The sequence below is a fragment of the Nicotiana attenuata genome, chromosome 12, assembly GCF_001879085.1.
Source record: "Nicotiana attenuata strain UT chromosome 12, NIATTr2, whole genome shotgun sequence".
NCBI lineage: Eukaryota > Viridiplantae > Streptophyta > Magnoliopsida > Solanales > Solanaceae > Nicotiana > Nicotiana attenuata.
The window spans coordinates 27,890,377-27,961,795 of record NC_032000.1 but is presented as its reverse complement, the minus strand read 5'-3'; the positions used below and the strand labels follow the sequence as shown (position 1 = coordinate 27,961,795).

At 40.2% G+C, this 71,419-nt stretch overlaps 2 protein-coding genes, 1 long non-coding RNA gene and 1 pseudogene across 7 annotated transcripts; 2 read left to right on the top strand and 2 right to left on the bottom strand.

Moving 5' to 3' along the window:
• LOC109235487 (coilin) lies at positions 10,842-19,546 on the top strand. Of its 3 annotated transcripts, none has more exons than XM_019401617.1 (16): positions 10,842-11,176; positions 12,322-12,386; positions 12,473-12,802; positions 12,892-13,065; positions 13,729-13,804; positions 15,484-15,585; positions 15,697-15,798; positions 15,881-15,922; positions 16,021-16,195; positions 16,675-16,706; positions 17,578-18,126; positions 18,270-18,341; positions 18,426-18,566; positions 18,667-18,820; positions 18,926-18,973; positions 19,078-19,546. In XM_019401617.1, exons 1-16 carry the CDS (start codon positions 10,985-10,987, stop codon positions 19,260-19,262), a joined length of 2,439 nt encoding a protein of 812 aa, XP_019257162.1. In that variant the 5' UTR covers positions 10,842-10,984; the 3' UTR covers positions 19,263-19,546. The 3 variants fall into 3 exon arrangements, with proteins under 3 accessions (XP_019257162.1, XP_019257161.1, XP_019257160.1); XM_019401616.1 differs by having other exon boundaries at positions 15,881-15,946; positions 16,033-16,195; XM_019401615.1 differs by having other exon boundaries at positions 15,881-15,946.
• LOC109235486 (protein-tyrosine-phosphatase MKP1-like) lies at positions 20,582-24,671 on the bottom strand. Of its 3 annotated transcripts, XM_019401612.1 has the most exons (4): positions 24,598-24,671; positions 24,445-24,510; positions 21,293-23,904; positions 20,582-21,063 (listed from the first exon to the last, which is right to left on the bottom strand). In XM_019401612.1, exons 3-4 carry the CDS (start codon positions 23,795-23,797, stop codon positions 20,989-20,991), a joined length of 2,580 nt encoding a protein of 859 aa, XP_019257157.1. In that variant the 5' UTR covers positions 23,798-23,904; positions 24,445-24,510; positions 24,598-24,671; the 3' UTR covers positions 20,582-20,988. The 3 variants fall into 3 exon arrangements, with proteins under 3 accessions (XP_019257157.1, XP_019257156.1, XP_019257159.1); XM_019401611.1 differs by lacking the exon at positions 24,598-24,671 and having other exon boundaries at positions 24,445-24,586; XM_019401614.1 differs by lacking the exons at positions 24,445-24,510; positions 24,598-24,671 and adding an exon at positions 24,095-24,234.
• On the bottom strand, positions 29,493-39,476 carry LOC109235485. The gene is made up of 3 exons (XR_002069392.1): positions 38,819-39,476; positions 30,298-30,362; positions 29,493-30,186 (listed from the first exon to the last, which is right to left on the bottom strand). It is a non-coding gene; the product is annotated as an uncharacterized LOC109235485 (long non-coding RNA).
• The window catches only part of LOC109235484, a 5,396-nt pseudogene continuing 4,735 nt past the window's right edge, over positions 70,759-71,419 (top strand).

Here is a 71,419-nt window from a genome sequence, read left to right as displayed (position 1 = left end):
CAAAGTCATATGGCGGCTCTTCGGGACGAGATTCTAGCCTTCAGCAAATGCCAAGGACCATTGCACGAGAATCTGGGAGCGATATAGAACATGTGAAGGAAGTGCTCTACACAACGACATGGAACTGAGGCGATGATCCAGCAGCAACTTGTCTTATAAGGGCATCAACACCACTAATCAAATGCATTGTGAACCAATTGCCGTGTGGGAACTTTATGAAACTTTCTTACCTAGAGGCATGTGACGTACTTGATGGAAGACACCTCTTCGGCATGGCAAAGCCGAGCGAATGTACCCTAAGGTGACCAGGTCATCCATTGCACAAGGAGTTGAGTGACCATGGCCAAGCTATTGCCGAACTTACAACAATAATGAATCGTTTGGCGAGAGGCGCAATTTGCAACAAGACGAAACCCGCCCCAAGTCAATGCAATGGAGAATGTTTCTATGCTAAAAAAAGGAGGCAAAGAGAGGCAACAACAACCTCAAGGTAATGTGAGGGACAGTTTGACAACAACAATGATGTGGTGGTTATTCAAACGAGTGTTTTGATGATCAAAGTGAGGGAATGCAATATGTCAATAACTACCAAGGAAATAGAAATAAAAATCAAGGGAATAACACATGGCGCCCCAAGGCACTTGGGTAATCAACAAGGAGGCGCAATTGAATAACATAAACCAACAACAAGGTGGTTAACAATTGGAACAATAACAAATCAGGAACTAACAATTTGGGGATCAAGGTAATTAACCAAGGCAATTGGAGTGGGAACAACAATAAATTGGACAAACAACAATAGAAAATCACGGAGGGTGGAATAATGGTGGTAGAGGGCAAGGCTTCAAAGGCCCCCCCGTTCCCAACAACCAAACAATCCACCCCCTTTCAGTCATAAGGGCCATAGTTCTTTGGATAGTTGATATGGGACGAAGAAATGTGATTCGAAGGCAGATGAATAATAAAGAATCAAGATTCTGAACGCAATCATATGGCTTCGCATAGACACATCTTATCGGACCTAGAGAGTGCAAATAGGACAAATTCTCCAGCTTTAAATAACACGAGCCAAGAAGTGCGCTACTCAAGTGATAGGCGGTAAGGTGAACGCGAAGGGGTAACAATCATGTGATGGCGGTTACAACTAGGAGTGGAAGAGGTCGGAGTGAGTGTGAGCATGCCTCAGGTTGAAGAGATCAGTTGTGAGATGATGAAATTGAGTTGCATGCTGGATGATTGCACTTTGGACTGTTGAACAATGGTGATTGAAGAACTAATAGCTGAAATGATGTCGGACTTGATAATGATTGATAGAGGTCGGGTAGAGACTCATGATACCGTAACCCGTCTACTAGGGAACACATTATTGATATAAAGCCGAGCCGGCGTGCCAAGGACAAGGAGCAACTCTTGCCTCAAGACCACCCCCACCATATACCTCAGCCGGTTAGCAAAACAAAAGAACGACAATCAGTTTAAGAAATTCCATAGACATGATGAAGAGCCTCATAATCATGTCCCTTTAAGTGGATCGACTTGAAAAACAATGCCTGGGTACACAAATTATATGAAGGATTAGTCACCAAGAAGCGTTCTAATGGATGGAAAACAATAAAGATGACGCAAGCCAAGTTAGTGCGATTGTGCATTCTATGGACCCGAAACTAGAAGACACTGGAGCTTTTACTTTTACCTGACACTATTAGGAAGTAGCGGAACTTTTGCTTAGTAGCCTTGTGACATTGGGGGCTAGACAATTAATCTGATAGTGCCGTACTCATATCTTCAAGACCTTTGGGAATTGGGCAAACCTAGGCCAATCCTCAAATGGAGACTTCAAATGGCTCGGACCGGTCGAATGAAGAGAGACCTTTAGGTTGATCGACGTAGTGCATCTGTCGGGTGGACAAATTTAAATCTGCGCCGACTTGTCATATTTGGATTGGGAAGTGGAGTTTCGACAAGTGCCTATTAATTGCTTGGAAGAACCTTTTCTAGCTTACGGGGAAGGCATTGTGTTGATAATGGGAAGCAGGGAGTTAAACATTCGTGTGGGGTGATGAGAAGGTGGATTTCGATGTGTGACAAGTCAATTGAGGGAAACCCAATATAGTACGGGAGGTTGTTCATGGATTGTGGACATTGTACACGGCGTGGTAAAGTAGAAATACACAAGTGCTATTGATTACTGTTGTAAGATCCTCTTGAAGCCATTGCTTCTTAACATGGGATGCCATATGAACCATAAGAATTGCGTAGAGGTGAAGATGGCGTGAATGCATTGCATGGAATAAGGGTTCATATATCATATGAGCCTAGGAAAACTATTTTGGATCTTGAAAACGCAAAAACTCGCCACACACAAGCCATACAATTGGAGGAGCCTCACGGTGCTGGAGATGAACACAATTCCTCCACACCATCAGGCTAATGAAATTCTTGGGCTCTAATACGTACTCTTCCAGTCAATTGGTGTCTCTTCTTTCCTTACTAACTTCGCAGGTTGAGTCCAGCTGATGAGGTCCTTCGAAAAAGGAAAAGGTCAATAGGTGGACTTTCGGTGGAGCGATCCAGGGGAAATAGCTCGCATTTTGCATGCATAAGATCTACCTGTGGAGGAAGGATGCACGGCCTTCATCTTGAAGCAATACAAAAGGAGACTCAACGAGGTGAGCAAGAAGTAAGTAAAGAAGTAGGTATCAAGTGGCTTGACGCGGGTGTGAGTTTAAACGAATTCCGACAGTTCTGGCTCTCACGGTCCAATGTGTGCAAGGAAGGGTGGAAGCGGGTCGGTATGAGGTAAAATACAAAGAGGAAGGAGGGGAAGGCAAAGAAATAGTATAGGCGGAAATTAAAGAGAGAAAAGAACTTGGCAATAAATTTGTCCGCCAATTCATCCCATGTGGTGATAGAATGATTTGGTAACCTTTCTAACAGTCCAACGCTTTACCCCGAAGAGAAAACAGGAAAAGCCTCAATCGCAACGCATCTTCTGACACGTTTGTTTGTTTGCTGCCCCAGCAAGTATCTACGAACCCCTTCAAGTGCTTGTATGCATTTTAGCCGGAGGCGCCCGTAAAATATCCCCTTTGCTCGAGCAAGGTCAACATGACATTTGTGATTTGAAAATTCCCCGCCCGGATTCGGGGAGGAACGATGGCACTCGCGTACCCTTGATTAGGAAGAACTCTTGGTACCGCTCTTGGCGGTGGCGGAGGAGGGTCTGGAATAGGATTGTTGTCATTTGCATTAACATTGGCATTTCTACCTCTCCGTGGTACTTGAGGTACTAGAAGCTCATCTTGCTCAACATCTTCAACCTCCTCCCCCGCCAAGGCATTGCCAAGAGGGTCATTTCCGTTTAGAGCCATGTGTACCTGATGGATCAACACAAATAAAGTTAGTAAAAAGAAGGAAAGAGAAGCAAAACACAAAACTAGCTACACAAATAGTCAACACCGTAAACTCCCCGGCAACGGCGCCAAAAAGTGATCGCAACGGACTCAACCTTAGGAAGAGTGGGCGCTAATACTTTTACCCAATAATGGTATCGGGGTCAATTTCCACAGGGAGCTAGAAAGGGAGTTGGATATTTGCTTAGCCTAGAAATGCATGTTTGCTTCTAATTGATCTTCTATCATTTTTGGGTTTTTATGATTATCAACGACAATTTAACAACTACTAATTATAACTAAATTATGCTAAGATATTAATTCTAGGTTGTATACAAGATATAGAAAGACACTAGGGTCGTGGCATTTACCTAGGTGGTCAACTAACGGGTAGAGATTCCTAATACAAGAATGATGATTATGGGGCTTATGCTATAACCGTTGCACGATTGCACTCACTCTCACACCTCTCGGTAGAAAGAGTGATTTTGCCCAATTGACTCTCTCGAGACCAATTGGGTAGGCCAACAAGCCCAAGTAACTTAGGATTCAAGTTGGGTAATTACTCTCTCGAGGTTTAACCCGTTAATTGGGACTACCATTTTCATGGGTCCATCCCAATTCCTTGTTGGGTTAATTTTGGAGTCATAGACACTCTTTCTCAAGAAGAGTCAAGACCCACTAAGCTAGACTTAGTGTTTGCAACCACCAAATCCTAGTTAAATCATAAATTAACCAAAATAGCAAACACCCAACATCATTCAAGCATTAAACAATCACACCCATTAATTACCCACACTAGGGTTGAGCCACAACCCTAGCTAATGGGTTTAGCTAGACATAAGAGCAACATAAATTGAAGAAGTAGTAGATAAAATCAACATATTAATTAACTAGGATGTTAATCTACAAGAATCCACGAAAAAACAAGATGAAAATACCCAAAATAGGCTAAAAATTGAGTGTCACGAGTGCTGCTGCTCTCTGATATCTCATTCTTGACCTAGAAATAATAAAATATTCTATTTATACTAGGCTAGAAAAACTGGACAAAAATACCCCTGCGGGGCTGGCGCAGACCGCGCAGAAATGCAGCGCGGCCGCGTAGGGGTCTTGGACTTCGATCACTCACTTCTGAAGCTGGGGACGCGGACTGCGCAAGAAGGTAGCGCGGCCGCGCGGGCTGATGGGCGCGGACCGCGCAACAATGAAGCGCGACCGCGTGGACACAAGCGCTGGCCGCGTGGAAAGGAGAGCGGACCGTGCATGGAAACCCTTGAAATGTATACTCTCTGAATCTCCTAGCGTGGCCGCGCAGCAAATCAGTGCGGTCTGCGCTAGGTCCTCTTGTCCCCACTTCAATGATTTTTGACACTTGAGCAGGTTTCACTCCGTTTCGAGCCGATTTTTGACTTTTGTCATTTTGTCGCTCAAACCTGCAATCAAGCGCACTTTGTAAGCATTCAGGGTCTATTTTATGACAATTCATACATAAAGCATAGGCAAGTATGGGCATAAAACGTGTTAAAATCACAGTTATCAGTTGTCCTACCGACCATATTAAGGAACTTAGTTTTTCAGCCTTTTAGTCTATTATTCATCCTGTCTAGGATGAATTGGAAGTCTTTTTTTTAGGATTGGCATTGGGCATAGGAAAGCCTAGGTACTTACCAAAGTTATTAGTATATCTCATTGAGAAGCAGCTGCTAATATGATCTTTTAGATCCGTAGGGGTATTCTTGGAGAACACAATTTTTGATTTTCCAAAATTGATAGATTGCCCAGAAGCATCGCAAAATTTGTTAATAGTGTCTATAATTGAGTTATAACTCTTTTGGTTGGCTTCAGCTAGGAGGATAAGATCATCCGCAAAGAATAGATGGGAAAGCTCCGGGCTTTTGGGAGTTATTTTGACGGGAGTCCATCTACAACAATCTATTTCGTGGTCGATTAACCTAGAGAGCATTTCCATACATATGATAAATATATACGGGGAGAGGGGGTCCCCCTGTCTAATACCCCTAGATGGTTCAAAAAATTCAGTTTCTGATCCATTGATAGGGATAGCTATGGTGGTGGTAGAGATGCAAGATATTATAAGATCAACGAGGTCAGGAGGGAAGTTAAGAGAGTTAAGGGAAAATTTGACCAAAGACAATTCAATTTTATCAAAGACTTTTTCCAGGTCGATTTTAATCATCATTTTAGATTTTTCCCTTTAGTTTTCCTGAAGTGGTCTAGAACCTCATTTATGATTAAGGCATTATCAGCAGCCCTTCTGTCCTAAATAAAGCTAGTTCGTGTAGGGTGGATGAGATTTGGTAGGAGGGATTTAATGCGGTTAGCAATAATCTTAGTGACGACCTTATAAGCCTTGTTGCATAGGCTTATAGGTCTAAACTGCCTGATAGTTTCAGCATTTTGACATTTAGGTATTAGACAGACTAAGGTGTTATTCATGCTCTTAAGCATTTTTTTGGATTTGAAAGAATCTTGACAAAAGTTTATGAGATGATTGCTTGTCTCCTTCCAGTATTTCTGGTAAAAGAAGGGATGAAGCCCATCCGGCCCCGGAGCTTTGTAGGGTTGAAAGGAATCTAACGCCCTTTTTATTTCTTCTGAAGTGGGAATACTACTAAGGTATGAATGGTCTTGGTCACTAATTTTTGAATTGTAGGAGAGGAATATATTATTGAGCAGAGATTGGTTGTGACCCGTAGTATAGAGGTTTTGGTAGTAGTTAATAATTAGGTCTTTGATGGGGTTTTGATCTTGGAGCCAATTCCCAGCTTCATCTTTTAGACAAATAATTCTATTTTTCCTTCTTCTTTGCATCGTGGTGATGTGGAAAAATTTTGTGTTGGCGTCACCATCCTGGATCCATTGAACCCTGGATTTGAGCTTCCAGAAGTCCTCCTCTTGCCTGAGTACAATATTATACTCGTGTAGGAGTTCGTTTTCCAGGTTTATGAGGAATTGACTGTGGGGGTAGTTTAGTGAGGTCTGGATGCCTTTTAATCTAGCTAGTAATTCGCTCTTCCGTTTGAAAATATTACCAAAAGTATTTTTGTTCCATTCGATAGCCTTGGAACAGAAGTTGTCTATGGCTTTAGTAATATTTGGTTGGTCAGACCAAGAGTTATCGACCAATGCTCAAAAGGTGGGGTGAGATAACCACATAGCTTCTATTCTAAAGATATTGCTAGTAGGGAAGCTTTTGAATATGTCTAATTTTATTGGACAATGATCTGAGTGGATTCTAGTTAGATGCTTGACATTAGCTTCTTGAAATAGTTCTAACCATTCCGTGTTTGCAATGCATTTATGAAGTCGTTCCATAATTACGTTTTTACAATTCTTGCTCTTGTTAGTCCAGGTAAACTTTGGGCCCTTAAATCCCAAGTCCACAAGGCCACATTGGTTCATGCAATCTAGAAATTGTGAGACTCTATTATAATTTATGGGTAAACCTCCAAATTTTTCTGAGGCACGAGTGACTTCATTGAAGTCTCCCGCGACTAGCCATGGTCCTTTATAGTTACTTGCTACTATTTTTAAATTGCCATAGAATTGATCTTTCTTCCAAGAGGTTACGAGCATAAATAATAGAACATAACCAACTTTTTGTTAAATTTCGTACCTTTACCATGGCGTGTATCTCTTGATCCGTTCCTCCAATTTGGTCGACCATTGTGTCTCCGTTGTTCCACATGAGCACAATGCCCCCTGAGTTTCCATTAGCAGGCATTTGGATTAGGCTAGAGTAACCGAAATCCTGTATCAAGACATGATGGTCTTCCATTTTTGTTTCTAGCAAGGCCACTATGCTAGGTCTATGATAATCCAGCATAGTTCTAAAAGCTCGTCTAAATTCTGCGCTATTTGCGCCTCGACAATTCCAGATGATCATATTCATACTTATGTTTCTGCTTGAAACTCCCCTTTCATAGCTACTGGTGGGGCTGTGGCTGCTCCTCGTGCTCTCCCGTTGTGTCCAGTAGCGAGTGAACATTGTTGGGACTAAAACCACTGCATGCTGGTATAAACCTGGGGGGTTCATTTTCCTGATGGAGATGGAGCACTTCCTCAAATCCACTGGGCAGCTTAAGATGTACCTTTTTTCTTTTCTTGCTTGGAAGGCCATTGTTTTTGGGTATCTTAACATCTCGTGCTCCATTATTCTTTCTTGGAATTTCTTCCTCTTCTTCCTCCTCTTCCATCAGAGCTTGGCTCGAGTTTTGTAGTGTTGGAAGAGCCATCTGTGCTTGGCTCGAGTTTTGAAGGGGTGAGGGTGGGACTGTTCTGGGCGTAGGGGCTAAGGGGGTACTGCTGGGTTGTTAATTCTGTCCGGATTGGTGTGGGGTTGACTGAGCTAGGGTAGTTTGGAAAGTAGGAGCTAGGGTTGGAGGGTTTGCATTGGACGGGTAGAGTGGTAAGTTGGGGTTGGATATGCTGTACGTGGGTTGTTGGGGCCATGCATGGGAGCTCCATGATGATGGGTGTGGTCCTAGATTCAGTGTCATAGGGTGAAGCTGGTGGGAGCTCATCCATGGTCGAATCATGGCATTGTTTAGGCCCAGCTGCATCCCTTCCACTACAATCTGGGCTAGATAATATGGATCCCCTATTTGGACTATAAGATCTCTCCCCTCTTGTTGTAGGCTTATGTTCAAAGCATGGCCCATGAGACCCCATTCCAACCAAGATTGGGGAGCATGGTCTGGTTGTATGGGCCTTGTGGTGAAGATCAGAGGGGTTTGGGGTTGGTTTGTGAGCTGTGGCCTCGTCCAAACATTTCTTTGTGCCCTTGGAAACCTCCTGTTGTGGTTGTTGGATTGTAGCCTTGGCATCTTGTGGTTTGTTTTTTCTTTTGGTTATGTCTTGTAGAGTAAGGGATTCGTTACTAGTATTTGAGTGCCTATTTGTATCCGTTACTTTGGTAGTAGGGCCATTAAGTGTTGAAAAGGTTTTGCCTATCCTAGGAATCAAGATGTCTTGTTCATTAATGGGATTTTGACTTGGGGTTGACAAGGAATGAGGTTGATTTGTACTATGGTTATGTTGTAGAGGACTGGTGGCTTGCAGGGGTGAAATGGTGGTGTTAGTTTGTGGGCTACTAAGGTTTTGCATTAGTGAGGAGGATTGGTTATTTGTAGGTATAGTAGGGTCTATATCCATTGATTGTTCTTTGTGGCTTTCCTCCGCTGGTTCTACTACTAAAGGGCTTTCTTGGATTTTTATTTGGGAGGAGTTAATGCCCAAGGATATATATGAGTTAAGGGTCGAATTAATGGGGGAGGGTTGTATTTCCGGGTTGGTTATATCATGGTCCCTTGTGTAAAGGCTAGAGATTGTTTTGTCTTGATGATGTTGATGTCTTAGGTCTTTGTGTCGGGTATTGTCCTTTTGTTGGCTTTGGTTTGTAGGGGAACGTGCAGAATTACCACCTAGAGGCTGCGTATTGTCCATTAGGTTTTGGTTTTCCTCATTATTCAGTGGTTGCTTCTGGGCAATTGCAGCATCTGCTCTTTGCCACTGTTGTGTACTTTGGCTAGGCTTTTTGGTAGTCAATCCTTTTTGGCTAGGTTATGTGGATTATTTTGATATTTTTTGTTTTTTCTTTGGTGGGATACAATTGTCCATTGGTCAATCTTTTGTGTGATAGCTTCCACCATGTTTGGTTTGGGCAAGATCTTGGATGGATTTGTACCTTCTTGTTCGGCCATCTTTGGATTTTGGTATGGACAACTACTTAGGTTATGTTCAAGCCTGCCACAATTTGTGCATAGGAGATTGAAGCCCTCGTAGGTAATTCGTTGTATATGTTTGCCGATCACAATGTAGGTTTTGAATGGTTTTTCTATGGGTACTAATACGCATAGTCGAGCATACTTACCTCTTAGCGCGGATTTGGTGCAGACATCAATGCGTATTAGTTGTCCTAATTTCCTCCAATTTTTTGGAGTATATCATAGTCATAGAATTCAGTGGGTAGTTCCGGGAGTCTTGCCCATATAGCTGAGTATGTTAGCGCAACTTTGGAGGCTACAAATCTGGGCTCTCATTTTCTTACTGTGAGGAATTGATTCCCCATGAACCATGGTCCTTCATGAAGAGCCTTGTTATAATTCTCCTCCTTAGCAAATTTTATTAGGTAATAGTCGCATCCTAGCTCCACCAGAGATAGGGTTTCAGTTGGTCTCCATATCGCATGTAGTTTTTTTTGAAGAAATTGGTAACCAACTCTCCTGCCAAACATTTTGATAATGAGAGCGTTGGTCCAGTTTTTGTATATACGCTCCTTATCCGACGAGGTAATGGGAATGAAGAACTCTGGGTTAGGGTAGTTATCAGTTTCATCTTCCGGTTCATAGGAGTCCATGTTTTGTTGTACTGTAACTTGGCTGCCCTCTGGTTCATTGTTAGCGATATTACTTGAAATCAAGGTGTCCAAGAAGGATATCCTCTTCGTAGGGTTTGTTTTGTCGTTTGCTCCTGTTGCTAGTTCACCCGTGGGTTGATCTCTACTAATTTCCATGTCCATTGGTGGGGGGGGGGGGTAGTGAGGGAAGGCCTGGCGTTACCATGAGGGTTACTCGCTCATTTGTTAATGCTTGTGTGGTCTTCTCTCCTGTTAAGGCGTTGAGGGGCAAATCTTTTTGGTTCAAGTTGTTTAATTCCTTAGTGTTCATTTGGGAAAGATGAGGAAAAGAAAAACTAGGGAGTCTGATGAGGGATTTTTAGAGAGAAGGTAGAGCATCTCTCTCTCTAACCCATAACTACTCAAATGTTAAATTCCCTAAGTGATATAGTACATGTTAGAGTTACAATCACTGAATTGTAAGTAAATTCCAGCTGATAATCCATGGACTTTCAACCCCATAAAATTATGAGGAAGAAAAGAAGTTCCATCTATCACCTTCAAATGTTGAAAATTATTCTCCTGATATTTTAGTAGAGTTGAAATTAATGTATTCTAATTTTACATGTTGGATTTGTATTAATAAGTACTTAAATCTTTCCTCTCCGCTTGTTAAAAGAATTTATAACATATTTAAGAATGCTTGCCTTATTTTTCTTTTAGCCAAATAGCACAACAAAACAAAAATATTTTTGACACTATAAAAAGTAAAAATAGCAAGAGCTAGTCAGTTTTCGGATCGGTAATTAAAAAGTAGCCAGTGTTTGCAAAATTATTGAAAAATAGCCATTATTGAAGTTCACATGTAAAAAGAACTCCAGCATATTATGTTGGAATATTTTTCAGATTTTGAATAGTATTTTCGTTCAGATTTATCTTTACATGAAAAGAGCTTAAATTTCGATTACTTTTGAACTGTCGCTATTTTTCAATTATCACTTATAAATCTAGCTATTTTTAAATTTCACCCCATAAAAGCTTGGCCAAACAGAACATAAATATAGCCTTTGGAAATTGTAACAAAGAAAATAGAGGGTGAAATGGACTAGTTGGGCAATTTATAGTGAGGTTTTTGCCGGAAACAGCAAGGGTTTTAACTGTTTAAAGTAGAAGAGGGTCTTCAGTCTCTGCCACCAGAAATTGCTCCTTTCTTTGGGTTTGCATGTAACAAATGGAGGGCGTTAGGCTTCGGTTGTTGTTCAAAGACCCTGACATTCTAAGTGACTTACAAAAAACTGAGGGTTTCAAAAGGATTTGGTTCCTTCTCAAACCCCAACTACACCCAACCATCAATGATCTCTCTTCTTATCTTCTCCGCACTTTTCAGCTCCATGCTTCTTGTCCTCATGGCATCCTCCTCTCTGTAAATATTCAATCTTTTTATGTTTTACTTCCATTCTTTAATTGTTTACTGCTTTTGTTTGCTTCAATTCTTGCTTCTACCTTATCATTTCTGTATTCCATGTTGTGGGTTTTGCTTCTGTGCCCTAAGATAATTTTTTTAATGTTTTCTTCCATTCTTGATTTTCTTTTTCTGTTGATTACTCATTTTGTTTCCTTCAATTATATAGTATTATTTTTGGATTCCATGCTGTGGGTGTCTCTGTAACTCCCTCCCTCTTCTTTTTTTTTATTTTCTGCATGTGCCCTAAGTTAAAAGAAAAGGTTGAATCTTTTTTCTTATTCCTTACATTCTTGAGTTGTTTACTGCTTTTGTTTGCTTCAGTTATTGCCTATAGCTGTTCTTTTCCCTAAGTTAAAAAAGAAAAAATTAAACTCTTTTTGTGTTACCTTAAGATTCACAAGTTCTTTTTTCCTGTTGATTTCTGCTTTTGTTTACTCAAATGTGTCCCCTACCTTATAGTAGTAATTTTTGGATTGGGTGTCTTTTTGGTATGGAGTAAAAAAAATAAATGGAAAATGCTTTCCTTGATGAAATCAATTTGTAGTGTTTAGTTACCTTGAATTGGGGAAAACATTTTCCCAGAAAGAATTTTCGAAAAATGACTTTGTTCACTTATAGGCGGAAGTTCTTTTCATTTACAAATATCTCAGTTCTTACTCCATATTTACTTGCTTCAACCAACACTTTGACATCGTTGTTAACCTTTGATACTTGAAAATAACACCAAACCCCCATAACTATTCCCCATCTTCTGGACAAGGGTATATACTCAACCTCAATCAAGCACTAACGTTTTTCACGGAGAATGTCTTCCTCTGCAGCCAAATACACCCTCAATGTTGTGGATTTTCTTTTCTGAGCACTATGGTTCTCATGTGCACTTGATTAGTTTGCATTGTTTCTGTAACCCCCTCATTCTGTTCTTGAGTTGTTTCCTCTTGATTACTGCTTTTGTTTGCTTCAACTCTGGCTCCCAGTTATCATTATTTGATTCAATGCTGTGAGTTTTCTTCTCTGGTGTGCTTGGTTAGTTTGTGGTGTTGAGGGGAACTGAAAAGAACATTATCTCTGGTTTGGGCTCACTTTCTTGTCATTTCATGCAGATGGATGGTTTTGTCTTGCCTCCTTTTGAATCAACACATATTTTGAAGGACAAAGATGTAGTCAGGTTTTGCTTGATTTTTGATTTGTCTCCCGAGGTTTCTCTGTTTCTCATGTAGATTGAACTGCTCTAATCTGATATTTTTGCTTTAGTGTGGAGAAGAAAGGAGGCCATTTAGCTGTCGACGGAAATAATGGACAAAAGGTGATTTTAGCTGTCGAAGGCAATGATGGTCCCAATGCAGTTGAGAATCTCCAAATTGTTGAGAAGCAACCTGAAATAGATGGACCACTGTTATTGGCAAATGAAGCGTTTGGCCATGAATCTTCTGATAGTGAAGATGAGTCTTCTGACAGTGAAGAGTCTGAAGATGATTCTGAAAAGGAAGAAGAGGCAGAGCCAAAGGAAGATACTTCACACCGGGAAAATGCTACAATTTCCAAGAAAAGAAAAGCATCAGATCAAACGCTTCCTAGCTCAAAGTAATTCTTGATTTCTTGTTTTGGTGTTTCTAAACTTGCCTAGATTTGTGGCTTTAAAAATGACTTGTTGAATCCTTTGTTCATCATAGGAAAAAGAAACACAGTTCTGATGTTAAGGAGAAGCTTGATGAGCAGACCAAGAAACTACAAGATCTTACTAGCAAGAAGCAGAATAGATCTGATACAAAAAACAAAGATATGGAGAATAATAGAGGAAATGCTGAGAGTAGTGAGGACAATCCTATTACTCCCAGCACGAAAAAGTATGTCCTTTGGAAGCTGTAATCCCTTTCTATGAGTTATTACGGCAGTATATTTTTTGGTTTTATATGTTCTCTTTCTGCTAACCTTCTTGGTGCATTACTTTTGTACCTGGCTCTGTGCTTGCTTCTTGATTGAGGATCCATTTCCTTCGTATAGTTTCAAATACTAAAAGATAATTAAAGGTATTGACTCTCTTGGTTTAGTTTCTGGCTTTGATTATGTATGCTCTTTGCTGGTTGCTCTGTTGTATAGAATATGATGTTTTTTTGTGTTTGGACTTTACAGTTCTATTTAAAAGGCAAGAACCCATTTTTCCTTCCATGTTCTGCAGGTGAATATTTTGAATTCTTTTTCTTCTCAATATACTTCAAATTTCATCCGAAATTCAACTTTTGGTTGTGGTGGCTTGACAAAGTTAATCTGACATTATCATGCAAAAGGGGGTAATCTGAATTATAAAGTACAATTTGACATTCACGTTTAAAATTGAGAAATTGCTTACCCCTTGCTGTGGAGACCTCTTCTCTTTCGTGCAATGTTTACCTTCTCTGACTCTTGGCTGGTAGAGGCATTTGCAAGTGCGAGTTTTATCTCTTTCTTTATCTTGCATAAATGTATTTGATGTGTCTCTAGCTTGTCTCAAAAGTTCTCTCTTTTTATAGAAATTACGAGGTTCAAAAAAGCAGTGTGGAGAATATAGAGACAACAACCCCCAACTCCGATGCAACTAAAAAAAAGGTTCGTAATATTTTGTTACCTTCTCAAAAGAAAAAAGGTTCATAAAATAGCTGTCTTTTCCCATCCATTTTCTGTTTACATAGAATTCTTTACACAATTGCTTCTATTGGTCAGCAGAATTTGGAAGAAATAGTCATAAACTTTGAAAGATTAATATTTGATCTTCACTAGACATGAGATGCTTCCATTGGTAATTCCGTAGTTTGCTGCCTTGGAATTAGTTTTCTAAATATGTTACCTTGCTGCTACTTGTTATCAGTACCCCGTACCCCTTTCATATTATCTGTTGCTATCTCCGATGTAGTTTTCTAATTATTGTTTTGCTATTACTTGCTATCAGGACTTCTCTCACCTTCTTTAGCCGAGGGTCTATCGGAAACAGTCTCTCAGCCCTTCTAGGGTAGGGGTAAGGCTGCGTACATCCTACCCTCCCCAGACCCCACTTGTGGGACCACACTGGGCTGTTGTTGTTGTTACTAGACATGAGATGCTTACATAGAAAGGCGAGATATTGCAATGATTATTTACATGGGGCACTTGCTCTCAGTCAAACTCACACAAGATTGATAAGATTCTATAGTAGGAGGATTACTCAATTCCTATGCTTGTGTGTTGTAGCAGGCTAGCTGGCCAGACACCATCAGTGGAAAAATTATATTGCAACGTGTACTTTTTTGGGTTTCAGTAAGCTAAAGATTTCATACCAGCAGTAAGTGGTGCTGGTATTACAAAAATGTACCTCCTCCTTTATCCTATCATATAACAAGTCTATAAATTCTTCCATGTTCCTAATCAGCAATAAAAGACATTTACATCAGAGGCCTAATACGCTGAGACACTTGAACTTCAAAGGGTGACCTGCGGTCGTCATTCCTTGGCCTTCCGTTCCACAAAAACCATGCTATACACTATACAGGATGGTGTATTCTTCCAAATATTCTTCAGCTCCTTTGTGAGCTTGCATCCTTGCCACCAATGAAACAGGTCCTGAGTTATTTTAACAAAGCAATGACACAGGTCCTTCCTCAATCAACAATCGGTAAAACTAGATCCCTCAGCTGACAAGTCACCTGACAAGTCACTGTGCATTTTGTAGTAAAAAATGATCATTGTCTTCAATACCAATTCCACTGCACAACAGCAGACCCATTTCTCTGGATAATTTCGAACCCGTTTAAGCTTTTCAATTGTAGCATTCCATATTGCACTGTGTACTTTTTAATCAATCAAACGGCTCAATCCGAAACTAGTTGGTGTTCGCGGTATGGATCTTCTGACTCCATTCAGAGGATTCATCATAGATTGATTTAAATTGTGCTGGCATTTTGTACAACAACAACAAACACAGTGTAATCCCACAAGTGGGGTCTGGGGAGGGTAGTGTGTACGCAGACCTTACCCCCACCTAGAAGGTAGAGAGGTTGTTTCCGATAAACTAAAAAGATTATATTGCATTGTGAAGTTAGTAAAATACTAGTGTTTTTGGCTAGTTGGAACTTGGAAGTTGTTAATGGTTTAAGTTACTTTATTTTGTATATTAGCATCGACTTGTGCACATTGATAAATACCTTGACTTGTCCAGAAAACGAAAATTCAGGGTGAATTGCATTTCTCAAATTTGCTTTTGAAGATCTAACTTAATTGTCTTCAAGTACTTAACTGTCAATTCTTTCTGTCAGGGTCCTAGTAGAACTGCCAGGAGAAAAAAGGTTAAAAGGCAATGGTTGCGAGAGATGGCCAAAATTCAGGAGAAGAACGCACTTGTTGAATCGGAAGGACTGGTAAGTGATCAAATGGCGCAGATATGCCAACTATTACTGCCATTTTTTTTAAATAAGGATGCCAACTATTACTGCCATACAATGTAACTTTTGTTGGGTAAATTCTTACAGCGGAACTGGAAAGAATTGCAAGCTAAAGCTCGAAGAGGAGAGCCTAGCTGCCAACCAGAGGGGCGAGTGACTGATGAGGCTAATGGCCAACCAAAGGGACACGTGAGTAGTAATATATTGATAAAACTTACATTCCCGTTGCTTCTATTTCATGTGCTGGAAACTTAAATCACAAACGTTGCAGCGAAATTGGAAGCAGCAGAAAACTAAAGCTAAAAAAGAAGAGGTAACTGGCCAACCAAAAGGACTAGTGAGTGATCTAACATAGACAAATCTTTTATTTCTACTTCTGTTTTTGTTGACAACACAGTCTCACGTGTGTAGTTGCATTGGAAGCAATTTCACGGTGAAGATGAGAATAGAGATACAGACCAAGAAAAGCATGCAGAAGAAAAAAGCAAATCGTCTGGAAAATCATGTCAAAATAGTGACACAGAAGATGACGTTGTTCCAGTTGAGATAAGACCTGGTCATATTCGCTTTGAACCTCTGGGAAAAGGTATTGCGCCCCTCTCTGTTTTGATTACACGTTCTTGCAATACACGCATATTTACCTGTAGCTCTTTCCCACTTCAGTAACTATTACACAATCTTGTATTTTATCAAATTATAAGATGATTGATTGTGCTGAAAAGTTGAAGTGGGTCATAATTTGGTACTTGTAGTTGGGAATTGGCATTAATCTTTGTTTTCTGTCCGCGCCAAGGGAATAGATATAACATGCTCAAATTTGGTGTGGCATACTGATTGGTGCAGTGGGCCTTGGTTTAGTACAACTCGTGGATTCTTATCAGTTATTGGTTTTCCTCGTTCGCTAGTCTTCTTTTTCCCTCCCCCTCTTTTTTCTTGGTGACGGGTTCTAGATTATGTATTAATTCCTTGCCCACTCTAAAATATGAATCTGATTCAATGGTGTCAGTCTTGCATCTTCTTAATTTTTATGGAAAAGCTCTAACATAAATCTTCTGGCTGTTGCAGAACTAGTTTCGAAGCAGAGTCAAGTAGAAGTGGTATGTTTTGCTCAAATTGTACTATGATGCTCCTTTTTCTTGATTTTTCCTTGAAACTCTGTGTCTTATTCCGAATGAAAAGTTTTAGATCTTGAAATCCAAGTTTTTGAGCATACCTTTTCTCAAGAATGTGTTACGGATAGTCCCAACATGTCAAGCAATTACAATTTAACTTCAGATCGCTTAAAGGCTTAGTGGATGGTTAGCTGAAAGATGCACCAAAGAGGGAAATAAAGGGGAGGACTCATGCATATTCATCAGTTTTTACTTTTTCATGATGAACATGGAATTAAATGAGATTGTGCTACGAAATAAAGTTATGCAGCTATACTTTGTGGAAGCTCACATAATGCTATTAGTGTTATTGATTTTCACCATATTTCAGATGTTGTATTATTGTAACAACTGGAGAAAAGAAAATACTTTGGCAACCGTAGTTTCATCCAATTGAATATTCGTGTTGTATCTGTCATAATCATTATCGGTTTTTCGTTAGTGTTTCATGGTTGGTGGATATTTCAGAAGTGCTTCACTAACTATTGTAGCATAGACATGTTTATCCTTTACAAAGTAGTGACTATCTGCTGTGATAGGTATCAATAATCTTCAGTAGGATGCTTGATCCTCCTTTTCCTTTTTTCTTCCATTCTCTTTAGATGTGACGGCGCAAAAACCAGAAAATTGGTTGCCTTTGTAAAACTTATTTGATACATTTGCTGCTGGAAATTGCACCATCTTTGATTAGCATAATGATATAGGTTACAGTGTGGGAGACAGGGCTAGTTGTAGGCATGTTGTATGAAATGAAATATATGCACTTAATGGGATAACTTTTCTTTTTTCAAGTGATGAATTTCCATATCATGTGCAGGAAAGTTTCAGGTGGAATGGCATGATGAGCAAGAAAAAGGGTCAGAAATGGGGCCAAGAGAAAGTCTCATTTTCCCAAAGGAATGATTCTCCTGGTTCAAACAAAGAACGTCCTGAGATGATGAATCGTGAGAGACAGAGATGGGGCCAAGAGAAAGCCTCATTTTCCCAAAAGAATGATTCTCCTGTTTCAAACAAAGAACGTCCTGAGGTGATGAATCGTGAGAGACAGAGATGGGGCCGAGAGAAAGTCTCATTTTCCCAAAACAATGATTCTCCTGAGATGATGAATCAAGAGAGACAGATATGGGGTCAAGAGAAAGTTCCATTTTCCCAAAACAATGATTCTATCGGTTCAAGCAAAGGACATCCTGAGATGGTGAATCGTGAGAGACAGAAATGGGGTCAAGAAAAAGTTTCGTTTCCCCAAAACAATGATTCTCTAGGTTCAAACAAAGAACATTCTGAGATGGTGAATGGTGAAAAAGAGCCTCATTGTCATGAATCAGTTGACTTCAATACACTTCCTTTTCTTTCTGGTGTGCCCAAGGTTTGTTCTTGTATTCAATGCATCTGTTCCACTGATATATTTGGTTAATTGAGACTCACACGACGCACTCAGAGTCTAGTATTTATTGATTTGAGTAACACGCAATTTTAGTATTTAGACAAACTGTTCTTCAAATTTGGCAGGAAGGTCTTGTGATTGCATACCGGTTGCTAGAGTTATCATCAACTTGGACCCCTGAAGTTTCCTCCTATCGGGTATATAACTTATCTCCATCATATTATGCACTTCTGATTGATAGGCTCATGATAGTAAATTTGATATTCCCTTCTGTCATATAGATTGGGAAAATATCGTGGTGTAATTCTGAAGCAAATAGAGTTCTGCTGATACCAGTAGCTGAATTTCCAGTCATTTTTAGTGAGGATGAGTCTTCAAAGCAACCAGATAGCTCTATTTATAATGAAGACGGATCTCTGGAGGTACTTCAGTGAAAGTTGGCTGACTCACTCCTATGCGTGTCATCTGTGTTATTGTTATGCATATTTTGAGTGTCAATACTAAACCACATCTTTTTTGCAGATAGATTTTTCAGCACTTCTTGAAGTGCGTCTGCTGAAAAATGGTACTCCAGACTCAGCAGGAGTTCCTGGTCGGGTTATTGAAGGTTCTGCTGCCAATGAGTCCACTCCAGTGATTGAAAGCAGTAAAAAGAAAACTGAAACCCCATCTGCTGGTAATTTTCATTGTTTTTCCCATGCTTAAGGAATGGTATTGTTAAAACATGAAGTGCATGTTTTTTTATCCTTTTCTTTTGGGACCTTATATCTGACTGTTGCAGGTGCTGCAGAAGTAAACAATGGGAAAAAAACACAATCTACCCCTTCAGGTGTGAACGACTAATGTTTTACCGATTACTGATTTATGAATTCATTATTGTAGTTTAATTTCATAGCTAGATCATGACGACCAGTTTCTCTATGTGATTTGCAGGAAATGGCGGAGTGAACCTGTGGGAGCAATTCAGCGAAACTCTAAAGGCCAAGAAGACAGAATTATCTCAGGAAAGTAGTTGGGATAAGCCGAGTTCTGGGAAGAGCTCGTGGTCATATCGATCCATGAGAGGCGGTGCGCTGGGCCCTACAATGGCCATCCTAAGATCCCAAAACAAAATATGAGATGAAGTTGAACTTGCATATATGTTAATATGCTTCATTCTCTAATTTTGAAAAATTGTCACTAATGAAGAGAATGAACTATGTTTTAACTTGTCGATTATGAACGTATCCGGGGAAGTTTTATGTAGACTGTTTCTTAAATTCTAATGAGCTTTGTTGTAAAGGAATTCAAGGATGTGAATAGCCATTCACATCTGCATTTCAGATACACTTTGTTAGTTTTGGTGGACATAATATCCACTTCTCCGTATTCCTACTGTTCAACGGATAGTAGTTAGGTGTTCTTGGAGAGAGATTTTGTATCTCCGTGAGTGACTTCGAATGAGTGTTTCAATTTGAATATCCAAGTTTAGTAATTTGCCGATAATGGTTTGACCCTAAGTATTTAACCAATACAGTATAATGCGAAAGATGGGCCGAATCGTGCGTGTAAGTGTTCAAGAAATTTCATGTTACTTCATTCGTTTTAATTTATGACACCTTTTAAAAAAAATTATATTTCAAAATAATTCAATTTTGAACTTTTTATTTTACGCATTTTTATCGAGAAATTTTTATAGCTACACAAATATAATTATCCTGCAAAGCTTTTATCCTTTAAGCTTTTAAAACCAAATGTTCTTTTCTTTTCTAAACTTTTTGTCGAGTTAAACTACCTTGTATAAATTGATACGGAAGAAAAAAAAGTAGCTATTTCTATTCTCACGGAGGAAAGAAAGATTAGTGAAATCATGCAGTTAAGTGTCCAAGAAATTTCATAACTATTTCCACTAGTGTCATCCCCAAGTATCGCAATATTTGCAAGAGTTTGGCATTTGAAAGAAAGACACCCTTGACTATTTCAATTACGCAGTATTTATGGTTCAACTTTTTGCTTAGCAACTGGCATTCGAGGTTTTTAACTTTTTATGTGATTGTAGGTACCATTTTCTTCGAGCCTTGTGGTATTTGCCAATTTTATGTGAAATATTGGTTCACTCACAATTGCAATTTGCTTTTTACGTGAATTCATGTCAAAACACAATTAAAATATGAAGAATTAATCTAAATAATCGCCCACCAATCGCTTAAACTAAAAATATCAACTAAACTAAAAATAGCCGGAGATGTATAACAATAATAATACGTGTATAACTGTGTATAATTTACATATATCGGCCAAAAAGATAAGCAATAAATCCAAAAAATATTTCAATTTCAACTTTAGATACTCTCTCTCTCTCTTTTTTTTTTTTTTTAAGTTCAATAAAACATTGTCCAAACACCTCGTAATATCAGTAAAGAAATGCTAAATAATCACTCCTTGAAATTTCCACAAGGAAGAAACAGTTGATATCTTAGTTACCAGTTAAATAAAAAGAATGTCTAATAAAATATCTTACAATAGGCATGTAAATTCCAAGATTGAATTAAGGAGCTTTGGTCCTAGATTGAACAATTTATGATGAAAACATAAAAGAGAATTTGGGGTATGTAACAATGCTAAAAGTTCCACACACATATTGGTGGTGAGTGTACTAGGAACAGGAATAAAGGAGCAGTACACTTATTTTCAACAAAAAGTATATATATCTATATATACAGCAGCTTGTTTGCTCTTCCTCAGATAAATTTGTATCACATCACACAAGCAGAAACCTTCAACTTTCACTGCCTGGGATGCTCACACTAACCGGAAGGATTGAAGAAGCAACCGATCGACAACAGTGTTCTATCCCTACTACATCTAATATGTCTTCTCAAGTGAGAAACAAGGCAGATGCTTAAGAAGCTGATCGGGTTCCTCACCTTCTTTCACTATCTGCATTCAACTCAAAATAACAAGAATTAAGTTAAAAAGACAAGAAATTTAACTTAAAGCTAGTCTCTCTACATCACTTGCTTGAAAAGAACTTGAATACAAGTTACAAATTTTAAACAAAAGACCTTGCAGATACATGGGACATTAAAGGAAGCAACAACTAACAAATAAAGAAAGAACACGCATTATCAATTGTTTCCCATTTGAACTAATAAACCAGAATAAGTACCTGAACAAGAGAGCTAGTAGCCAGGCCCTTCTGAATAAGAAAACGGCGTCCAACTTTCTCCCAATGGACATGACCATCCTCACACATGGATTCATTGTTGATCACTTGATTTGGACTTTCCTTCCATTGCACATCACGCCCTACCCAAATGTACAAACTATTTTCATCTAAATTCAAGTCAGGAATGACTATGATATAGACGGACTTCGAATCAAAAACCCCAGAAGCCAAGCTTAATTTATGCATAGAAGGCCACTGGTAAAGACCTAAATCAGTTGTTTCTGCAACTACAATTGGATGGTCATAGAAACTGCCAGATACATCGTCAGGTTGAACTCCATTTGGGAGTTGATTGTCAGTAATCGAACTCTCAGCATCCAACATTAGCTCCTCTTTACTAGTATCAACAAAATCTCGGTCATTAAGGTTGTCACACTCAAGACACTTCATTGTATCGTCTCCAAAGCTAGGGAGAGAAAATGAGGATGTTCTCACCAGCTTTGCTGAAATTTGAGTGGAATCATCATTGCAGCGTAACATCATCCTAGGAGGAGGATGACTGCCTCTGCGCTCGGCTAGTGAGGGGAAAGCTTCTTTGTACAGTAAACAACTGTTTGCCCGTCTAAGAGCACGACAGGTTGGAAATGCTTCCTCTGCTGGAAGGGACGTTTCTTTACAAAGTAAAGATGAACTTTCTTTGAAGGAATCATTCTTCACAAAGTTAGGATCTTCGTATTCAAATCTTGTAGGTGAAGGCTGTGCAGATAGGTATGCCAAGTCGGACCAATTAGAAGATGAGGGAGAAAAGGTGAAAGAACTGGAGTAATCTGAGGTTGAAGGTGAGAGTGAGGGGGATGTGGTATCAGACTTTGGTTTATTAACAAGAAAACAAGAGAGAGAATCAAGTGAGCTAAATGAAGGTGATGGCGATAGCAAAGGCTCAGAATCAAGACCAGAGTTCCCCACATCTCTAAAACTTGGACTGCTGGTTGCATAAGAAGAAAAGGAATCTGGTGAATCACACTGAGGACTTGAAGGCGATGAAGGCAAAGCAGGAGAGACTTCTTTACTTGTGTCCATTTTATCGAGTACAGGACTCGCTTGGCCACCAGTATGACTGTACAATTTGGAGGCTGTGATAAATTCTTTCATTATTCCACTGGAAAACTTCCGCCTCAATCTACTCCATCCATTCTCTCTTGCTGGAAGACGCATCTCAGATTCAGTACCTGATAATGGAAAAGGTGGAACAACCCCACCAGCAAGTGCTTTGTAGAAAATTTCAAAATCAAGGTCATATTCACCAACCTTCTTTTGACCAATATACTGGATGATATTATCAGTAATCATGCCTGTAGTTCCAGCTAACAAACTTGCTTCGACCTTGGTCTTTTCTTTGCTGCAACCACCAGTGAAGAAGCTCCCATGGCTAAGAGCACTCCAAAAATCAGAAGGCTCTTTGCCTTCATTGATAATTATAAGAGGACCTCGAGCCTTTTCATAGCGGATTACCTGAAAGGCTGCGGCCCTGGCGTTATCTGACATTACAGAGTCGCAATGCTTCCCAATCCACACGTATATAGCAGAAGGAATAAGAACAAGGAAGGCTCCGCGAGAATCAAATCCTTCAGCCCCTGCCTCATTCAGCATTTTTGGCACCAAATGAAGGGGATCATATGGGGAGTGAGGTGCCATCCTGTAAATTCTAAGCACAGAACTCGGACTCACAGGTAGAGCATGCACTCGTTTCTGGCACTGCAATAGTTGGCAAGCAAAACCCATATTCGGGTTTGTCACTCCTCTTGCAGCTTTTACATGCTGGAATGCATCTTCAAAGCTTAACCCCTCTTTCCACATAAGATATGCAATAACCAAAGAGGTTGATCGGGACACTCCCTGGTAGCAGTGCACAAAAACTCTCCCACCTTGTTCACGAACATCTTCAAAATAATCAAAGACATCATAGAGAATACTCGTTATATCCTCAGTTGGACTATCCTGCAGCCAGAGTGTCTTGTACACGAGATCATCCTTAAAGTATTCGGGACAACTAAACCCTACACAGTTTAAGACATGAGTGATTCCATTCTCATGGAGAATATCACGATTCTTTGCCACGGTGTCACTTCCTAAATAAATGTGATCCACAATCTTAGAGCATTCCTTATTGAAGAAAGCAAGCTTGTCTTTCTTGAACTCAAATTCTCGCGGAGCCCGCTTAGTAGCTGAACCTTCATGGGTGCTGACCGGTCCAAGCCTAACACCTGGAGTAGGGGGATTATTAGGCCATACGCCAAGATCATCCGACCCAGCACAAGGCCACTCCTCAGCAGTTGGTCTGGTAATAGAAAGAGGCTGAAGGGGTGGCAAACAAGCCCTTGCTTTACTATTCCATTGTGGTTTGGCACTGGACTTAGTAGGGGACCTATCAGACCAGGAAACAGACCGTGCATACGTTTTCCGATTGCCACCAGGTACCCTGTCCTTCTCATCTACCCCCAACATTTCTAGACATCAAAATAACCAATCACAGCCATATAGGGTTTGGTCTAGGAAGGCTCAATTAGTATCCAAGTCTCAACTGAAATTCAAGAAATCCAATGAGAACCCAGCTGAAAGAAACACAAAGAAAGCATCAAAAGTGAACTTGAGGTAAAGAGATCAAATTTTTATCTAAAATTCAAGAAATCCTCATTCTAGGAAAAGTAACAAGAAGCACAAAATGAAAATGCCCTTTCTGTGGCTGCTCAAAGTTGAAAACATCAAAAGTGAACGGTGAGGTGAAAAAGATCAAATTTTTACCTATAATAAAATTTCCTTTTTTGTGGTTGCTCGGAGTTGAAAAGAAACAAACCATTCAAAGATTCAAACTTTATGACAATTTTCCCCCACCTAAAACCCTTGAACATTTCTCCAATATTTTTTGCATGCTTAAAGCACAAAAAAAAAAAAAAAGAGCAAATCAAACACAAAAGACGACTTGGTAAAAGAACGGCAATTATGGGGGGACAGGAATTCAACGAAAAACAACACAACCCACATAATAAAAGAATAAAAAAAGTGCATTCAAATATTGAAGCTATTGAATTGCATAAAATATACTCCTAATAATAAATTAAAACAAACAAAAACAGTAGTCGGAAGAAACTCACTGGACATAAAAGAAAAACTCTGGTGGTTGGCGTGCTTGTAGCAGACATTTGATTCTTGAAAAATTACTGCAAAATTGTATTTGTATAAATAGAAAATGATTGATGATGAAAAAGAGAAGTGAAGGAAAATGAAAAAAGAAATGGGGAAATTACCAATTCAAAGCTTGTTGAAGAAGGAGGAGGAGGATGAGAGAGAAGAGGAGTCGCCAAACAAAAATGTGAAAATGACAGGCTGGCAGTTTATACACTCAAATACAATCGGTCAAACTGCCATGTCACGCATGATGAACTTTATTTTCTTTTTAATTTATTAATAATCTAGTAATCAAGAATAACCTCATTTGATACAAAGGATAATACAAAAAATTTAGTCCTATTTGTATTTACACCAAACAAATCATGCATTTTGCATAAAATTTTATTATTTAATAAAATTTAATTGATATATATTTTCATTTTAATTTTTGACTGTCACAATTAGATTATTTGATTTGATATAAATATCAAGCGTTTCTTCCGTTCTAATTTATGTTTGATTGTTTGAGAAAGAAAGATAGACTTTTGAAATTTGAGGTCTAAGTAAATCATAGATATTTGTGTAGCTATAAATCAATTCATTAAGGATAAAATAAATTTTTAAATAAGAAAATGTGACATCATTTTTGGAATTGACTAAAAACAATGTACTACTCATATAAATTAGGACGGAGGGAATGTTTTTTTTCCGATACTAACTTTAAGTTTGTCTTTTTGAATTTAGAATTCAAATTTGATTTAGTTAATAGAAATTAATTTTAACAAAATGTTTGAATGTTGAAAACATATTCTAGAGGCAAAAGTTTTAGATTAATATTTGAGAATTTTTGTGTTTAGAAAGAAAACCAAAATGTTTTTCTAAAACCAAAACAGCTAAAAACAGATTTTGCAGTATCAAAATGTTATCCAGAAAAGCATTTTCTCAGAAACTACCTAAGCACGCAACTCTTTTCAAAATAATTCTTCAAAAACTATTAGGGCCATTTGGCCATAAAAAAATTTCATTTTTGTTTCAATTTTTTTTTTTCGAAATCAGTGTTTGGCCATGAAATTTTAATTTTTATTTGAAGATGAATTTCGCAATTTTTCAAAAATTTGAAAAATTCTAAAAAGCTATCTTTCAAAAAATTTCACTTCAAATCACTCCCAAAAATTCAAAAATAACCAAAATTGTATTCATTTCCAAACACAACTCTAATCTTCAAATATTATTTTTCCTTGAAATTTATTTTTGTTTTTTCCTGGAATTTTACAATTCTTATGTCCAAACGCTCACCTAATCAAACCAAATCCAAATACCATTTGTTGGGATTGGGAATCCTCCTGAACAACCTTTCAGTGATTTTATAATATAAATATCTTAATTTCTGTTCATGTTAATTTGTAAATTATTTATTGTTCTTTTTTCTTTTATAGTAGTTGTGAAATAAATATTTTGAAACAATTAGTCAACTTTTTTTAAATGTATGATAATCACAAAAATCTTTTTTAAATGACTAGTTAATAGAAGAAAGTTTTTAATTCTGTTTAACTAGGCAAAAAAGTATCTTATTCTTAAGTTAACTATTGAAAGAAAAAAAAATCATTGGATTAACCTATTACGTAGGATTAAAATTCATGAAAAAGGGAGAATATGAAAGACAACCACAAGACAAATGGAAGGAATTTAAAAAAACAGATAAGAAAATTGAGTTATTAGAGTCAAATTAAAACTGCCGACCTACATCTTGGACTTTCTTTATAATCAACCTAAGGCGTGGAGAATTAGAGAAACCAAAAACATTATAATTAAATATTTTTATCGCAGTATTATTGCTTACTCATATACTATATATAAAATTTTGGATTTAGTGAAGGAAAAAATATTTTTAAAGAAAGTTTTTAGTAGGAGTTGTTGCAATCAATAGTCAAATAAATTGATGGGCAACGTTCAAAGTTGTAACCTATACTGCTAGTAGACTCAGGGCTGTGGACTACAACTGGAGTTTGATTTGACATTCAGGGGTCGTTTGGTTGGAATATGATTTATACCGGTATTAGTTATGCCGGTATAAATTATATTGGGGTAAGTTATGCTGGAATTAGTTATGCTGGGATTGTTGTTTATTCATTGTTTGGTATGTTGTATTAAGAATGACAATTGCATAATTTCAAAGAAGAAGGTATAAGTTATACCGGTGCTAATTACCCCACCTTCTATAAGGTATAAGTTATCTCAGTGTTAAAATTAACACCGGGATAACCTATACCTGGTTTGCTAACCAAACAGAGTATTAAGGTGGTATTAAATTTTTATACCACCCTTATACCTTCTTATACCTAATACCAAACGACCCCTCGATATTTCACTTACTATTATAATTGATCTTCCTAAAAAAAGGAAAGAAAAAGAGCAGTTGGGAGTTTATTTAACAGGAGAAAAATTTAATCAAACAAATACTCCATGTTAAGTTGGCTATGGAAAAGATAGTTTTCGATTTTTTGAAATAATTTTTGAAGTAGTTTTACGAGACTTTATTTTTGCGAATAAAATTGAAACTAATGCACATAAGTAGACACTGCTGATGTTTGAACAGTTCAACGAACACCCCACAACTATTGAATTTTAAAGCAGCTACTAACTTTCTAATTAATTAACTAGTTTGGTTTTTATTTTAATTAAAAAAGATTAATTGTGTTATTTAGCTACCTAAACTGAAATAAAATAGGTCTGGCATAGCACATTTCATTTATCGCAAGTCAATTTAATCAATATCTGGACCTAAGTCAGACAAAAGGAATCATTTAAAAATTGATAAATTAAAGGTTTTATCATAGCAAAATGATAATACTAGTTACGTAGCAAAAAGTGATAAACAAAAAAAAAAAAAAAAAAAAGGATTGTGATGTGTGAAGAATGGGATAAAAACGAATATGCGCAGTGCACTATAAGCTTAGTGATGTAGTGATTGTCATTCTCTGGAATATATACAGTTCCCCATTTGGATTATTGCATACATTTTCCAGTCAAGGAAAGTGGGCGACGAAACTTCCAACTTTTCTTTATATATAATCTCCCTTGCCCAAGACAAAAGGCTTTACAATAATCTTCCACATATTAATATTATATTTTATTGAACCTACATGAATAACTCATCCATCATAGAATTTAATTACATATGCGAGTTAACTTTTGCTTTTCCTATCCACTAAATAGACAAAAAGACGGGCTTGGCATAATAATAATAACCGTTGTTATAGTATATGATCAGGAGATTACTAGTTCAAATTGAGAAAATTATCTATCGCAAGATTATAATAAATTACAATAGACTCAATAGTCGATATGATGCAATCGTCTCTTTGATTGCACATAATAAAAGCTTAGTGCACCGAATTTGCAGTTATTTATTGAAAAAGTAGTGTCAATTAATTTAATTTACAATATTACTATTTAAGTAAATAAAAGGGAGAATTACACCCCTTATCACTTGGCTCAATAGCCCATCAAAAAATGGCCCAAGTTTGAAGCCCTTACCCAGTATGGCCCAGGTTGTGTATAATGTGAAAATTACTTTTCACCCATTAGCCCACTCCTTTTAATTTCTTTTTTCTTTTCTGTGTTCTTCTTCTCATTGTGTCCCAACTTTGCATCCCAAACTTTCTCCATCATTGTTATTCTCCATCAACGCTCCTCCACATTCAAAGCCGATAATCACTATTTGGATGAAGAAGAAAAAATAATACATAAAGAATTAGTTTTTTTTTGAGTCATTTGAAGATCACTTCCTTCAATGGAGTGGAGAGAACTGTGTTTGCACTAAAGAGGTTCACTTGGTAGGTTGTTGGATCAACAAACTAGAAAGAAGGTATTGGCATGGTCTCAATCTTATCCTTATTCCACGTGTAATTCTAATTCCAGTGGTTGATTAAAAACTTGGAAAATAGAAGTCACCATTAAAGGTGTTTTAAAGCTTCGATTTCAGAAATTGCTTTTTTTAATTTGTTAGTTGTTTGGATTGGGTGTTGTCCCAATTGATTGGAATCATCAAGAGGAGTTCAAAACTTAAATTTGAAGTGATTTTGAGTAGATTTAAGCTAGATTTGAGTTAAATTTCAGAAGATCCCCAAGAAAGAAGAAGAACATGTGAAGTTTCATTGATATGATTCATCTGTATAATAATGTATAAAGTTATATAAATAGTGTATAATAGTGTTTAAACAACTCTCATACACAATAATACATTATTCACATGTATTTGGTAAATTTCTCACATATTCTTCTTCTTCTACACGTATATACATAGGTATCACGAATTTTTTTTTTCCAGTGCTTATACATCTTTATACACTTTTATACATCTATATACATAATGTACCTCTTTGTATAAAAGTGTATAATGTCGTATAAAAGTATATTAAACATCTCTGACGAACTTCTTATACGATTTCACTTGCAATTCTTGTTCAAAACTAGTCCAAAACTCCATCAAATGACTTCAAACTTTGTATATAACCTACTTAGAGTATTGCTAATAAGTTCAAATTATACCTACTCCAAATTTCTCACAAAATTATATTTAAAATTTAACAAGATTAGCATTGAAGAAGAAGAGGTTTTAGGTTTCTCGCGTCTGTTTTTTGCATTTTCGTTGATGGGATAGGTATGTATAAACTTGAGGAAAAAAGGAGAATGAAAACTCAAGGATCTTTCACGCCGGAAGATATGGAGAATAAAAAAAAAATCGGATATGAGTTTATTGATATTTGGCTACACATTTGCAAACTTATAACTGGGCTAAAATACTGCAAGGTCACCTTATGGAGTGATCTATTTTGTAATACTTCCTAAATAAAAGTAAGATCATATAAAAGCAAGAGTTTTCTCCCATTGCTGATAGGCTACCAACCTATCATATACTTATCTTATTAACCCTAATTAATTGTTAGTATAATTTAAGTTTTGTTCTTTAAGGAAAATAGGGCAAAAGAGATAGAAGCATGCCAAAATCCGAATAGAATTAGACTGGAGAGGAAGGAAAAACATACTTCTTCTAATGATGTTGAACAGTATATACAAGTTAACAACCAACCCTAAAATCCCTAATAAATATGAAAAAGATTACAAAGGATCGTAATTTCCTAGTTTAATACAAACACTAAATATTTACACCGCCTCGTATTTTGTGATTCGCATATCTGTTATGCGAGTCGCATATCAGTTCTGTGCCAAGCAGAATTGCTTGAAAATTACTCCATGAAACTGGTAGGTTTGGATAACTCTGCGGTTAATATGCGGCTTATATATCCATTATGCGGTTTGCACAATGCGCTTCATAATACCTTCCTCAAGTTGGTGCATGGAGATTTTGAATGCCCAACTTGTGATTTTTTTGACGTCTCTATAAAGATATCCGCCAATTGTTCATTGAAGGAACAAAACTGGTACGAGCATTTGTACCGACTATCTCGTCACGAACGAAATGACAGTCCACTTAAATATGCTTGGTTCGTTCATGATAGACCGATTTCTTGGCTATGTGTCATGCTGCTTGACTGTCACAATAAAGATGAATAGGAGCATTATAGTCTAATCCTAGACTAGATAAAGTTCCTTTCAACCATTTTAGCTCACCAATCACCATCGCCATGGAGTGATGTTCTGCCTCTATAGATGAGCGAGATACCATATGATGTTTCTTACTTTCCAAGATATGGGTGATGCACCTAAAGAGATAAACTAGTCTATAAGAGATTATCAAGTAAAAGGGCGACCGACCCAATTAGAGTCATACCACCCATATAGATGTATATCACCTGTACTACTAAACATAATACCTTGTGCCGGACTCCCTTTCAAATGGCAAACAACTCGCAAGGTACTTCCCAATGTTCCTCCTTCGCTGTTGTGAACATAAACATAATAAGAAAGTTTCGGCCGTGTGAAACAAAGATATATGAGGCAGCCAACCAAATGACGATAACATTCCGAGTCATTTAAAGATCACCCATCCGATAATGCTAGTCGATATTTTTGACTCCCACAGGCCTAGCACCCAACAAACCAACCTCCGAAATGATATTCAGTGTATATTCATATTGAATCAAGAAGATTCCATCAAATTTTCTTGAACTATTCCATAAAATATATTTCAAACCACCCAAATCCTTCGTATAAAACACTCACTCAGATAGGTCTTGAACTATTATAACGACCCAATCAGATGTTTTGAGCTTTAACACTTTATTCGGGGGTTTGAGACTTTGAGTAGCTTCACATTATGCATTATAACTTGCGTGTATGGTTGGTTTTGATTATCGAGAGGTTCAGAGTTAATTAGGAAGAATAATTCTCAATTCGGAAGCTTTAAGTTGGAAGAATTGATCAAGGTTTGACTTTTGAGTAAACAACCTCAAAATCGGGATTTGATAGTTTCAGTAGGTTTGTATGGTGATTTTGGACTTGGGCATATGTTCAGATTTGAATTTGGATGTTCCTAGGTTTTTTTGGCTCTAATTGGAAAAAGTAGGAAAGTTGAAGTTTTGGAAGGTTCATAGGTTTGACCGTGAGTTGGATTTGAGGCTATCGGGGTCGAATTGCTGTTCTAGATGTTGAAATAGGTCTATTATGTCATTTATGACTTGTGTGTAAAATTTGGTGACATTCCGAGTTGGTTTGATAGGAATCAGATGCTTGATTTGAAGTTGAAAGTTTATGAACTTAAGAGATTGATCTTGATCGACGATTCTTGATTTTGATGTTATTTGTGGCATTCGAGCCTTTGGATAAGTTTGAATAATTTTTTTTGGGCTTGTTGGCATGATTGAACGGGGTCTCGTTGGGCTCAGATGAGTTGTAGGGTGGTTTCAGACCATTTTGGTTGTGTTGCATTGCTGATTTCTGGTGGTGTTCTGCTGAGAATCGCGATCGCGTTGGAGCTTCGTGATCGCGAAGTGTGTTTTAAGGTCCCTGGTAGTTTGTGCATCACATTCACGCTGAGGTCCTCGCGTTCACGAAGTTGTGTGGTAGCTGGCCATCGCATTCACGAAGTACTGGGGAGGATTGTCAGCAGGTTGATCTCGTCCAAGTCACAGCTCTATTTGAGGTTATGAAACGGTCGATGCAATAGTAATACCCAACAAGGAGTGAGGGTCGATTTTCCACACGGAGCTATGAATGGGACTTAGGAGTATATGTTATAGTGAATGAGCTTGAATTATCACAAATTGCACTTCTACAAAATTTGGTTATTTCTAAGTCTAAGTTAAACTAAGATTACCAACTAAGAATTGAAACTAGGAAATTATTTTTTTTGTTTTTCAAATATATAAAAGGCCTTCGCCTAACGGGTTGTAAACTTTAAAGCTTGTTTTATTGGTCGGGGTGTATTATAGCTATCAACACTCGAGTACCCACTCAATACCTCTCGGTAAGAGAGTGGTTTTGCCCAATTTGGCTTTCTCAAGTCCAAATGGGTATTGAACAAAACGGTTGATAAAAAGCTCAAGTCGGGTTTTACTATCTCTAGGTACAACCCTTTAATTGGGACTATCAATCTCTTGAATTACCCAATTTCTTGTTAGCCAAGTTTTCCTAGACTAAGTCTCTCTTTCTCAAGTAGAGACCAAGTCAAATACGCATGAACTAATGTTTGTAACCATTAATTCTACAATTAAAAGCAAGAAAAATGCTAAATAATAAACACCCAACCATAAACAAGCAATAAATCAAACACCCATTAGGTTTACACTCTAGGGTTTATGTCACAATCCCTAGTGAGAATCTAGCTACTCATGCTTAAAACAGAAGAAATAGAAGAAGAAATGATAATTAAACCCACAATGATAATTAAAATAATGAAATCTATGTTCAAAAATCTCAAAATGGCAAAAACTACTAAAGAGGGTAAAGAAAAACGTCTACTGTGGCTGGTGATATTAAACTTGACCTAAAAAAGTGGAACTCTTCTATTAATACAGAGCTGGAATTTTCGGACAAAAATGCCCTTTCGGAGGTTCTGCGGCCGCACAATTCTATGTGTGATTTGCACTTTACTTTAGCTAGACAGGATTGGAAATTGCGGCCGCACAATTCTGAACCTCGGCCACATCTCTCTCTTTGTGCGGTCCGTACATTTCTGAGTGCGGCCGCACATGGCTCTTCTGCGGACCGCACAAATGCAACTGCGACCGCATAACTGATCTTCTGCGGCCGCACAATAATTGTGCGGTCCGCAGTTCCGTTAAACATGATATGCATGTTCTCTGAACCTTAGCTCTTGACTAACTTCTGCGGCCTCACATTTCATGTGCGGACCACACTTCTCACAGATCTCTGATAAGTTCCAATGCACAATCTGCGGTCGCAGATGATATTATGTGGTCTGCATTCTGTTTTTGTCCTTGAGTTCAGATCACTCCTTCTTGAGTTGAATTTCATCTTGGGGACTCATTTTCTAATATTCCTACAATTAAGCATATTTCATCAGTTTTCGGGAACACAACTAACTGCTTTTGGACCAAAACGAAAGCTAAAAGGCGCTAATAAATAGTCAAAGTTCCCACTTATCATCTACCCAAACTTAAGCTTTTGCTTGTCCTCAAGCAAATAAGGTAATTCCTACCTCCACAACTTAAGAGCTATTCCAGCTAATCAAAGATGCATCAATCACACATCAATTGGGACCAACAATTACTCACAACACTTATGAATTATCAACAAGGCAATGGTTTGAACTTTAAAGCACAAATAGTTCTAATGTGACACTTAGGCATCAAGAGTTGACTTTATTCATCAAGGAATCTCACTCTTTCATGTAGGTCATTGTGGATCCCAAACTCCTCCTCCTCTACTCTCCGTTAGCATATCTTACTTAAGAATGTAGCACTCAATTCAGGGATTTTTGGAAGGTTCGCTCATCCCTCTCAAAAGAATGTCACAAGTACGACTCTAAGTACCATATGCTTGCCCCTATGTAGATCACCACTAATGTAAGTTCACTCGGCTTGAAATCACATAGGGCTTTTTCGGATTGCAATGAAGGTTTTTGGACTAAGGTTGGATATGTTAGCATAGAACGAGTTCATCTTTCCTTAAACACTCCATTTTCTCTTATCGACTCATGTTTTGCCAACTCTTTGAGGCATTTTATTTTTCCTTAGGGTAACTAGAGAGACTTAACATCACTCTTTCTTGGTCATGATATTCATTTTCTCCTTCTTTGTTTTTTCCATGCTTTGCATCGTTACTTTTCTTTGAATCCCTTCAACTCATCAACTTATTCACTTTCTTTTTGCGTTTTTCTTTCTGTTCTCACTTTCTTTTTCTTGCCTTCCCTTTTCTTCATTTCTTCTCTTTTTGTGCCTTGATACCTTTTTCAAACTCCTCATCTCTCCCCCAAACTTATGTTTTAGCTAATTGTTTCTCAAGAGTGTAAAGGAAAGCTCGGGTGCCAAGAGAGGGTTACAACAAAACGGTAAAGGCTTATAACATGGTTATCAAATGAGAAAGATATTAAGCTCAAATGGGTTGACTAGGGATAACAACATTGGTGGAACATGAAAGATTTCAAGCGGGTCAAGGAGAGCCTACAATCACTTCTCAAGCCAAGCAAAACTTAAAATTTTGCCTAGAAACACATTCAGGGCAAGTTCTAGACCATTCGCACGGGTACTTGGACTTGCAACAAAAACATCTCACCTCTCACACAACAGGATTGTTAAAGAGGATAGATTCGAGGGTCCACAGCGACCATATTTAAGATTGAAAATCACCAATGGTTCGACTAAACCACTAGATGATTGCTTAAGTCAACACAAGAGTCAGAAGGTCACTAACTAGAGATATTTCTTTCCAAGAACTTGTTTTTAATCATAAACACGTAGTTAAGTGTGTTGGTATCAAGTGAAGCATGTTTGACTCTTCGAGTCTGAATCAATTAGGTCTTTTTATTCATTATTACTACTATTCTTACCTAAACACCAAAAACGGACTCAATCCCTTAAGAAGGTTGTCACACTATCCATCGTTGGGAAGAGTCACCCGGTTCACACAAAAATACCTTTGGAAAGAACCCTAACATTAAGAAAATCAAAGGCTTATTGTCCACTTAAACACAAAAAGAAACTACTAGATTAAAAAGAAGCTATTAGATTAAACAAGAAGCTACTGAATTAAACATTGACTAATAAGAAAACAAAATAAATAAGCTACAAAACAAGCTACTGTAAGCATAAATGAATATACATAATGAGAGAGGAAAAGATCAAATATATACATCAATAGAGAGAGAGAAAGAGAGAGAGAGAGAGAGAGAGAGAGAGAGAGAGAGAGAAGAATATATACATAATACAAAGAAAGAGGGAAATGTTACCAGTTATTACAAACCAAATGTCAAATCATCCAAATATCAAATAAACTCCACCCCCTCCCGAATAAAAATAAGCATTGTCCCTAGTGCTTAACAAAATAAGAATAAGGAAGGGTAAGAGAAAAGAGGACTCCCTATGTGGCCTTGGACATCTCTGTGTCCATAGCAGCGTTGCCGCCCTCAGCCTCCTCTAACTGGATCTCATCATCCTCGGCTCTGGGAGTAGCTGGGTTGGCGAACATCTCTCGCACCATCTCAACAGTGTCGGCAGCCAGGTCTAGATCCTCAAACTAGCTAGCTGGTGCCACTGGCACTGATGGTGCTGCTGGATCTACCGGTGCTGCTGGATTTGTCTCCATCAACATATCAAATGGAAGGTCTCCAGCGACTGCTATCTTGGTGACCTATCTCCTCAATCTGTCTACTGATTTCTTGGATGCCTAGGATTTCTTCATCTTCTTTACCTGCTTCCCAAGCTCCTCAATTACTACTCCATGTGCTACCAAAGTGTTCATGATGGTTTGTTGGTTCTACAAAATCTTATTCAATGTATCCTCCACTGTTGGAGGAATCTGGGGTGCTGGGGTGGATGACTGTGCTGTAACAGCACAGAATAAGTCAGACAGCTTTGCAGTAATTGTCTGCATCCAGTTGTTTATGCTCGCCAGTGTTTGGGAGACTTGCAGTGCAGATAATGGATGAGTGGGCATATGCACTGGCCTCAAAGTCGAAGTAGAGGGAACTGACACGGAAGGCCCTGAAGAAGGAGGTAGAGGCATGCCAGCTGCACTGGTAGAATGTACTGCTGAAATGGAAGGCATGTCTGTTGACTCTGCAGCTACTACCGAAGGCTCATCAGACTGGCCTACAGTAGTAGTCGGCTGACCCTTATTCTTCTGTTCCTCGGGTTTTTTAGAGAATACCAAGTGAAAGGCTTCTTTGCTCGAACCTTTGTGTCAAAATTCTTCGGCTCCACCCCCGCATCCGTATAGTGTTGGGATACGGTAGAAGTTGTCACCTTGCCTGCCAACCAAAGACATGTTGGCCAACATCACGACACCCACATTGATTGGGTACCCGGCCATGATAGAAGCGACTAGCACTGCCCACGGGATTGGGAGATTTGTTTCATTTTGGCACGGGTCTAGTCTACTACACACAAACATTTTCCATCCCTTTGCCTCAAAATTTAGGGTGTTCCGCTGAATAGGAACCCCTGCTGTGATCCACTACAAGAATCTCAGCTAGCCATGGGCGAGCTGTTCGCCCATAGCCATCTTTTCCAAGTATTGCACCGACTCAACATCCTCCAACCCTAAGTATGTGTTCAAAGTGCTCTGGTCAAACCTCACTTTCAGATTCCCCACCTTCGTCACTTTGGTCCCCTTCTTTATGTGCGCCACATTGGCGTAAAATTCCCGGACCAGGTACTCTTTGGCATCTACCACACTTTGAGTGAACCATTGTTGGCCCAAGTAAATGTGAAGTTTTGAAGACTGACAAAAGAACTCAGACATGGACCAAGTCCATCTTGTGAAGCACAGTTGTGATCAACCCAAACATGTGAGATGGACGTGAAGGAGATAAATCTAACTTATTAGAAGTGATATCTCCTGATCATGATCGAAAAGATTGCATACTGGATAAGGAGAAAGACTCCTTACACAAAGAGAACACGGTTTAGGAAAAGGATAGAGTTAGAGTATGAGATTAACTAGAACTCTTCCATCATGGAAGAGTAGCATCTGTATCCTAGTTAATCTCAAATTACTAACTCCTTAAATATAAGTGTTGTTCTCTTTTACAGGTAATCACATAAGCAGAAGTTAAACGTGAATTGAGAGCAAAATAGCAAGGCAATTGTGCAAGCAATTTATGTGTGATTCAAGCGTGCATTCCTGAAGCTACTTGAACCAGATAGAAGAACCAGTCCCAAGTGTCTATCTTTTATTCTAGTTCAATTGTAGTAGGTGATTTTACATTGTACCTTTCAGCTTTTACAGAAGCAATTGTATTAGGTACTCAGAGTTTTCAAGTTAGAGTTAACTTGAAGTTGTCGTAACAGTTGAGGCTGTGTGCCACAATAGGATTAGAGTTAATCCTAGGTTTATAAAAGAGTTTTTGTAAATACAGTTTTTGGCTCAGTGATTTTAGTGGAGAGTTTGGGAAAATCCTACTAGAAGGTAGGTCGTGGTTTTTTCACCTTCTAAGCCAGGTGTTTTCCACGTAAAATCTCTGTATTCTTTATTTTCTGTACTTATTATTCCGCAACAGTAGTAGTTGGAACACATAGAAGAACAAGGTCCTTCTATAATCAAGTTAAGCGAAAATTGGGTACCACACAAATCACCTCCCCTCTTGTGTGGTATTGAAGTATGAAACATCAACCATGTCCACCCCTTCCGCTCCGAGAATTGTCTCGACATCGCCAGGTTGTATTTATCAAGTTCTTTCAACAAGAACTGACGCTCAAGAGTGAGCGATCTCGACGGCCACCATTCTCGGAATCTATTGAATACAGTTAGACTGACAAACATATCTTCCCAAATTTCTTTCTTCTTCGACCTCTCAAGGCGGGCAACTCTGGTATCACCCTCTCAGCCATTATCCGGGATATCATCCACATTCACAGTAGTAGCTGGTGTGTCGGGGGCATGTGTAGATGAGGGCTATGAGGCCTGACTGTCACTTTTTGAACCCTCATAAGTGATCTCAGAGGTGGAACGTTCATTTCGGAGTTGAAATATCCCCTGAAGCTGCTGTGGCTGTGATTGTCGCACCTCCTTTTTACACACCCGAAGGTGATATAAGGGACTTTTCCCACTTTAAGTGACATTATTCGAAATTGTATTATTTATTCAATTCAGAGTCGCCACTTGGGATAGTTTAATTGGTGTCCCAAGTCACCGGTTTATTTTAAATCCCAAATCGAGGAAAATTTCGACTTTCCTTTTGAAGTCTGCGAACCAGAAATTCTGAATAAGGAATTCTGTTAACCCGAGGGAAGGTGTTAGGCACCCCCGGATTCCGTGGTTCTAGCACGGTCGCTTTAAACTATTATAATTGGCCTATTATCTGATTTTAATACATGTTTTAGCCTATAGTGCATTTTAATTTATTAAACCGCTTTTTAATTCTTTTAGGGAAGATTCAACGTTATTTAAAACACGCCTTGAACCACGTCACATGAAATGCACCCGTGATCCACGACACATTTTATTTAACGTTGTTGAGAATTGGAGTTGGGTCACATGAAATGCACACCCGAGTTTAAGGAAATTAATTTAAAAATAGCGCGGCTAAGCAACTACGCGCTTTCAAGTTAATAACAAGCTTTGCGAGGGCCATGGAAAATTCAACTAATGGCACACCTCAAATTATTTTAACGAAGGATTGCATTTCAATTAATTAAGGCTAAGGATACTTGTATTTAAATCCTAATTTGAAGTTAAAACTAAGGATCCCTTAACTTAAGGTGTGAGAGGGCTAAGCTTTCAAACTAATTCTTAGGGCCCGGAAGAATTCATCTATTGGTCCAAATGTTATATAACTACCATGGTTCAAATTATTAAAACTTATTGGACCAAAAATGGAACTTACATTTCGATGCTCTTGGCAGTAATATGACCAACATGAAAACCTTAGCAACAAAAGTTAAAAATTCAACCATTAACTTGAACAAATCGATCCGAAACCCAAACGGCCCAACTTTGTTTGTGTGACATTTAAACCATATGGCCCAACAAATTAATGAGTTAATTTCAACCCCAACCAATTGCTAGAACACCAAACTATGTCAGATCATTCTTATAGCTCAAAAGTACTTAATCAAATTGAAACATGATTCTAAAATTCATGTAATTAATTCAAACCATACCTCAAAGCACCGAATTAACACACATAAAACAAATAACTAGATCTTGAGAGGCATTCATATATCAACGAAATCTAAGCACTAAATAGCTAAAAATATATGAAAGAAAACGAACCTTTTATAAGCTTTCAATCAAAGTATACAGAGGCACACTGAAGAAGCTAACAACGAACAGACTCGCTAACATAAGACCACGTCGGAACCTCGAAACAAGACCTCGTCGGAAAAAACTTTTCCCGGATTGTTTTCTGCTCAGATTTCAGCAAACAATAGTGGCTTTTTCTTGCTGATTTTATGATGTCTGCAAGCTCGTTTTTGGATGTTAAAAGGTGGTGAAAGAGCTGCTGGTTTTAGAGCTTTGCGACGGTGTTTCGGGCTATTTCGAAGCTGATTTTCGCAGCTCTTCTTAGCAGATTTCACTATGGCTATTCAGGCTAATTTTTGCTGTTTTTTCGAGCAGATTTTCGCTGGGTTTTGGGGCTGTTTTTCAGCAGCCTTTGGAGTCATTTTAGCTGGCGTTTCTGGACTTTTTAGAAGCAAAGTTTCAGCTGTGTTTTTATGGGATTTTAATGGGGGTTGTTGAAGGTTTTGAGCTAGAGTATCATGGAGAAAGAAAAGGATTTGTGGCTTTCTTGGCTGCGAAAGATGAGGCTCGATCGAGTTGTGTGTATGAGAGGTACTGTGTGTTTACATGGTTTTTGGAAGAATTAATGATGAAGAAGAAGAGAACGGGAAAAAGGATGTGGCTGCCTTTATACAAAACGGCTGATTGTGTTTTTAGAGTCTAATGTTAGGTACTATTATATAGGGGTAGTCATTAGGTTAGGGGTATGTGCCTAGGAATTATGGGCTTGAGAATTATGGCTAGGTCCAAAATTAGGCCTAAAATGGGTTGCTCGAGCCCAAGTTTTATTCTTTCCCCGCGAACGATACGATCTCATTTATTAATTAGTCCTATTTAAGTAAAATAACTGTTAAAATAAGACTGACCGTTAAAACAAAACTATTTTTTGGTATTTTTCAAGATTAAAAATGACTACAAAATATTAAGGGAACAATTTTTGTAATTTTCATTTTTTCTTGTAATAAAACGAAGTAAAAGAGTAAAAATTAGTTAAAATAGCTATATTAGGCCTAAATTAAATATTTACGTGCTAAAATATGAAAAATATTGGGAAGAGTCAAAAATCACATGTCTACAGTGATTGAACAGCAGGCTGCTCTTGCACAAAGTCGCCCTCCGATGCTTCCCTAGACAGGACATAAAAACTTAATTCAGCGGGCTCTGTAGCTCTACCTCGCCCGGCTGCCGCCTTTTTGGATATAGCTCTTTGTAAGGCGAGTGGTAAGGTACTCTTTCCTCGACCTTGGGAGGGTTCACCCCTCCCCTTTGATGTATCACCACGACCACGTGATCTAACCATATTCTATAACAAACAGCAGCAGGAGTCAGTTCTAGTTCAAGTGCAGATAAGAAGAAAGTTGCAGAACAAAACATGTTGCAGGGTGGGGAAGTGCGGTCCGCACAATTGCATGTGCAGCCGCAGAGATGAAACTGCGGTCCGCACAATTTTGTGTTAGACCGCACATCTGAAGTGTTACATCTCGCGTTTTTGTATGTTAAAGTTTCGTCTTTAGTTAATCGACGTAGTCTCGGGGATGAGATTATCTTGATATTATACGCATTTATGCTATTTATAACGAGCGATAAGTAAGTGCCGTGAAGGATAAAGGGTAAACGAATCAAAGAAAATAAGTTTTGTCGAAGGTCGATTTAGGATAAAATACGGTCCGAGCTATAATACCCGATATTTATGGGCTAGTGCCATACAAGGTACCCCATAACCACGATAAGTAGGGTGCTCAAAGTGTGTTCAAAGTGAGTAGTATTTTAAGTAAGTTGAGATAATTCTTAATTATATGGGTAATTGGTTGATTATTGGTTAATGGGGGAATTAATCAGTTAAATAAGACAATTATAAATAATTATGTCTTTGAGATAAAGCCTAAGAGGCCAAAAACATGGCAGCCCTCCCCCACCCCACCCCCCCCCCCCCTAAATTAAGATGACTCTTAAGTCTTGCATAAATGTCACACTTTGGAGGACCTAAAGTGGCTTAGTCAACCACTAAGTGGGCCACACCCACTAAAGGTTTCCTACAACTAGCGAGGTGCTCATTTCTTAGTAACAAATGATTAAAAGATCAAGAATCCAATTGAATCTCATATAGAGAGTGGCTGATCGTGAGTTCTTTAAAGAGCAAAACAAATCCGTACCAAAAATTGATAACGTTGGTTAATTGATTTTGTAAAGCGTGAATTGCTAATTCTAAGAGAATCGGTTAAGTTATGTTAAGGCAATCCCTTATTTCCTTTTGGCATGATCTATACGACACAAACGAAACGAGCAAATGCACAACTTTCATAAATGACTCTATTCATAGAAATGCTAGAGATGCATATATTCTTGTTTTCCCATAAGTCTGATTATTCTATCGTCTGTTCATGGGTCTCAGAAAATATGTATGCTGATAAAGTTTATTTCATGATATTAATCAGAGGCATAATGGTCTTATGACACTCCGAAATATTTTATTGACGTACTTCTCATGCATTGCATTCATTTACATTGATGCATGACCAGATGGCGTTATATAAACGTATATATGTGCGTGTATATATGTATGTATGTATATGTATATGAGATATGAGAAAAGGTTACGACGTTATATACGCACCACCACCTGATCAGCTGGTACATGTTGATAATTTTGCCCACAGTGGCCGAGATGATATGATGAGATGCCCTCAGAGGCTTGATGATGTTATGTACACCTATACCTATCCATGACACGACATTTACATGCACGTGCATGACATTATAAATGTTTCAGGATTTACAAAGTTATTTAGACTTACAGGCGGAATTCCTTATTCCATGTTTCATCTATGTCTTATGTATTGATTTTCATTGCTTACATACTCATTACATTTTCATATGGACGCCCTATTTCTCGGGGCCTGCGTTTCATGCCCGCAGGTGCAGGTAGACAAGCTGTTGGTCGCGCTCCTTAGGATCCTTGATCAGCGAGAGTTGGTGTGCTCCATTTGATCTGGAGGTGCTTTTGACCTTGGTACGATATGTTTGTATACATATATGGGTATGATGGGGCCCAGTCCCGTCTTTGTATAGTTGTATATTCTAATAGAGGTCTGTAGACAGTTATGTATAGTTGGATAGTATGTGGCCTTGTCGGCTTCCAGTTTTGGGTATATTGTTGTCTATAGCAGCCTTGCCGGCTCGCCCTACTGTATTCCGCATGTATATGTACATTTGTCTTTTGGACAGGTTTCCCTCACGTATGTTATTCATGTTTATATCTTAGACGCATGCTTAAGGATGTTCGACAGGTAGGACGCGGACACCCGTCGCAGCCCATCCGTGTGGGTCGTGACAAAAGTGGTATCAGAGCAGTTCTGTCCTAGGGTTGTCTACAGACCGTGTCTAGTATAGTCGTGTTTATGGGTGTGTTGTGTACCACACCTATAGACAGGAGGACATATATGATGTTTTCCTCTCTTCTTATCTTAGATCGTGCGATATAAGAATTCATGTTCCTAACGATATGTTATATATTTAGCGATGCCTCCAAAGACTACAGCCGCCCAGAAGGGCAAGTCCGTGGCTAATGAGAGTACTAGTCGAGCGCCATGAGTTACCAGGGCCCGGGGAGAGTCTCATAGTGAGATTCCATCTCTGACTTCACATACCCCGCCCTCCCCAGAAGAGCTCCGAGGGGCACCAGCTCCAGCGCCCGCCCCTGTATGTCCAGCTCCTCAGCCAAATGCACCGGGTCAGGAGATGAGAGATGTTATTCAGCTATTAACTCAATTAGTAGTTGTACAGGCTCGACGTTAGGAGGTAGGAATTGGTCATGCAGATAGATCCGTCAGTGCGAGGGTTCGTGATTTCATTAATTTGGACCCTTCGGTATTCACTAGGACAGCTCCAAACAAAGATCCTCAGGTATTTATCGATAGGATGCAGAGGACTACGAGGGTAATGAAGGCCACTGCATCTGAGTCAGTTGAGCTAGCTTCCTATAGACTCCAAGAGGTTGCAGTTAATTGGTACGGGTCTTGGGAATTGTCCATAGGTGAGGATGCCCCTCCAGCAGTATGGTAGGAGTTTACAGAAGCTTTTCTTCATCATTATCTGCCACCAGAGCTTAGACGGGCCAGAGTTGATAGGTTCTTGACCCTTCGACAAGGTAGCATGAGTGTTCGAGAGTACAATATTTAGTTTGATTCATTGGCTAGGTATGCTCCCACTATTGTATCTAAGATGGAGGATCGGGTTCACCGGTTCGTGATGGGGTTAGAGCCGCACTTGCTTAACGATTGTATGTCGGTCTCACTTCACCCAGACATGGATATTTCTCATATTCAGTCATAGGTTCAGGGTGTAGAGGAGCGTAAGCAGAAGCAGAGGGCCGATCGTGAGCATGATAGGTCCCAGTATAAGAGAGCGAGGTCTTCGAGTCCTTCTGGTGAGTTTTGAGGTGGTTAGAGACAACAATACTCGAGGTATCAAGACAAGCAATGGCTAGCGCACCCCCTCAGTTTCGCGGTAAGAGATTTGATCATTCCACATATTCAGGGCCTGATCAGAATTCCAGGCCCTCAAGTTCTCATTATAGGGGTGAGTCAAGTCAGATAAGGCCGCCCTTGCCACGATGTGCCCAGTGTGGTAAGCAGCATGCCGAGCAGTGTCGTATAAGGTTGGGTGTTTGTTATACTTGTGGTTATCCGGGCCACGTTATGAAAGATTATCCGATGAGAGGTGATGCAAACATCAGCCAGCGGGATCTGTAGCTGGTTCATCATTATCAGTACACCCCTCTAGGCAAGGTTCACAAGAACCAATGGGTCATGGTAGAGGCAGATGCGGAACATCTAGCTCGAGCGGTCCTCAGAACCGCATTTATGCGTTAGTAGGACTACATGATTAAGAGTCATTACCTGATGTTGTTACATGTATATTATCAGTCTCCTCATATGATGTATATGCACTGATTGACCCAGGTTCCACCTTATCATATGTTACTCCGTTGGTTGCTAGTAAGTTTGGAATAAAACCTAAGTTGGTTAAGCCTTTTGAGGTGTCCACACCTGTTGGGGATCCGGTGATAGCTAGGCGGGTATATAGAGGTTGTATAGTAGTACTTCATAATCGATCTACAGTAGCGGACCTAATTGAGTTAGATATAGTAGAATTTGATGTTATAATGGGTATGGATTGGTTGGCTTCTTGTCATGCCAATGTTGATTGTAGATCAAAGATGGTCCGATTTCAATTTCCAGGGGAACCTGTTTTTGAGTGGAAAGGTAATACGGTGTCGCCGAGAGGAAGATTTATTTCCTAATTCAAGGCAAGCAAGATGATCAGAAGGGGCTATATTTATCACTTAGTTCGGGTTCAGGATGTGAAAGTAGAGTCACCAACCATTCAATCTATCCCTATGGTTAATGAGTTTCCCGATGTTTTTCCCCATGACTTCCAGGCTTCCTCCAGAGCGAGAAATTGAGTTTTCTATTGACCCACTACCAGATACTCAACCAATATCTATTCCTCCCTATAGAACGGCACACGCAGAGCTGAGAGAGTTGAAGGAACAACTAAAGGACTTTCTTGAAAAAGGCTTTATCAGACCTAGTGCGTCACCGTGGGGAGCACTTGTGTTATTTGTAAGGAAGAAAGATGGTTCCTTGCGGATGTGTATAGATTATAGACAGTTGAATAAGGTGACGATCAAGAAAAAGTACCCGCTCCCGAGGATTGATGATTTATTTGATCAGTTACAAGGTGCAAAGTGTTTCTCAAAGATAGACTTGAGGTTCGGGTACCATCAAGTAAGGGTTAAGGGGAAAGATATTCCGAAGACAACATTCAGGACCAAATACGGGCACTTTGAGTTTCGTGTTATGTCGTTCGGTTTGACCAATTCCCCAGCACTATTCATGGATTTGATGAACCGTGTGTTCAGACCCTTTTTAGACGTGTTCGTAATTGTATTTATTGACGATATATTGATATATTCTCGTTCATAGGCTGAGCATGCAGATCATTTTCGTAATGTGCTCAGAGTTCTACAAAAAGGAAAGTTGTATGCAAAATTCTTTATGTACGGTAAAATCAGAGGGTCTAATTTTTGGCCATTATAATGCCTCGTGAGCAAGGTTTCCAAAGGCTCGAGACCACGGTCGAGATATATCCCGAGGGGACATCGGTGTCCAACCTCGAGGCAGCACATGTCGATGGTTATGGTAGATCAGTGGGAAGTTCCCTAGGCGCACGACTAGGGCTGACAAAACCTAGAGGGCTAGCTCTGACCCGTATCAAGGCATTGAGTAGCTATACCTGCCCCATATCTTTGTAATTAATGCTTTTGTACTATGTTTCCCTTCATATATAAAGGGGAATCCTTGTCATTTGTATAGATCTGATGCTCAATACTAAATACACAAGAACATTCTCTCTGCTCTCTAACATATTCTCTTAAGCTTTTACGTCCATTTATTGCTTACACTCATTGTTTTCTATTTATTGTTCTTCATTTATTGCTTATCATTGATCATATAGGGTCACCATTGTAGCTCTCGTAACTTTTATCCCCTTCTCGACTGCCTCGAATCAGCCACCCAGTTCGACCCCGAGGTCATGTAATCGACGGCTCGAGGTCTCCGATCTGCCACATGCTGGTGCCATCAAAGTAGCAATATGGAAATCCGACATCTTCAAGATTAAGCAGAGGGAGAATGAGATGCTGCGAGAGTTCGTATCTCGCTTTCAAATGGAACAAATGGAACTACCACCAGTCTCTGACGACTGGGCAGTACAAGACTTCACTCAAGGTCTGAACAAACGAAGCTCGGTGGCTTCGAAGTAGCTGAAACAGAATCTGGTTGAATATCCCGCCGTGACCTGGTCGAACGTTCACAACCGATACCAGTCGAAAATCAAGGTCGAGGATGACCAACTAGGAGCCCCCTCGGGCTCGGTATACCCAAGCAGGCTTCTGGCGAAGGAGCCAAGGCCGAACAAAGAAAGGTACCAGCCATACACCGAAAACAGGAGAAACGCCCCGAAGCGCAACATACCCCGCAATGATTGAAGGATGGATCGAGGACAGAATCCCTGGGGACTCGTCAACAGAGCCGGATTCGATAGGCACACAAGGCCAACGGAGGCACCTCGCTTGTCGGAATACAACTTCAATGTCGACGTATCAGACATCGTGTTCGCCATCAGTAAAATCAGAGACGCCAGGTGACCCTGGCCTGTACAATCAGATCCTTCGCAAAGAAATCATAACTTAGTGTGTGAATTTCACAACACGCACGGCCACGTAACCGAAGATTGCCATCAGCTCCGGGACGAAGTAGCCCGAATACTAAGCAAAGGTCACTTCCGAGAATTCCTCAGCGACCGGGCCAAAAACCAGTTCCGGGAAAGAGAGGCGACAAAGAAGAACTAAAATATCCATCACTAGAGAAAAGTGAACTCGGGGTTACATACCCGAGGATGCCCTCACATTCAGCGATGAGGACATCGAGACCTTGTCTCAACCTCACAACGACGCACTGGTAATCTCTTTCCTTGTAAATACATTTCAAATTAAACGTGTACTCGTGGATCCAGGTAGCTCGGCCAACATTATCAGAACGAGAGTGGTGGAGCAGCTCGGGCTGCTCGACCAAATCGTGCCCTCCTCTCAAGTCTTCAACGGATTCAACATGGCGAGCGAAACAACAATAGGGGAAATTACCCTCCCAGTCAATGTGGCCGGCATAATCCAAAATGCCAAATTCCATGTCATCGAAGGAGACATGAGGTACAACGCCTTGCTTGGAAGGCCATGGATACACTGCATGAGAGCAGTACCATCCACCCTCCATCAAATGATGAAATTCCCGGCAAAGGAGGGGATTAAAAGCGTCTACGGGGAACAACATGCGGCAAGGGAAATGTTCTTAGTGCACGATGTAACGCCGACACCAGTGCCTCCACCCTCGAAGGAGACAAAGGGTTATTAAATAGTAAAATAGCGATAGCAAGCTACATCCTCGGCTAAGTCCAATCCGAATGAAGCAAAGGACCGTACAACGTCCTCGTGACAAACGATCGAAACATATTAGGGGCCGAAGCGCCATCAGCACTAAGGTATGATCACCTCCCTTTTTTCAATTACATATGACACTAACCTAAGTGCAAGTATCCGATCGAAACAGCTGAAGAGCTTCCCAACTCGAAGGCCTTTAGGTTTCAAAAGCATGCGTTGCACTCTTTTCCTTCGATCGGGCTTTTATCCCAAGAAGGGTTTTACCGGCAAGGTTTTTAACGAGGCAACACCCATATGCTACCTAAGGAAGTCTCAATGAGTATTCAAGGATTCTTTTGCAATCGACCTCGAATACTGGGGGGCATCCCCCCGGAAGATCACCTTCTCGGAGAAGCTAAGATATGCTGAACAAGGTCTCGATAGGAAAAACAATGTACCGGGCCAAACGATCGAACGAACCGTGACCGTATAGAATAACCGAACCCTCAATAGCAAAGACATGTATGCTTGCACCAAGCAATCGAAGAATAACTTCAAAAAGCATTTTGCATTTCAAAGAAGCTCGGTATTTTTGCAAAAATGGCTCTTCTGTCAAAAAACATCCCGAACACTCGGGGACTGCCTGAATGACCTCCGGGTCGGAGCTCCAAACCCATAAGCCCTCAACAAGGCAACATCAAAGTCACAAAATGGCTCCAAAGCTAGAAGCGCCCCAAACACTCGGGGAGTGGCGTCAAAATCTCAAAAATCGCACGGCCTCTGGATCGGAAACTCCGAAATCGTAAGCCCTCAATGAGGCAATACCAAGTTTACAAGTAATTGCTCCCGAGCCAAGGAACCCTTGATGACTCGGGGATTGTCGCCAATCGCCACCTATTTAAAACTCGAGGCCATAAGACTGCAAGCGGGCAGACTCGGTCTTGTAAGACCTACATAAGGCAGTGACAATATCTGTAAGACCTCAAGCAAGGCATGAACCACACTTGTACCAAGTGGCAATATCTGTAAGACCTCAAGCAAGGCATGAACCATACTTGTACCAAGTATCCAAAACTGTAAGACCTCAAAGGCATGTAAAACTTGTAAGACCTTACTAAAGGCATAAACCCGATCTCAAAGTTAAGGCTATATATCGAACTTGTAAGACCCCTAAAAGGCATACCCTCGATATAGACACCGAAACTACTTCACTCGGGACTAAAAGGCTCCGGCCAAACACAAATGACTACGGTCACAAGGCTGTACCAGCCAAACTAACGCGACTCGGGGACGCCCGATCGTCGCTACAAAATCACAAACCTTCAATTACTTCAAACCAACTTCGAAAGGAACCGGTTAAACAGGCTACCCTCGACATAGGTAAAAGAGCTTCAACCATGTCAGCTCCAAATTACAGGCTTTGAGCTACTCAGCCACCGAGCGAAACCTCCTGAGGTGATCGATCATCACCACATAACGACTCATAATCGAGGTTTTTATCAAACCATCGAAGAGTCAGGCAAACACAATCTAAAAAATCCTTAACGAGGGAAAAATAAAGCCTATACAAAAGGTCACATCGACCCAAAGCGTAAGAGCCATTGTCGCCAGCTCACACAAAAGGTCACATCGACCCAAAACGTAAGAGCCATTGTTGCCAGCTCACACAAACGGTCGCATCGACCCAAAGCGTAAGAGCCACTGTCGCCAGCTTGAAATTCAAAAAAAACTTGAGGGTTGAATGAGCTCAAGCCGATACCCGACTCGGAGAGTGAACCCAAAAAAGTTGACAAAACATGCCTAAGAGCAAAAGCATAAGAGCCCGAACGCCGGCTTATACTAAAAGGTCGCATTGACCGAGCGTGTAAGAGCCTACGGGCCAGCCTAATGAGCCCCAGGGCTATACTATGAATCTAAGGATTCCTTTTAACTCGAGACCAGTTCGTCTGGCTAAAATCAAGGCAGAAAATAAATGCAAGAGGAATAAAACCACAAGGTTTCTTTTTATACACATATGAATAAAAACACAAGCTCCATTTACAACATACTTTGAAAATACTATATGCAGAATCAGAAAAGGAAATATACGCCCCCCCTTGGGGACTATGACCCGTCGGCCTCATCCTCGCTATCCTCGGCACCAGACAGAAGTGCCTTAGCGCCACGTTCGTCTGCCCTCGCTCGCTTCACCTCTTCCGAGAGGTCAAAGCCCCTAGCATGGATCTCCTCGAGAATTTCCCTTCGATACTTACACCGAGCATATTCCCTGCTCCTACCCTCGTGGTCAAGAGTCTTTCTCAGCTTAGCTTGGGCGTCGGCAGCGTCCTTCAAGTAGACCGCCACCTTCTGGTCAGCCTTAGTTCGGCTCATTACGGCTTTAGCCCGGGCATCCAGTACCTCGGCCTTTACCTCCAAAAGCTCAGACTCGAGATTCATAATCATATATGTTCGAACCAAGCTATTATCATGAGCTAAGCAAAGTTGAACCCCAAAGCGGAGGCTTTAGCCAGAGCACCCTTCCCCGTTGAAGCCTGAACCTCCGCCTGAGCCTTTAACTCATCATACTCGCGCTTGGCTCGGCCAGCTTCGTTCCGAAGGTGCTCCAGGTCCTCCGTCTTTTTCTGCAACTAAAATAAACGAAACATTAGCCTCAGGAGCTAGAAGAAGGAACACACACTCACACGGAACAAAAACTACCTGCTCCTTTAGGTAGCTCTCATAATTCAAGCTCCGACTCGCCTCATACCGTAAGCATGACAACTCGTCTTCTCTCTTATCACAAAGAAGCCTGAGGGACTTCTCCCCATCCACGGCTTTCCGCAGCATGGCCTCAAGATGAAGCAGCTCGGACTTGAGCTTGTCAAAAGACTATGAAAGAGAAACTCGACAAGAGAGTAAAAATTGCAAGACTATAAAATCAACACGGACAACAAAAAACTCACCTCGGAATAGAGCCGCTGAGCTTCCTCAAAGGTTGAGCGCGCATCTACTATTTCGGCTCCGTCTACCCCGAAAGAACCACACCCGAGGGACCGGATCGCTCAACATATGCGGCTCCTGGTCTCGGGCACCCCTTGAAGTACCTTCGATGGGGGAAGACATATCCTCGCCGAGCCTCCGACCTGGAATCATCTTGCTGTAAGCACCGCCACCTTGCGAAAGCCCCTTTTGCTCATTATTATCACTCCGAAGCCCAGGAGCTGGCGTTTCTTCTCCCCCTCCAAGAGGGCACGATCTCGCTCCAAAGGATTCTCCGACGCCTACGGTGATAAGGTTAGTACGCGTAAAAAGAAAATGCCCTTAAAGGAGCAAATCACACAACGCGTACCATGGTGTTTGGCCTCCCATCTTCCCTTAGACAAAACTCGCCACTTACGCTCATTATAAGTCGAGCAAGTCGCCAGCTTCCGAGCCCAGTCCATCAGGTCGGGGACCTCGCACGGCGTCCATGGAATTGCTGCAGAAAAGGAAAAGAAGACAACTACTTAGAATAGCGGAATCATCAGAAGGGGGAAGACAACCCTATATATGGAAAAAGCAGCGACTACCCACTGGCCACAAAAGCCGATTAAAAATACTGGTTGAAACATTTCTCGTTTTAGGAAAATATGCCAACAAAGTCGCCTCGATCACTTCGTAACCATGTCATACACTTGACACCGCCATACAACATTTTGGGGTCAGCGACCCCCGCATTAACCAAGTCCCGAGATGGTACCCGATCTCGAGGACCTCTGTCAAAAGGAAGATATGCACCGTGAAGCCATTGGCATCATTACAAGTCCTGAGATGGTACCCGATCTCGAGGACCTCCATCAAAAGAAGACAGGCTCCAAGAAGCCATTAATATCATTACAAGTCCTGAGATGGTACCCGATCTCGAGGACCTCCATCAAAAAGAAGATAGGCTCCAAGAAGCCACTATATCAGTACAAGTCCTGAGATGGTACCCGATCTCGAGGACCTCCATCAAAAGAAGACAGGCTCCAAGAAGCCATTAATATCATTACAAGTCCTGAGATAGTACCCGATTTCGAGGACCTCCATCAAAAGAAAACAGGCTCCAAGAAGCCATTAATATCACAACAAATCCCGAGATGGTACCCGATCTCGAGGACCTATCCCAAGAAGAAATTAAGCTCTAAAATGAGCCACTCATGTATAAGCTTAACCTCGGGGTGGCACCCTACTTCGAGAATTTTAGCTATCGCAAGCAAGGATCGTCTACCCAATTCTCCGGACCTCAAATTACCTAAGCTCGAGCTAACTCCCGCTCGAAGGCCACCGATAAAGCATTAAGGATATTTTTCGTTTTCAGATCAAGCTATCTCTATTCTTAGACACCCGAGCAAACTCCCTCTTGAGGGGTATCGCGAGGTTTAAAGAGCTGAGTTTCATTCCAAAAGTTCAAAGTCTTACTCTTATCCAACTCAAAGTCGGAGGTCCCAATGATCCAAGTCTATCGACCCTACCCGGGTTCGGTCTAAGGGCCAGCAAAAGATTCCACAAGGAATCGGATTACTCAGTCAAGAGCCGGAGAAATACAAGCACCCGGGCTCGACATTCGCACCGATCAGAAGAATCATGCATTCAGATTCTTCGCAAATACAGGTAAAAGGAAATAAAGCATAATTCAGAGACGAATTGAAGAAACATCTTTTCCATAAATAAGCAACGGATACAAAGCCCACGAGGGGTCCTTACACATGATTACAAAGCCCACGAGGGGTCCTTACACAGAAATAGAGAAGCAAAAAGGTGTATATATATAATTAACGCCTAGAGCCTAGCCTATTATCCGGGGAGCATCCTCGGCGGCAGTATCTACGAGCGCCACCCCCTCGGGGGTCTCATCTCGGTCTTCCAAAGTAGCATCTTCAAGGTAGAAGATGATGAAAAGGAAAGTGATGGAGAAGAGGAAAGTGACACAGAAGAAGTAGAAAGGAATGAAGAAGTGGCTGGGTGAAAAATCTGGCTAGTATGAATTTTGCCAGCACCACTATCGTGAAGCCACTTCTCGAGATGCTACGCCGGTGTAGGATGTAACAGTTAGTAGGTAGTACCGCCTCACTCCACAGAAAGCAAAAGGAGTAAGGCGTCACACCGGGTAGTCGGGGGAGGTGAGCAGCGGTGTATAGTCTGAACACCCTCCCGAGCAGCGGTGTAGAGTCCAAGCATTTTCCCGAGTCGGGAGGAATCGCCCCCCCTACCTCGTTGCCTCGAGCCAACGACGACAGCAGTAACAACAATAATAACAATAATAACGACAAGATAATATAATCTCGCTCGGCAAGGGAAAGCCCAGGAAAAAGGCCATGGCGTGGCTGATGAGAATGCCGCCATGTAGCCTTAAGGCCATGGGCCTAAAACATGGTGGATAGCAATGGATAAGAATGGTACGAGCAAAGGGATGGAAAGATGTTGGAAGGCGCTTGAATGAAAAGCTGACTCCAGGAGGCTCTCATTTATAGAAAAGGGCGGCAACGTAACCGACGATGCCATTTTTGTCTTTGAAAGACATATCGACAGGCGCAATCAATGCATCCTTGGGAGCTGGACCAACGGCCATAATTATCGCTTTGAAGAACAAGAATCGTGTTTTGAATGACACTGAAAAGATGAACCGACGGGACGCCTCGGCTATCGCAAGGGCCTACGTCATAAGTATGACATCATCGCGGGAAGTTCGGAGAGATGGATATCAAAGTCGTTTCTCATCGTTCCACTCTAAGAAATGCGAGGACTATCTGTGTACGGTAAAATCGGAGGGTCCAATTTTTGGCCATTATAACACCTCGTGAGCAAGGTTTCCAAAGGCTCGAGACCACGGTCGAGATATATCCCGAGGGGACACCGATGTCCAACCTCGAGGCAATACCAGTTGATGGTTACGGTAGATCAGTGGGAAGTTCCCTAGGCGCACGACTAGGGCTGACAAAACCTAGAGGGCTAGCTCTGACCCATATCAGGGCATTGAGTAGCTATACCTGCCCCATATCTTTGTAATTAATGCTTTTGTACTATGTTCCCCTTCATATATAAAGGGGAATCCTTGTCATTTGTACAGATCTGATGCTCAATACTAAATACACAAGAACATTCTCTCTGCTCTCTAACATATTCTCTTAAGCTTTTACGTCCATTTGTTGCTTACACTCATTGTGTTCTATTTATTGTTCTTCATTTATTGCTTATCATTGATAGTAAAGGGCCACCATCGTAGCTCTCGTAACTGTTATCCCCTTCTCGACTGCCTCGAATCGACCAACCAGCTCGACCCCGAGGTCCTGTAATCGACGGCTCGAGGTCTCCGATCTACCACTGTTTGGTTCGATTATCTTGCCATTTCTAAGCCATAATCTTGATTTCTAACCTTTTAATTAGCATCCTTCGCTTTGAAACTAGCATAAAAATAGATCACGTATTTTTAGAACCTCACAATCAAATTTAATTGTTATTACCATTTTCACGGTAAACATTCTCTAAGTGTGAATTCTGGTTGAGTTCTGTAGCTTTCCTTGGGCATGTCATTTCAAGTGAAGGTATCCGGGTTGATACACAAAGGATTGAGGCAGTTAAGACTTGGCCTAGACCCACGACACCGATAGAGGTTCGTAGCTTTCTCGGTTTGGCAGGTTCTTATAGGATATTTGTAGAAGGATTTTCTTCTCTTGCAGCACCTTTGACAAAGTTGAATCAGAAGGGAGCAAAGTTTCAATGGACTGATGCTTGCGAACGGAGTTTCCAGGCGTTGAAGGACAGACTAACTTTAGCACCGGTTCTAACGCTCCCAGAAGGGACCGATGGTTATGTTATCTATTGTGATGCTTCAGGCGTTGGATTGGGTTGTGTACTGATGCAACATGCTAAGGTTGTAGCTTATGCTTCTAGACAACTAAGGAAGCATGAGAAGAATTACCCGACCCACGATTTGGAGTTAGCCGCGGTGATTCATGCACTAAAGATGTGGAGGCACTACTTGTATGACATTCATGTTGATATCTATACGGATTAAGAGCCTCCAGTACATCTTCAAGCAAAAGGAATTCAATTTACGTGGAGATGGTTGGAGCTACTTAAAGATTATGACGTTGATATTTTATACCATCCGGGGAAGGCAAATGTGGTAGCCGATGCCCTCAGTCGTAGATCTATGGGTAGCCTGTCATATTTATAGCTAGAGAAGAGGGGAATAGCCCATGAGATCCATCAGATAGCCATTCTTGGAGTTTGATTATTGGATTAAGGTGATACCGGAATTACTATTCAGTACAAGGCAACATCCTCTTTAGTAACTGAAGTAAAGATACGAGGATCCTGTGTTAGCTCATTATAAGGATACAACCCCTCAGAAGGAGAAGACACCGTTTGAGATTACAGAAGATGGGGTCCTCAGATATCGAGGACGATAATGTGTCCCTAACGTTGCAGGACCGTGTCGTCAGGTCATGGGGGAAACTCACTATTCTCGTTATTCTATCCATCCAGGAGCAATAAAGATGTATCATGATATCAGCGAAATATATTGGTGGGGCGGAATGAAAAAGGATATAGCGGAGTTTGTTGCTCAGTGCCCTAATTGTCAGCATGTTAAGATTTGAACATCAAAAACCTGGTGGATTATTGCAGGCTATAGAGATTCCAACTTGGAAGTGGGAAGTAATCAATATGGATTTTGTTGTATGCTTACCTCGTACCCAGCGTAAGTTCGATTATGGGTGATTATTGATAAGCTTGCAAGTCAGCCCATTTTCTGCCCGTTAGGACTACATATTCCGTAGAGGATTATGCAAGGCTTTATATTAAGGAGATAGTATGACTGCATGGTGTACCTGTATCTATTATCTCATATAGAGGATCTCAATTTATAGCTAACTTCTAAAGGTCCTTCCAAAATGGATTGGGGACTCAGGTAAGCCTTAGTACAGCATTTCATCCCCAGATACACGGATAGGCTGAGCGTACTATTCAGACACTTGAGGATATGTTACGGGCTTGTGTGATAGAATTCAGGGGTAGCTGGGATCATCAGCTGACGCGTATTGAGTTCGCATATAATAATAGCTACCATTCCAGTATTCAGATGGCTCTATATGAAGCTTTTTACGAACGGAAGTGTAGGTCGCCTATAGGGTGGTTCGCTGTTGGGGAAACTACGTTAGTAGGACCAGAATTGGTACAACAAGCAATCGAGAAAATTAAGCTTATACAGGAAAGGCTATTAGCAGCTTAAAGTCGTCAGAAGTCTTATGCGAATGATCGACGGCGAGACTTGGAGTTTCAGGTTGACGACTGGGTATTCCTAAAGGTATGATCGATGAAAGGTGTTATGAGGTTCGGTAAGAAAGGAAAACTTAGCCCTCGGTACATTGGACCATATAGGATCATACGCAAGGTAGACCAGGTAGCATATGAGTTAGACTTGCCTTCGGACTTAGAGTCTGTACATCTATTCTTTCATGTGTCTATGCTCCACAAATGTATTGGAGATCCTTCCAGAATCGTGTCAGTTGACGACGTTCAGGTCACAGAGCAGCTATCATATGAAGAAACTCCCATTGCTATTTAGACAGATAAGTTCGGATATTGAGAACTAAAGACGTAGCTTCGGTGAAAGTACTTTAGAGAAACGACAATGTGGAAGAAATGACTTGGGAGGCCGAGCAAGACATGAAGTCTAGATATCCTCACTTATTTCCTCTTCCAGAGCAGGATCCGACTGAGACATCACAACCTTAAGGTACATGTATGGATTCTTGTGTTAGTTATTATCATTGGTCGCGTGAGGCCATTGTCGTTATTGATGATTGTGGTCGTATGTGGCGTTGAATTATTGAGTTTATACAGAAAGATTTAGTAGTAGTATTGTTACAAAGGTGACTCTGCCAAAGTTTATATAGATCCCTGGGAGTTAAACATTTGAGGACGAATGTTTTTAAGGGAGGAAGGATGTTACACCTCGCGTTTTCGTACGTTAAAGTTTCGTCTTAAGTTAATCGACGTAGACTCGAGGATGAGATTATCTTGAGGTTATACGCATTTATGCTATTTATATCGAGCGATAAGTAAGTGTCGCGAAGGATAAAGGGTAAACAAATCAAAGAAAATGAGTTTCGTTAAAGGTTGTCGATTTGGGATAAAATACGGTCCAAGCTATAATACTCGATATGCTTAATTAAGTGGTAGATGATTGAATCAGTAGTGCAAGATTTTAGCCTTTGTTTTAATTTCTCATAGAGTGTAAATTTCAACAGTAGCATGAGGAATACTATTTATACTCAGCGGGTTTGGCTAATGGTTCAAGAGACGAGTGTGGTCGCATAATTCCATCTGCGGTCCGCACTCTGTTACCTATTGCTCAGATTCCCTTCGTTGATAGCGGTCCGCAGAATTACCTGTGCGACCGCAGATTTTGGGGCGGACTGCAGATTTCCTTGTGCGGCTACACTTTAGCTATTTCTCTAACAAGCTAACTTCAGAGAGTTTGCATTTTTCCCATCTCAAGTTGTGCGGCCGTAGTTGCCTTCTGCTGTAGCACCCAAAATTGTGCGGTCCACACAATACATGTGCGGCCCGCACTATTTCCATACTTAACCAATTTTTCTGAGCACGGTCCCTATATAGCACACTCATTCCTGCAACACACTTCAAAAACAGTTAGCTCAAAATAAGGCCTATCTAAAGAAGAAGAAAAAGAAACATGGTTGCCTCCCAAGAAGCGCCTGATTTAACGTCACGGTGCAACGCAGATTACCACCATTTGAAATGAATTACCGCCACGACATGGCCATTACCAACTTTTCCCAGATAATGCTTCACCCGGTGACCATTGACTCTAAACACCTCATCATTTTTATTCTTCAAGTCCAATGCACCAAAGAGTGTCATACCCACAACCTCAAACGGGCCACTCCATTTAGGTTTTAACTTTCTGGGAAACATCCATAACCGAGAATTGAACAACAACACAAGATCACTTTCCTTAAACTCTTTTTTCCAAATGTACTTGTCATGGAGGTCTTTCATATTCTCTTTGTATAAGGACAAACTTGTGTATGCATGGTATCGGAACTCATCTAACTCATTCAATTGTACCACCCTTAAGTTGGCAGCGACATCCCACTCAAGATTCAACTTCTTTAAATCCCACATGACTTTGTGCTCAAGTTCCACCGGAAGATGACAAGCTTTCCGAACACCAACCGGTATGAAGACATTCCGATAGGTGTTTTGTAAGCCGTCCTATAAGCCCATAAAACATCATCAAGTTTCTTGGACCAATCCCTCCAGTTAGCATTCACTGTTTTGGACAAAATACTCTTTATCTCCTGGTTGGAGACTTTCACTTGACCGCTTGCTTGTGGATGATAGGGAGTCGTGACTTTATGAGTGACACCATACTTGGTGAGTAAGGTATCGAAAGCTTTGTTGCAAAAATGCGATCCCCCATCATGATAGCCTTTGGCGTACCAAATCTTGTGAAAATATTCTTCTTAAAAAACGCCACCAGTAAAGCAACAGCCTCAACCCATTTGGACACATAATCAACCGCGACCAAGATGTAGGTGTTTCCACAAGAACTAACAAAAGGACCCATGAAGTCAATACTCCACACATCAAAATTATCAATCTCCAAAATGGTGGTGAGGGGCATTTCGTTTTCCTTTGAGATTCCACCGGCGCGTTGACATTCATCACAACGCTGACTAGATCACTTGCATCCTTGTAAAGAGTGGGCCAATAGAAATTGCAACTTAACACTTTGGCCGCCGTTCTTGCTCCACCATGGTGACCACCATACGACGAAGAATGACAAGTCCTAAGAATTTCACCTTGTTCCTCCTCCGGTACACATCTTCTAATCACTCCATCCGTACAAATCCGAAAAAGATATGGTTCATCCCAATAACAGTCTTGACATTCCCGTTTGAGCTTCTTCCTTTGGTTTGAAGAGAACTCATCCGGGATGATACCACTCACAAGAAAATTTGCTAGATCCGCGAACCATGGCACATCATTCATTGAAATAGCTAAGAGTTGCTCACTGGGAAAGGAGTCATTGATTTCAAGGGCATCATGCAGCCTCCCCTCCTCCTCTAAACGAGACAAGTGGTCCGCCACTTGGTTTTCACTTCCTTTTCGATCTTGGATGTCTATATCAAACTCTTGCAACAAAAGTACCTATCTCATCAACCGGGATTTGAAATCTTTATTTCCCATGAGATAACGAAGTGCCGCATGATCCGTATGGACAATTACTTTTGCACTCATCAAATACTGGCAGAACTTCTCAATAACAAACACAATGGCAAGAAGCTCTTTCTCCGCGATGGTGTAGTTTACTCGGGCACTATTCATGGTCTTACTTGCATAATAGACCGGATGAAAATCTTGTTGATGCGCAGCCCCTACGGCTACATCACTTGCATCGCACATGAGCTCAAAAGGAACACTCCGATTTGGAGCGGTGATAATGGGAGTAGTAGTCAACTTGAGATTTAGCAATGCAAAGGCACTCATGCAATCATCATTGAAATGGAACTTATCATCTTTCTCCAAAAGCATGCACAACGGGTTCACCACTTTAGAGAAATCCTTGATGAAATGCCGGTAAAATCTCGCGTGGCCTAAGAAACTCTGCACGCCTTTCACCGAAGTTGGAGGTGAAAGTTTAGAAATTACCTCAATCTTTGCCTTGTCGACTTCAATGCTATTCTTTGAGATATTGTGGACAAGGACAATGCCTTCCTCAACCATGAAATGACATTTCTCCCAATTGAGCACCAAGTTTGTTTCTTCATATCTTGCCAACTCTTTATCCAAGTTTGCTAGACAATCATCAAAAGAATTCCTGACCACCGAGAAGTCATCCATGAAGACTTCAAGGTAATCCTCCACCATTTCCGTAAAGATCACCATCATACACCTTTGAAAAGTCACCAGTGCATTGCACAACCCAAATGGCATCCGCGAGAAGGCGAAAGTACCATAAGGACATGTAAAAGTAGTTTTCTCTTGATCCTCAGGAGCAATAATATTTTGATTGTAGCCGGAATACCCATCAATGAAACAATATAAAGCACGACCGACCAATCTATCAAGCATTTTATCTAGGAAGGGAAATGGAAAATGGTCCTTCCTTGTGACTTTGTTGAGCTTACGGTAGCCCATACACACTCTCCACCCGATAACCGTTCTTGTAGGAATCAACTCATTCTTATCATTGGTGACTACCGTCATGCCCCCCTTCTTTGGGACACATTGAACCGGAGAAGTCCACGAACTATCAAAAATGGGGTAGACAACCCCGACATCCAACAACTTGATGATCTCCTTTTTGACAACCTCTTGCATGGCTTCGTTGAGTCGCCTTTGATGTTCAATATATGGTTTGGCACATTCCTCCAAGTTAATCTTGTGCATGCAAAATACGGGGCTTTCCCCCTGAATATTCGCCAATGTCCTGTCACGCCCCAAACTCGGGGAGCGCGACCGGCGCTCAACCGAGTGAACCCGGTCAAGCAATCCTGTTAGATACTTTCTACCCAACTCACCCATGATCAAGAGAGACGTATTTCATTAATTTGACAGTAGGGAGATCATGAATACACTACCAAATTATTCCACTAGTTACTTCATTGTTTTTAATGTCTCAAAATACATGCACTTTCATAGTTTGAAGTGGAACAAGTGATGTACACATCACATGAATTGTTTGACTTTCCCCAACACCGACATATAACCCACACTATGTCTACGGAGCCTCTAATAGATATAGAAGAGTACAATGATAGTACCGGCAACAAGGCTCCGGCTATACCTCAAAACGTGAATATATATAACGAACAAAATACATGACCCCAGAATGAACTGGGACTGACCAAGTCTGTTGGGAGGAGGATGTACTGCTATCACTGATCAGCTGCCTATTGTAGAACCACCTGCATCCATTAAAGATGCAGCGCCCCCGGCAAAAGGGACGTTAGTACCGTCGAATAGTACTATTATGTATAACTAAACATAGAATGAATAATAACACATGGAGGAACAATCATGAAATCAATATAAGCCTCAAACAATCCCAAAACATCAAGTTAAGAATCACATAAGTTTCCAAGTAAATTTTCATGTTTTTAGGTTGTGAGATCTTTAGTACCGATATGCCATTATTTATAATACCACTGTACTTCTTCACGGAGTCCGATCACGGCCCGATCGGTTAGGCTACCTCATTTCAGACATCAACCACGATCACAATTTCAATTACAATTTTCTAGCACAATCACCACTATGTGTGCGGCATGGTGTTCGATCACGGCCTGATCATCTAAGCCGTCTCGCCAGAGACATTACCCTTTTCTATCAATCATCTCACTTCATACTTCTTTCACATCCTTTCAATTCATTGGCACTAGTGGCCATAATTATAACATCATTCTTGGCACTTGGCCGTATTTCATGATTCAAGTTCTTTTTCCACATTCAAACATCATTATCATTATCAACAACAACAAGGCTTTTCATTCAAGACTTTAAATACATATGTGAGCAATTTAGAATCTTAGGCACATAGAGACTTTTCACACAATTTGGCATAACAACCTTCATTCAAACTTGACTTGAAGTCTTAACATTTTTAACACACATCCCATACTTTGAACACATACTCTAATGATAAGATAACATGATAAAAGCATTTGGAATACATATTGAGCACATATCTTTCAACAAAAGCATATTCGGAATGGCCAATTTTATAATGATCAATTCGGGACTTACATAACTTACAGGAGCACCGTGGAATTCAATTCTAAGAAAACGGGTTTAGCCAACATACCACAATTAAGCTTACTTAAACACTAAAATGTTCCGAAATTCTTAGCAACTTCAATCTATTTTAGAAATATAACAAATTGAACTAAAATTAGGAAGGAGATCATGATCCTAGCTCATTTGAGCATTTTATCAATCACTAGGTGTGCATTAAGGTTTCAAGACCCTTTATATGGAGGATTCCATCATCCCACAACCCATTCTTTACCCTTTTTAGATCACAATCTTCCTACACCCTTTGTTAACACATGCATGCAAAATAAACAACTCCCATGCCCAAGAATTAACTTGCTAATTACCCTTTTTAGTTAAATTTCGGTTATAAGGGCTAGGGTGTAGAATCTTACCTTTAGGATGAAGACCTAGTGAGTTTTACTTGATAATTTTCCAATGTTTGAGCAAGAATTGGTGGATGGAGCTTAGGAACTCCCTTTCTCACTCTATGTCACTCGCCCTCTCTAGAAGTGTATGTTTTATCTTTCTAAAATGATCCCCAAGGGTGTTATATTAGAATGGGGCCGGGTTCAAAAATTAGAAAAATAGGTGCCCCGACATAGGTCGGCGGTCGCATAATGTTTCTGCGGTCCGCAAAATAGGCCGCATAATGGCTTTCCGGAACTGGCTTTTTCTGCTTCACTCTGTGACCAGTCTGCGGTCAGCTGACCTGTTCTGCGGCCGCATAATGCGCCACAAAACCTCCCTCCGACAAATTTTCCATGATGAATCTGCAATCGGTGTGCGGCTCGTAAAATTGTTGTGCGGCCGCATAATGGACCCGAATAGGTCCAAAATTTTATAGCACCGCCAATGTAGAATCTACCTGCTTGTTAGTCAAACAAGAGGAAAGAATAACCGGTAAAGTAGAAGAAGGGACAAGAAATTCATACCAAAGACGTGGAGGCAATAGATTCAACTCCAAGATGGGAGGCTCCTCAATTGAAGGCTTTCTTGGAGGAGTTGTTCTATTTCAAGATCCGAGGACAATTTGCGGGGCTCATAAGTGTGCGACCCCTTTCCTTGCAAAGAGTTCACATATTCCACGAAACCCTACATCTCTTTATCATCAAAATTGAGCAAGACGGCCTCCAATGTATCATCAACATTCATCACAACACTTGTTTCAACCACGATCACATCAGTCACCAAGTCTGCGAAAGAGCACACCTCATTGCTATTGGGTTGCCCCATAGACTTACACACATGGAAAACCACTTTTTTCATCATCAACCCGAAAAGTAATTTCTCTGGCTTCAAAATCAACTAGAGCCTTCCCCGTATCAAGGAAAGGTCTACCAAGAATAATCGGCACCTCATAATCAACTTCACAATCAAGAATGACAAAATCCGCTGGAAGAATGAATTTATCAACACGAACCAATACATCCTCAATCACTCCTAATGGTCTCTTCATGGTACGATCGACCATTTATAATCTCATAGATGTGGGTCTTGGTTGCCCAATTCCCAAAGTCTTAAAAACCGAATAGGGTATCAAGTTGATACTTGCCCCAAGATCACAAAGTGCTTTAGCAAACTCAGCACTTCCAATGGTATAAGGGATTGTGAAAGCACCGGGATCTTCTAATTTGGGAGCCATGGAATGTACAATTGCACTCACTTGATGAGTCATTTTTATAGTTTCCCAATTCATCGACTGCTTCTTTGTCACCAAATTTTTCATAAACTTTGCATAAACGGGCATTTGCTCCAAAGCTTCAACCAATGGCACATTGATTGATAGACTCTTCATCATGTCAATGAACTTTTTGAATTGATTCTTGCCATTTTGCTTGGAAAGCCTTTGAGGATATGGAGGAGGAGGCCTAGGAATTGGTGCCTTAGCCTTTTGCACTACCGGTTCCGGTATGCCAACAATGTGCTCCCTAGACGGGTTCACTTCCTCTTAAGTCTCTTCCACATTGTCATCGATATCAATCCGCACTTCATCATTTGCTTGCACCACATTGTTCGGGGTCTCATCTTCTTGTACCACTTGCTCATCATCCACAAGTTTCCTTTGAATCGAGGTGGGTGCATCCCCATCTTTTCCACTCCTTGTAGTAACGACCATAGAATGTACCGTGTCACTTGGTAGTGCCCCTTTCGAATGAGTGTTTAGAGTTTGAGAAATTTGCCCCAGTTGAACTTCCAAGTTGCGAATTGATGTGTTGTGTGAGGTTAGTTGGGCATCGGAGTCACCATTATTCTCCATCATTTGTTTGAACATACTCTCAATTCCTCCCATCTCATTGTTGGAAGAACTTGGACTATGGGAAGGAAAAGGAGGCGAGTTGCTCGGTTGTTAATACATAGGGGGCCTTTGAAAGCCTAACCCCCGATTGCCTTGATTATTGTTCCATCCTCCTTGGTTGTTACCTCCCCAATATCCTTGGTTGTTGCCACTCTAATTGCCTTGGTTATTTCCACCACTCCAATTTCCTTGATTGTTGTTATTATTCCAATTACCCTGGTTGTTAGAATTCCAATTACCTTGAGGTCACCATTGTTGTTGATTCGGGCCTTGAGAGTTGTTTCTTTGCCCTTGAAAGTTGTTCGCGTATTGCACTTCCTCCTCTTATTCATTGTAAGATTCGTCTTGATCAAACCCACTATCTTCTTGTACATAATTCTCTACACGGTTTTGCACTTGTGGACCCTTTGGCCTTCTCTTGATCACCATCATACTAACTCCCTCCATGGCATTGACTTGCATAGAATTTTGCACTTGTTGAAGTTGAGCTTTGGCTAATTAATTCATTGTGGTGGTCAACTCGGCAATGGCTTGCCCATGATCATGCAATTCTTTATGTAGGTGAATCACGTTCGAATCACCTTGAGGAACATTTGCTCTGCTTTTCCATGCCAATGAAGTATCTGCAATTTCATCTAAAATCTCACAAGCTTCTGTATACGGTATTGTCATGAAATTTCCACCGGCAAGTTGGTTGACCACGAATTGATTGGTAGTGTTGATCCCCCGATAGAAAGTTTGTTGAATCATAGCCTATGTCATGTCATTATTGGGGCACTCTTTGACCATTGTTCGGTACCTCTCTCATATTTCATGCAACGGCTCATTGGGCTCTTGTTTGAATGCTAGAATCTTGTCTCTAAGAGTAGCCATATACCCTTGAGAAAAGAATTGGGAAATAAATTTCTCCGCCAATTCATCCCACGTATGGATGGAATGGTTTGGCAATCTCTCTAACCAATCCAAGGCTTTCCCCTAGAGAGAAAGGAAATAGCCTCAACCTTAAAGCATCCTCGGAGACGTTTGTCTGGTTACTCCCCCAACAAGTGTCCACAAACCCCTTCAAGTGTTTGTATGCATTTTGACTCGGAGCCCCGGTGAAGAATCCCCATTGCTCTAGCAATGTGATCATTACATTCATGATTTGAAAGTTTCTCGCCCTAATGCGGGGCGGGCTATGGCACTTGCATACCCTTCATTCGGCAACACCTGGTGTGGAGCCGCTCTTGGTGGAGGTGGGAGTGGAACTGGGACGTTGTCTTGAGGCGGTCGACCTCTTCTATTTGCTTGAGGTTTAAGAGGAACCTCTTTAACTTGGTCATTTTCCACGTCCACATCCCCCAAAGGCATGTTTCCGAGTTGATCATTGTTGAGGGCCATTGTTGCACCTACACTTGATTTACAAAAAATCAGTAACGCGGAAGGAAAAGAAGACAATTCACACACAAAACCAAATATATAGCTAAATCCGTTTTTATGCTCCCCGGCAACGGCGCCAAAAATTGATCTCGTCCAAGTCGCACCTCTCTTTGAGGTTATGAAACGGTCGATGCAATAGTAATACCCAACAAGGAGTCATAGTCGATTTTCCACAGGGTGCTATGAATGGGACTTAGGAGTATATATTATAGTAAATGAGCCTGAATTATCTCAAATTGCATTTCTACAAAATTTGTTTGTTTCTAAGTCTAAGTTAAACTAAGATTACCAACTAAGAATTGAAACTAGGAAATTGTTTTTGTTATTTTTCAAATGATATAAAAGACCTAGGGCTATGACCTTCACCTTGGTGTTTGTCTAACAGGTTGTATAATTTAAAGCTTGTTTTATTGGTCGGGGTATATTATAGCGATCAACACTCGAGTACCCACTCAATACCTCTCGGTAAGAGAGTGGTTTTGCCCAATTTGGCTTTCTCAGGTCCAAATGGGTATTGAACAAAACGGTTGATAAAAAGCTCAAGTCGGGTTTTACTATCTCTAGGTTCAACCCTTTAATTGGGACTATAAATCTCTTGAATTACCCAATTTCTTGTTAGCCAAGTTTACCTAGACTAAGTCTCTATTTCTCAAGTAGAGACCAAGTCAAATAGGCATGAACTAATATTTGCAACCATTAATTCTACAATTAAAAGAAAGAAAAAGGCTAAATAATAAATACCCAACCATAAAAAAGCAATAAATCAAACACCCATTAGGTTTACACTCTAGGGTTGGGTCATAAACCTAGTGAGAATCTAGCTACTCATGCTTAAAACAGAAGAATAAATGATAATTAAACCCATAATGATAATTAAAATAATGAAATCTATGTTCAAAAAGCCCAAAAATACAAAAACTACTAAAGAGGGTAAAGAAAAACGTCTACTGTGGCTGCTGATATTCAAACTTGGCCTAAAGATATGAAACTCTTTTATTTATACTGAGCTGGAATTTTCAGACAAAAAAATACCCTTTTGGAGGTTCTGCGGCTGCACAATTCCATGTGCGGTCCACACTTTGCTTTAGCCAGACATGATTGGAAACTTGTGGCCATATAATTCTGAACCGTAGCCACATCTCTCTCTTTCTGTGGTCCGCACATTTCTGAGTGCGGCCGTGCATGGCTCTTCTGCGGACCGTACAAATGCAACTGTGACCGCGTAGCAGATCTTCTACAGTCGCACAATAATTGTGCGGTCCGCACTTCCGTTAGACTTGATATGCATGTTCTCTGAACCTTAGCTCTTGACTAGCTTCTGCGATCATACATTTCATGTGCGGATCGCACTTCTCACAGATCACTGATAAGTTCTAATGCACAATCTGCGGACGCAGATGATATTCTGCGGTCCGCACTTTAAGCTTCTTTGTCTATTTTTATCCTTGAGTTCAGATCACTCCTTCTTGAGTTGGATTTCATCTTGGGGGCTCATTTTTCAATATTCTTGCAATTAAACATATTTCGTCAGTTTTCGGGAACACAATTAAATGCTTTTGGACCAAAATGAAAGCTAAAAGGTGCTAATAAGTAGTCAAAATCCCCACTTATCACATGTCATCGCGATTGCGTCTTAGGTATTGCGTGTAAGGCCCCGTAAAATTTTACCTAAAAACCCTGGATTTCGTGGTGCCGAGATAGATTTAAACACTACTCTGAGGAGTTAAAAGAAATTGTTGGCAGAAGAAGACATTTCTGCGGCCCACTATGCGGCCACAGAATCACTCTGAGGATCGTAGAATGGCCGCAGAGTGAAGCAGAAACTTGAACAAAATTGTGGACCAATTCGCGGTCCAGTATGCGGTCGCACAACGATTTCGCGGACTGCACGCCGATCGCATATTCAGCATGGAAATTTTTCAGAGAGAGGTTCTACGGCACATTATGCGACCACAGAATAGGTCTTGGATCGCATAATGGCCGCACAGTGGGGAACACCAGCCAGTTCCGGAAGGACATTTCGCGGATCGCAGAAGCATTATGCGGTCACATATGCGACCGCAGATCCCCGTTTTGGAGCTTCATTTTGGGTTTTTTACAACCCGACCCCCTTCTCATAAAACATTATTAGGGGTCATTTGAGAAAGAAAAATCTATATTTTAGAGAGAGAGGAAGGTGTTCTAGTGTGAGAAGAGGGATTCTAAGCCATTGTCATCAATCTTTGGCCAAATCTTGGAAGATTAACAAGGAAAACTCACTAGGTCTTCATCCCAAGAGGTAAGGTTCTACACTCTCTAACTCTTAATTTCAAAATTTAACTAGAAATGGGCAATTAGTAAGGTAATTCATGGGCATGGGAGTTGTTCATCTTGCATGCATGTGTTATCGAAGGGTGTAGGAAGATTGTGAGCTAAAAATGGTAAGGAATGAGTTATGGTATGATGAAATCCTCCATAAAAGGGCATTGACACCTTAATGTACACCTAGTATTTGATAAAATGCTCAAATGAGCTAGAACCATGATCATCTTCCTAACTTTGGTTCAATTTGTTACATTTCTAAAATAGATCAAAGTGCTAAGAATCGCCAGATCATTTTAGAGATTAAGGAAGCTTAATTGAGATATGCTGGCTAAACTCTTCTCTTAGAATTGAACCCCACAGTATGCATGTAAGTCCCGAGTTGCTCATTGTGAATCAATTATCTGGGATAAGCTTGTGTCAAAAGACATCCATGATTACTATATAATTCAAATGCTCTTGTTATGGTTTTATACTATTTGAGAATGTGTTCAAAGTATGGGTTGCATGTCTAAATGCCTTGACTTGAAGTTGTATTCCAAATGAAAGCTAATGAAAATAGTGTAAGAAATCTCAATGTGCGTAAGACTCTTATTTGCCCATATGTGTGCGTAAATGTCTTGAATAGAAATGCCTTATTGTTAGAAACCCACGATGATTATTGAAACTGAAAAGGGGTGCATGAAATACGAAACATGAAATGCGAAATGAGAAATATGAAACACGGCCAACGTGCCAAGTGAAATAATATAATTATGACCACTAGTGTCAACAAGAAAATAAAGAGATGTGCAAGAAGTATGAAATATAATGATTGATAGAAAAGGGATGATGTCTCACAAGAGACGGCCTAGCCGATCGGGTCGTGATCGGATGCCATGCCGCACACATGGTGGTGATTATGCTGGAAATTGTAATTTAAATCGGTATTATGATTGTGATTGTGGTTGATATCTCACATGAGACGGCCAAACCGATCGGGTCGTGATTGGACACCATGCCGCACACATGGTGGTGACTGTATTGGATATTAAAATTAAAATTGTGATTGTTGTTGATGTCTCACATGAGACGGCCTAGCCGATCGGGTCGTGATCGGACGCCATGCCGCATACATGGTGGTGACTGTATTGGAAATTGTAATCGGAATGGTGAATAGTGCTATATCGGTACTAAAGATTTCCCAATGTAAAATATGGAAATCTAATTGAAAACTTCTCAGCCCTAATTTGATATTTGGTAATTATTTAAGGCTTTAACTGATATTATAATTGTCCTTACTTGCATTAATGTTCGTTCTTTTGAGAGGGTATTTAGTCATATATACTGGTACTATTCGACAGTACTAACATCCCTTTTACCGGGGGCGCTGCATCTTTAAATGGATGCAGGTGGTTCCATAGTAGGCGGTGTTGATCAGCGATAGCGGTACACCCTCTTTCCGGTAGACTTAGTGAGCCCCACTTCATCCCGGGGTCATGTATATTTTGCTCATTTTTGTTATCATGTTTTGAGGTATAGCCGGAGCCTTGTTGCCGGCATTACTATTGTACTCCTTGTATTTACTAGAGACTCCATAGGCATAGTGTGTGTTTTATATTGGTGTTGGGAAAGTCAAACAAGTCATGTTATGTTTGAATCACTTGTTCCACTCCAAACTATGAAAACAGGTGTATTTTGAGATTTTAAAATGAAGTAACTAAAGATAAATGATTTGGTATTGTATACATGATTTCCCTATTGTCTAATTAATGAGAATATGTCTTCTCTTTGTTAATGAGGGAGTTTGGTAGAAAGTATCTAACAGGCTTGCTCGGCCGGGTTCACCCGGTTGAGCGCCGGTCGCGCTCCCGGAGTTTTGGGGCGTGACATTACGTTCGTGTCGTTCGGCCAGTTGGCCTGCACGTTCGCGTGCTATATTCCGTGTTCGAAAGTATCATTTGGTTCAGGTTGATTTTTTTGAATCGTGATCACGATTGTGGTGCCGAGATCGCGATGGGTACTACTGGCAGTGAATTATAAGTCATTTTTAGGACTTTGAGCTCTTTTTATCATATTTTGAGATTGGAAGCTCGGAGTGAAGTGATTTTCACCCGCTTGGATTGGGTGAGTGTTCTTGACTCAGATTTGATTATTATTCATGATTCTATCTTTGATTTTGACATTTGATTGGTGAATCTAAGAGAGAAAAATTGGGGGGGGGGGGGGGGTTTGCAAAACTTTTCTAAAGTGAAAAATGGAGATTAGAACCCCGATTTAGAGTCGCTTTTAGATGAAACTTGTATATTTGGACTCATATTCGAATGTATAGTCAGGATTTCTGACTTCTGTTGGATGCTGAGAAAGTGATCTAATTGACTTTTTGGAATTTGATAAAGGTTGGAGATTTATTACTTGAAATCGGTTTTTATAGCTGTGTTTGATGTTATTGAGTTATTTTTTACTAGATTTGAGCCGTTTGGAGGTCGATTCGCGTGAGAAGGGCTTTTTGGAGCACTAATTTTTGCGCTTTGAGGTAAGTATCTTGCCTAAGCTTAGTTTGAGGGTAATTTCCCCGTTAGCTATAATATTTTTTCTATGTTAAGGGTGACGTATATGCGAGGTGACGAGAGTATATGCGTGCACCATGGTTATTCACGATCCAAGTAGATCTTAGGCTATTATATACGTTATTTTTCTATCATGGTTTTTTTGATGTCGTATTTTCTCCACTTCTATGACTACGTAAGTTATTATTCATGCTAGAAATCATGTCTAGGCCATTTGCTCATATGTTGAGACATGATATTCCGTTTTTGCTATATTGAGCTATTTGCCTTAGTCGTAGTCATACTCTTTATTCATGATATTAAATCCGTGTATTGTATCTCTGTCTCCGTGCAATTTTATATGTTATCTCACATGTTATTGGTGCCTTGCGTGTGATACGAGTTTGAGCCAAATTGTGGCATGGTTATATATTTTGTGCAGTATTTTGATTGATATTATTGTGAGATGTTGGCACTTTGAGACTTCAGCGGATTGATGATTGATCTTGAGCCATAGAGCCGTGTTGGTATTGAAATTGATGTGACGCATGCGCCAGGCCCCATGATGGGCTGAATGGTATTGTTATTGAGGTGACACGTGCACCAAGCCCTATATTGGGCTAGATGATATTGATCATTGACTTTGATCTGAGCAGCGGTTGGGCAAGGACCCGCCTCTCCAGAGTCAGGTATTAATTGTGGACACAAGCACAAGGTCATCTATATGTGCTTGGGTGATGGACTAGTGTCAGGCATCCGTACAGTGCTGGGAGTGTGCATGTGTGTGTGAGGGTCGATGGGCTTTGAGCCGGGCACCATGAATGTGCTTAGCGTATGATTCTGGGGCATTGTACTAGGCATTATGAATGTGCTGAGATTATGTATACCCGATATTTAAGCTGTGATTCTTTGTTGATTTGGCACGTATAGCCAACATGCGGGAACATAGTTGTATTATCCACTATGTTGGTTAGTATTTGATGTCTCTACTTGATGTTTAGAGCTTGATATTACAGTTCCGTTTTGCTAAATCCTTGTCTAAATGAATTTTGTGAAAGTTAACGCCTTAACTGTTTTATTTGAAAAGTATGTCTATTTCTCCTCCTATTGTATTAAGCTGAGCCTAGTATTATTTGAGATGTTTTCCTTCATATGCTATTATTGGGATGTTATTGCTATTGTTTTACTACAAAAAAAAATAGCGTTTAGCGACAGAATTTAGCGACAAGCGATATTCCATAGCTAAATAACGACGGATTAGCGACGAAATTTGTATTTTGTCGCCAAATAAGCTAGAAGATAATTCGTACCAAATATAGCGACGGATTCGCGACAAAAACTTAGATTCCTCGCTAAAATTGGCGCTAAATATTATCGCCTTTATTTTACCTACAAAATTAGCGACCAATACTGGGCGACAAAAATTATTGAAACTTAGCGACGGATTTAACGTCCAATAATCCGTCGCAGAATTCATTTTACTTATCAAGGCATTCGAAAGTTATCTGCGACAAAATATTCTGTCGCTAATTTCCTAAAATATAATTTCATTAATTATTATTAGCGACAGAATTTCGGTCCGCCGCTATGCCGTCGTTAAATTTCCGTCCCGAAAATTAAATTACCCTAGGTAAAAGACCTTCCCAACCATTAGGGCACAAACACCCTAATTTCTCAGCTGTTCTTCCTCTTTCTTCTCTTCCTCTTCTTCGAAGGCACAAACGCTGAGACTTCAGCACCTCAATTTTTTCAGTGACGGTCCTCAACAAAGGCTGAGACCTCAGCAGCGTAGGTTTTCAGTTGACGGTTTCCCATTTTCGCAAAGGGGTTTTGTTCTCAGAGGTATGGACTTGCTTTCTTCTGATATTTGACAAATTAAGTGTCAAATCTTTGACAATTTCATTACTTTTCTTGTGTTAAAAAGTGATTTTTTTTATACCTATCTCAAAATAGAAGAAAACCTTTGAAATTGCAATTTTTTGCTGCGGATCTCTGAAATTCGAAGTCATGTATTTGTAGAATCCTGATACTCGAAGTCGTGCGTTGATTTTAGGGATTGCATGTCCTTGATAAGGTAAGCTTCTTTGTGATTTTATCTTGTCTTGTGCTTTACTTTGGTGTTTTTTTTTTCAAAGTTTCTCCATTTGCCTTTTTGTTCACTGGCATTGATGTTGCTGCAGATATTGCCCTCCCTCCAGATTTCTTTGCTAATTTTATTATATTTTAGGTCAGGTTCGTCTCTTTACTAAATTTAATCGAAAGCTCATTCTCTGAATTTTCCT

Coding starts and splice junctions, on each gene's coding strand:
- LOC109235487 (XM_019401615.1), top strand. CDS start 10,985: ATGGAGGGCGTTAGGCTTCGGTTGTTGTTCAAAGACCCTGACATTCTA. Junction 15,799..15,880: donor ATGGCCAACCAAAGGGACAC/GTGAGTAGTAAT, acceptor CAAACGTTGCAG/CGAAATTGGAAGCAGCAGAA. Junction 18,821..18,925: donor AACTGAAACCCCATCTGCTG/GTAATTTTCATT, acceptor TGACTGTTGCAG/GTGCTGCAGAAGTAAACAAT.
- LOC109235486 (XM_019401612.1), bottom strand. CDS start 23,797: ATGTTGGGGGTAGATGAGAAGGACAGGGTACCTGGTGGCAATCGGAAA. Junction 21,064..21,292: donor CTACTAGCTCTCTTGTTCAG/GTACTTATTCTG, acceptor AGTTGAATGCAG/ATAGTGAAAGAAGGTGAGGA.